Source organism: Patella vulgata, chromosome 4 (genome assembly GCF_932274485.2).
Source record: "Patella vulgata chromosome 4, xgPatVulg1.2, whole genome shotgun sequence".
Taxonomy (NCBI): Eukaryota; Metazoa; Mollusca; class Gastropoda; family Patellidae; genus Patella; species Patella vulgata.
The window spans coordinates 44,586,211-44,653,451 of record NC_065882.2 but is presented as its reverse complement, the minus strand read 5'-3'; the positions used below and the strand labels follow the sequence as shown (position 1 = coordinate 44,653,451).

Here is a 67,241-nt window from a genome sequence, read left to right as displayed (position 1 = left end):
CCTTTAATAAAATAAAAATATTACATTATTAATTTATTTATTTACAGGCCCTTTCTAAATTTATGGCTTCTAGAGATATATAACTAACCACACAGTCAAGCTGTTTAAAAGTTTGTTTATTGTTAACATTCAAATATTTTGAAGGGTTGGGGGTGAATCTCTCATAAACTCTGACTTTGATGTCATTAAGGTTTAGATGAGAAGGACAGTAATTTTGATGGGGACTCAGAATCAATAGGATTCATGTTGATAAGTGACAAGTAGTTGAACAATCCCAAGAACATTCACAATAAAAATTTGAAAAGCTCTTGAAATGAAATGAAATGGGGGTTTAACGTCCTATTGTTCTGCTAATGAAGATGGGCATACATGTACAGTGTGCTATGAGTGAATTTTGCCTGGACAGCGGCACTACGGCCTACTCTTATATCGAATTCCAACTGTCAAGGGATCTTTTACATGCACGCCAATGTGTACACAGGACCTCTGTTCTTTATCCCATCCGAACCACTCGACAGCTGTCCTTGTCAGGCCCTCCGCCCTGAATCACGCCAGAAAATCTGGATGCACTTTCTCAGCCAATGCAGAGATCGAACATCTGACCTCCAGGCTAGCGAGCCAGCGTCTTACCCACTTAGCCACTGGGACCCCCCTTGAAAAGCTCTTAAACTAAGTGTTATTACATGGTTTTGAAGACAAGGGCAAACAAACAAGTCATATCTTACCTTAAATTGAATGTGTAGGTGATGGCATCTAATTTAACTTCAACATGATATACTGCTCCAACAAAATTAACATTTTCCTGAAACAATAATCAAAATATACAATTCCTGTCATGAAATAACAACATACATGTCATTGCTTGCAATTGATAATGACTAGAGAAACCTAGTCGAAACATCACACAGTAATAAACAGTAGTTGTATTCCATGGAATTGTGGCATGTACATGTACGCAGAGGTTTACCAGTAATTGCCAATAAGGGTTAAATTACCATCAAATTGATTTCTGTAATGTACAAACCCTTCTGCAACTTTGTCTTTATACACATTTATGAGCATTTATAAACAGACAAATTTTCCTGTAAATCTACTCCTAAATGATGCACAATCAACTTCATTTGAACAAATGAGAATATAATAGAACTTAACAAGCCATCACAAAATTTGATTGAAATCAATCAAACAGATTAGAACAGTGACATTGTAATGCTATTTAGATCTCCGGAGGTAAAACTGGGCATATAGAAAGATCTCATTGAAATTATGGTCCCTTGAAGACAATGCTAGTAAATAACGCTAACAAAAATAAGGGCAATCATCCAGATAGAATTAGGAAAACACTTAAAAGGTTAATATCAACAATTTAGAAATGAAAATAAATAGGTATTAATATTATTAAACTATATCATGGCACCTATATACTTGTTAGAAATGTCAAACTTGGTATGAAGAAATGGAAGTTTGTAAATTTCTTTTAAAAAATGTATTTGTGTTCAACCCTTAACAGTAGGCCTACATTTAAAATAATGAGATCTTATTCTGGAAAGAAAGAGTTTTTTTATCGTTACAAATTGTTCAAAATCATGCTTTTTAATAGAATACATTATTAATGTATACAGAGTAAAATCTGGTATGCTACTGCCAAATTTGTCTGTTTTGTCAAAAATATGAACATTAAATTTACTGCTGTTTATAAGACATCCCAATTTTGCTAACTGGTTTATAGTACACAAAAACTGAGTTCAATTATAACTACCAATAATAAATCAAGTGATCATTTTCAAAACGGCACAACTTTTATAATAATGGTGTATTGAACAGTTTCCAATGCTAAGAATAATAATATAATACACCAAAAAGTATGTCAAATTTGTTCCCATGCAAACACATAATGTTTTTGAATTGAAAAATGGCTAATTAGCAAATTATAAGGCAATACTACTGTAATAGGTTAAGGTTTGTACAAAGTTTAATAAAGGTTTCTTGAACGGTTAATGAAATATGCTCCAGAATAATAATTGTTTGCAAAAAAGTAAGTTACATTTGTTTCAGCAAAATAAGCAACTACATGATGGATTGATGTGTGTACAAAATTTTATAAAGATATATTAAATGGTTTATGATATAGGCTCCAAAATAACTCCAAAATAATAATTGTATACTAAATGCTAAGTCAAGTTTGTTTCAATGGAAATACAAAAAAAATATTTAATTCAAGAAATTTCAAATTAGCAAAAGGCACAACTACTATAGTGGGTTGATGTGTGTACAAAGTTTTAAAAGATATCTAGAATGGTTTATTAGGATTGGAAGACAGAAACTTAACCATTTCAATTTCACTCCCTAACATCGTCTGGAGAAGGATAATAATTTCTCTGTTGTAGAGAAAACATCTGAACCGGCTCATCCTACCGTAAACAGATTTGCACAGATACCTAAATGCTAATATTCTTAAAATCGGTAATAAGAAAATGGTTTTAAAGACAATGTTAAAAATATGAGAAAATGTCTAAATTTGCCTTGCGCTATGAGGTTGCTCTACTTCATATGAATAAATCTGAATAAGTACTACCATGGACCATATATACCCAATCAACATCCCAACTAAATTTGATTGATATCCATCAGTGGTTTTGGTAAAGAGTTGATAATGTCTACATTTCCCCCTTTCAGGGGCAATGCAACTTCATTTGGTCAAATCCGAATAAGCACCACACACGCAATATTGATACCTACCTACCAAATTTTGTTGCAATCAATAAAATGTTTTTTTTTAAAGACATTGGAAATGTGTGAAAAGATCTACATTTGCTCCTTTAATTTGCCCCTGCATAATATGTACAAGCATAATCTTACTTGAATTGCTTGAATTGGTGTTATAGTTCTACCAATATCCTGGTTGATACCGCCAATATATACATTAGAACCAATAGTTAATGTTGAAGCCTGTGTTACTTGTATTGCATTGTTAGCATAATCTTTTCGTGTTGTCTCAACTAAAGCCAGAAAATTATTGAGTCTCAGAAAATCAACCTAAAACAGAACATAAACTATCTAAATGATACATAAAATAACAAAGTACTGACAGGCAACAAATTGTCAACCAATAGCCTTGTTGCTATGGTGTCCATGAGATGTGCAATAAATCCAAGTAGCCATAATTCTAAATCTTTAGTGCTTAAAGAGTTCTGATAACTATCATACAGATAAATGTAATGTTTAATTAAATGCATATTGCTTTGATCATATTCAACTGAAAGTTAATATCTAACTTTAATTATTTTAAAGATATATTATGGAAGATTAGAAGAGCTGGCAGTTCTCACTATAGTTAACCAGCGGCTGCCAGACAGGATACGCCCATATTTTGAAAGAGATGGATAGAGAATAAGCTAAACAAAAAGCAATTTTTTGTCAAATCGAGGGCCATAATTCAGGAAGTTACGATCCGATATGCACAAATACCAACAGGAACCAAGATCTTTGGGTTATAATCATGTATTTCAAGTTTCATCAAAATCGGATCAAAATTGTGGCCTCTAGAGGGACCACAACCTTGATATACCATATATACACTATTTGCCTTTGCGTACAAGTGGTGGCCATTTTGTCCGGCAGTTTTGGTCTGATTTTCACTTTTGTCCGGCAGTTTTGGTCTGATTTTCACGAAATTCGAACTCAACCATCACTAGGTTGTAATGGTGATATATTCAAACATTTTTTTTTTTTAAATTGGATAAAAATTGTGACCTCTAGAGGGAACACAAGCTAAAAACGCGACTTTTTGTACAATTAAGGGCCATAATTCAGGAAGTTATGATCCAATATGCGCGAATATCGAAAGGAACCAAGATCTTTGGGTTATAAACATACATTTCAAGTTTCATCAAAATCAGATGAAAATTATGATCTCTCGAGTGTCCACAAACTAAAAACGTGATTTTTTGTACAATCAGGGGCCATAATCCAATAAGTTATGGTCCCATACATGCCAACATCGAAAGGAATCGAGATCTTTGGGAGATAGACCTATATTTTAATTTTCGTCAAAATCAGATATAAATTTTGACCTGTAGAGTGTCCACAAACAAATTATGGACGGACGGACAGACAGACAGGGGCGACGACAATATACGTTTACATGAAAATGTGGGCGTATAAAAACTAGACAATGTAAAGGCAATTTGCGGAAAATTTCAGTCAAATTGATCCACTATGACCTGAGAATTAAGCGATTGAAATTTCAGCCTAGCCTTGATCATCATTACTAAAGTCAGTACGATAAAAAAATATAGTCTTGATTATCCATTTCATGATTAAATCATGAATGAAAGTTGAGCAGCAAATGGGATCCTAATCCAGTAAATATCGCAGGTTAGTGATGACATCGATAGATGATTTAGCTCTTGCATAATGTATGTTTAATAAAAGCAAACACTAAATTAGTAAAGAACAAGATTGACTCTTATAGATTGAATTAGCTACCCAGAAATAACCTATTCACATAATGATCACCCAGTCTTAAAGATACATTCCTGGGTACAAACTGGGTGATTTAATGATATATTTGGACTAAAAACATATTCAAACTCATTAATTTATCATAATTTTCCTTCAAATCCTTCTCAAAACATTGCAATTGTCAGGGAATAGCCGGCTATAAAAAATCGATCAAAAGAGTTCATGTTTGTGTAACATGACACAATGGATGCGGAGTCGAGGGGAATTCATTGCATACACAAGACGATGTTGCCTTTATCGCTGACTATTTATTACAAATATCAAAGCCTAATTAAATTCAATGATTATCCACTGCCCGTGTCTTTTTCCATGATTTTTATCTCAGAAAGTGTTGTACGTCTAACTCTTCATAAAGTTTATCAACATGTACATCAAGCGCTTAATCTCCGCATGCAACCTTCAACTTCATGCGTACAGACACGCCTAATCGTCGGGCTGTTGATTAGGGGAACCCTTACATTTTTGTCCTGTATGCGCTCCATGAGTGTTTTTCAGGGAATCCAGTATCTTTCTAGTAAGATTGGATATTTCTACTTTCCAAATATACCAAAATTGCCCTCCTTTTATTGGAAATAACCACCCGATAAATACTTTTCTGGGAACGTAGCTTTAAGGTCACGGAAATAATCTATTTACATGATGATCAACAAGCCTTGAGGCCACGGAAAAATATCCTCTCCTACTTCTCCATTAACCCCTTTTGCTGGCATAAATAATTATTTATTACATTATTGTAATATATCAGAATGTCGATTGCCTTTTTATGGTTCAAAAACAAAACTATTCAAACAAAATTAATTGGTTAACTTATTGGGGAAGCAATATTCTATTACAAAATCATTTGGAAACAATGAAATGCCTTCTACTTACCTGATATTTCTGACCATCATTATAAAGATTATCAGATTTGAAATCATATGTAATAGTCGTTCCATTTGCTTCTAGTTTTCCACTGAAAGCTGTATGAAGATAACCATTCTTCAAATATACCATAAACCATTCAGTTTGAGTGACATTAGTATCAGACATATAAAACAGGATACCACTCGGGGAGAAGGATTGAAATGTCATAGATAGAACAAAACTGAAAGGTGAAATATTGCTTATTAATAATAATTAATAATTTTTGTATTTATGTAGCGCAATATTTCAAACTAAAGTCTGCTCTGTGCATATGTGAGAAGTTCTGTCCTTAAAGATGCAATATGTAAGAGCTAAATCTGCCTATTGCATGTTTTTATTTTGGCTTCCTAATGTTATACAAAGTATTATTTAGACATTTATTCACATGACAAGCCTATAATCAACTCTCTAGATCACCGGATGGTGCAGATGTAAACAGATTGAAATACGATCACCATTTAATGATTTAATTTAACCAGCGGCTGCCAGGCAGGATACGCCCACATTTTCGAGAGATGGATAGAGAACAAGCTAACAAGAAAGTGATTTTTCCTACAATCAAGGGCCATAATTCAGGAAGTTACGGTCTGATATGCGCGAATATCGAAAGGAACCAAGATCTTTGGGTTATAAACTTACATTTCAAGTTTCACCAAAATCGGATAAAAATTGTGACCTATATAGGGTCCACAACCTTGATATACCATATTTTTACGCTATTTGAGAACGAACGGCAGCCATTTTGTCTGTCAATTTTGGGCCGAACTCAGTCGTCCTTAGGGTGTAACGGTGATATAATAATATGTTTTTTTAAATTGGATAAAAATTATGACCTCTATAGAGTCCACAAGCTAAAAACGTGATTTTTCGTACCATAATTATGACCTCCAGAGGGACCACAATACAAAAAAAGGCGATTTTGCGTACAATCAGGGGCCATAATTCAGGAAATTACTATCCGATATGCGCAAATATCGAAAGGAACCATGATCTTTAGGTTATAAATATACATTTAAAGTTTTGGTCTGATTTTCACAAAATTCGAACTCAACCTTCCTTAGGGTGTAACGGTGATATAATAAAACGCTTTTTAAATCGGATAAAAATTATGACCTTTATAGGGTCCACAAGCTAAAAAAGTGATTTTTCGTACAATCAGGGGCCATAATTCAGGAAGTTACGGTCCGATATGCACGAATATCGAAAGGAACTGAGATCTTTGGGATATAAACTTACATTTCAAGTTTCAACAAAATCGGATAAAAATTGTGACATCTATAGGGTCCACAAGCTAAAAACATGATTTTTGGTACAAACAGGGGCCATAATCCATGAAGTTTCGATCCGATACATGCTAATATCGAAAGCAGCCGAGATCTTGTGGGGATAAACCTATATTTCAAGTTTCGTCAAAATCGGACAAGAATTGTGATCTGTAGAGAGTCCACAAACAAATTGTGGACGGACGGACGAACAGGGGCGACGACAATATACGTCCACATGAAAATGTGGGCGTATAAAAATGGAGAAGTGTGACTGAGTCTCGATTAACAATCTATGTCAAAACTTCAAACAGTGATAATGTCGCTCAGAATCAAGTAATTTGAATGAAATTTTCAATATATCAATTGAATTATCTATTATTTTGGAACTATTATAGCAAGAACGGCCAGCTCTTTATCAAAATTTAACATAATTATAATGCATCATTACTCTGGAATAGTTTCTTGAAAAGTTTTGAAATTCTGTACAGTTTTAGATGTTTTTATATTCAGTAGAACTGAACAGGGCTCACACTGGCTTTCAAATTTTTTCCACCAAAAAAACTGGAATGTTTTATTTGCCAAAAATGTGTGATAAAAAAGACAACATGTAACAATTTTATGTCTCAGGTAGGCCTATTATAAAAAAAAACAATTACCGATATATACAATACAATATACAACTTAAAATATCTGTCTTTATATAATACAGTTTTGATTTACTAAGATCAGATTTTATTTTTGGCGACCTTAGTCTATTTACACACGGTACTGCACAATATATTTTCAGTATTTCAACGTCAAATCTCATCCAAGGATTGCCAATTTTCTATAAATTTATGTTTTGAGTGTACAATAGGCCTATTGTTATTTTCAGGTACCGTAAAGGTATCAGAATTTGAATCCCTGATTGATTAATATAAATTTCAATTATATTTGTAAGAGATGCTTACAATTATTATACTGATCGTTCACTTTTAGAACATTGTGGTCACGGTAATATGATACAAATGGTGAACTGTTTTCTTGCTCAAGAATCGTCGCTATTCAACTCGTTCTTATGTTTTCCAACCAGTAGTGATAATATAATTTAAAATAATAATATCCAACAGGCATGCTTGTATATTTTACATGACTTATGAAGCCACAGTAAACAAAATTCAACTATAAAAATATTTAATTCTCTTCAATAAGAACTGTAGGCATTTTTTTTAAAGACGAAACAAAACATAAAATAATTACCACTTGGATTAATCATTGGGAGTAAATAATGACTTGAGATAGGCTTTATAGATATCATTGGCAATTATCAATCAACTAATCTGGTTTATCAGCCAGTTGATTAATTTATAGTATTCCGCCACGTGATTGACAATCAATGTAATGGTTAATCCTGGAGAAATATGATCAAAATTTTAAGATTTTTTCCCGCCAGTACTCAAAAAGAATTACCAATACCACAAAATGTTATTGCCAAAATTATCGCCCAAATCAAATTTTAATCGCCACTTTCATATTTTTACCGCAAATTGAGAGTTTGCCGACTGACAGCGTGAGCCCTGGAACTCAATATTATCTTATATCACCCATTGGGGACAGATCTCGAGTGATGTCAAAATGTAGTATGATCAAAAAGGGTACAATAATTTCAATCTCTTAAAATATCAATCAACAATTTATCTCTCAATACTGGTAATCTCTCTCTCTCTCTCTCTCTCCCTTCTCTCTCTCTCTATATATATATAATATATACCTTGATTTAAATAGTTGAACTGGTACAACAGAACTTGCATAGTTTAAATTTTCATTTTCTTTTCCATCAAACCAAACTCCAGCAGTTGAGTCCAGGATGGAGGGTACAGTGATTGGGGCACAGGTAGGTGGGGCTACTGTAGGAGGAGCAGGTGTAGTTGTATAAGGTATTGGTGCTACAAATCCAGATGGTGTTAGAATACCAGACAGATCTAAACTATTTAGATTTACAATAACATCACTTGCAAAAGCATCTATAGGTCTGTAAATATTAATTTAATTTGACATAAATTATTTTATTTACACATCAAATGATTTGACTGACACAGTGTGAGTGATCAGGACAGTGAAATTCTCTGAGCCTATACAGTTTGTAATATGTTAACCCGTGAAGTGTGACGTTTTTAAAACGTTAACTACCCCCTATTGTGTAATTAATTTGACGAAGTGACGCAGAACTATGTACTATGTTCTAAGAATAGGTTGGGGAAAATACCTCCAAGGTGTTATATTACGCCCTACACACAGTGAGTGGCAGTTGTCCAGGACATTATATAACGACCTACACACTTAACGGGTTAACGTTTGTTGAAATTTTTGAACAAGATCTGTCATGTGACTCTGAAGTCTGAATTTCAATGAGGTTCATTCAAACAATGATTTCATTTTGCACCGAAAATGGAACATTGTTTAGAATGTGACCGTACAGTATGATTTTTTCCAGCTTAAAAATAAACAATCAATTTCAATAAATAAAAGCACTTAGAGAGTTTAAAATGAAGAGTTCATTGGCATATAATTTTCATACTAAAATGTAATTTCTGTGTTCAATATCTACAAATTTGTTTTTACTGTAAAAATGAAATGGACAATTTATTTCATACTGCCTTATCATCATATGAATTAAGTGTGACTTATCAAAAATTATCATGTGCTATCAAAATTTGATTAGGTCACTTGATTAGGTCATTACATTTGCAATCTGATTAAAATCAGGAGTTCAATTTTTTTTAAATATTTTTAGTTTTACATTCTGTATTTTAAATGTTAAAAAACATCTGATAAGTTTCACCATTGTGTCGTGTTTTTAATTTTGTACTGTAACAAAAAACCTATTATAAAACGGCTTTTCCAATGGTGGCAAGACATCCTCCACTGACATATTTATAAACATATTATGCATGGCAGAAAAAGATGTCCAAATGTATGTTGCTCTGACTATATGTTACAGAAAAACGCTGATCTGCAAAGTGCTTCTATAATTATATAAGGAGTTACACATATCATACTTACAAATCATTTACTTTAAGACTGCGAATGGAACCAACAATTGCTTGCTTCACAAAGAAATCTGTTGGTAATGAAATAGAATCTGGAACACCACCGAGATAGAAGGTATTTGTACCAGTAAACTGGATGGATGTAAAAGAAACGCTTTCTTTGGATTCATATGTTTTAGAGTCAACAGTCAGTTTAGCTCTGTAAAATTAAAATGATAAAATAGAGAGTAATTTTAAATATTAAAATCTTGCCATATTTCAGATATAACCAGGGTTGCAATGTTTACAGCAATGAATTCTACAGGTTGAGGGTAACTGAGTCGTCCACTTTATTTGATGATCTGGAAACTTAAAGGAGCTAAATTGCTAATATTTAGGATCTGGAAATGGACACAAATGGGTTGCAACGCATATAATAATGTAATATGAATGTATATAAACTGATTTACATTCAATCGTTTCTGTTTTTACTGCAATTTCTAATCAGTTATTTTCGCCGAAATACGCCAGAAGTCTCAATCGAAAGGCAATCTCTAGCGTCTGATTATTCCACTCTATACCGATAATATTTATTGTGCATGCTCTCCAGATAAGAATATGGCGTCACCGTTTGACATGACTTGTGGAATATATCTAGCCTCTTTCTACGAGTCCCTTGTTAAAAATGACGCTGAAATGCACCATTCGTGTACCAACGCTAAAATGTTTATTTTGTCTTAATTAATGGATATCAGAAGCCCATCTTTTCCCTGTAAGATCACAACATCAATGTTTTCTTTAAATGACATTTAGTAACTGGATAGAGTAACAACAAAACACATACTTATGGAAAACAGCTACTAGTGTATTTATTTAGTTGAGAGAATACTCTACGAAACGTCGCCTTAAATACACTAGTAGCTGTTTTCCATAAGAATGTGTTTTGTTGTAACATCAATTTTGATTTAAATTGACAAATAATTCGTGATTTCAATGTCGAAGATTTTGGATGATATTGAGTTAGAGACTTAGCTACTTTAATAACAATGCAATGCAAATAGTACATTAACAAGTACGAGTGTATTATGGACCAACAACAGAGCATGACGTTGTAGTCACCATTTTAGAATCGTAATGTCATATCAAAAATCAAACATCAATGTGCAATTGTCCAAGAAACCATCATGCAAAGTTTCATGTTGACCATATTTCAATTGGCGGAACAAAAATAACAGCAAACAACACCATAGATAGGTTATCAACAGACGAGACAATTAATTTCAAATAGTGTTCACCAAGATGTTTCAGTATTAAACAAAGATAATTGCGACAGGCTGGAAATCTCCATGATGCTATATTATCTCTATATTGATACTGTGTAATACCAAGGTCATATACTGACTTTAACATTAGACCAGCAAAAGCAAAAATAAAATGTGATTTTTTGTACAATCTGGGGCCATAATCCAGAAAGTTACAGTCCGATATGCTGAATATCGAAAGGAACCAAGATCTTTTGGATATAATCATACATTTTAAGTTTCATTAAAATCAGATAAAAATTGTGACTTCTTGAGGGTCCACAACTTTGGTATTACATACTTTTACGTACGAGTAGCAGCAATTTTGTCTGGCAGTTTTGGACCGATTTTCACGAAATTCTAGACGTTTCACAAGCCAAATAACACGATTTTTTTAACAATCAGGGGCCATAATCCTGGAAGTTACGATCTAATATGTGGGAATATCGAAAGGAAATGAAAGGAAATGGGGTTTAACGTCCTACTGTTCTGCTCCTATACTGGGCTAATGAAGACGGAATATCGAAAGGAACTGAGATCTTTGGGTTATAAACATCCATTTCAAGTTTCATCAAAATTGGATAAAATAATGCATAGGCTGTTGAAAAAAAAACCTCCCCTGTTAAGCGATGTCTTGAGTGACCCCCTGGTCCTTATAGTTTAAAGGTATAAATTATTTAAATAAAATGAACCTTACTTTGTTTGCACAATATTAAGCTGAATACTGTGTTCTTGACCATCACTAAGATAGATATCTTTTGTAGTAATTGTGAAGACACGCTGATTATTTTCTTGATAAAAGATGATGATATTACCATGGAATAAACAAATATATAATTTTCTTGCCTGAAATAATATTATTTAAAAGTTAAAAGAATTCAACTCCATTAGAAATCTGTAACAATTATGCATCCAAATGAACATCATTCCAAATCAAAACACAGAGATGTAAGGGCTGTAATCACCATTAGTCGAGAGTATGTGTAGATTTTAGATTTCATTTGGTTAGAATATGAATGACCTTTTATCATTGATAATTTCGGGATTAGTGTATTATGCAATTTTATTTCAACACTTCATGCGTAGGGTAATTGTCTTTAGCATTAGGAGGAAGCGAAAATTGATGAAAATGGTCAGATGACCCTACTCCAGGTCATGCACAAGCTTGGGATTGAAACCATGCAACACGGTAAGCAGACCTTTGCGATCAAATTAACCAGACTATCTGTTGGTGCTGTTGGGGCCTGGTAGCTCAGGTCAGTATTTATTTGAAAGGTATTTATTTAGCAAAGACCGGGTTAATTTTCAAGAATCGTATAATGCCTATGGCAAAGGTGTAGAATATATAGTCTTATGAGAATAAAACAAGTTCAAATCAAAGTGGAAGGGGGTGGAGTGGGGGGCTATGACTCTCCATAAATTATATTCCATTGTAGTTGGCAATGTGTAGTTATTAAATCATTAGCAAAACTATAAATAAATTCAGTGAATCATAAATATTTTTATTTATTAGGCAATGAAGACTAAACAAAACCAGCGGTTGCCAGGCAAGATACACCCACATTTTGCAAGAGATGGATGGAGAACTAAAAAAAAAAGACGGTTTTTCATTCAATCAGGCTGCCATACCGGTAATCCAGGAAGTTATGGTCTGATATGCGCGAATATCGAAAGAAACCGAGATCTTTGGATTGTAAACATCCATTTCAAGTTTCATCAAAATCGGATAAAAAATGTGACTTTTAGAGAGTCCACAACCTTGGTATTACATACTTTTACACTATTTGAGTACAAGGAGCAGCATTTTTGTCAGGCAGTTTCGGTCTGATTTTCACGCCAACCTCGTGGGTTTTCTCCGGGTGCTCCAGTTTCCTCCCACTGCTAAGGACCCCTACGCGCAAACGAATTATTGAAATAAAATTGAACTATATGTTAGTCCCGAAATGACCTGGTTTGTGTCGAGTGGACGTTAAACCCCATTTCTCTCTCTCTCTCTCTGATTTTCACGAAATTCGAACTCATCCGTCATTAGGGTGTAACACTGATACATTTATACGTTTTTTAAAATTGGATAAAAATTGTGACCTCTAGAGGATCCACAAGCTAAAAACATGATTTTTCATACAATCAGGGGGCATAATCCAGGAAGTTACGGTCCAATATGCGCAAATATCAAAAGGAACAAAGATTATAATCATACTTTTCAAGTTTCATCAATATCGATTAAAAATTTGACTTCTAGAGTGTTCACAACCTTGGTATTTTTATCAAAATCGGATCAAAATTGTAGCCTCTAGAGGGTCCGCAACCTTGATATACCATACATTTGTACAAGAGGCGGACATTTTGTCCGGCAATTTTGGTTCGATTTTCACCAAATTTGAACTCAACCATCATCAGGGTGTACTTTAAACAATCTCTGTGTTATATTCTAAATAATCAAAACAGAAATCATAAACTTACCCCACTTGCAGCTTGTACATAAAGTAAAAGACCTTTTGGATTTTCTGTTATCAAGGTAAACTCCACATTTTGGAAGGAAGACAAGGAATTACCAGCATTCAATTCAACAGTACTTTTAGAAGATGTGAAACTTATTCCATTTATAACCTTTGAAGAAAAAGTTTTTACACATAAATTTTGTGTCCAACTTATTGTCATCTGGACAAAATTGAATCACCTCAAATTTTTTTTAGCTTCTACTTTTTACAGCACTCACTTATAGACAGCAAATATTCTAGGTTCAATCTAGAAGGACTAATCTGGTGTTTAAAAGAGTGCCATTAAATGTCTCAGCAACACAAAACAGACCAATCAATTTTTAATTTCTATAATCACAAATGCAATGAGAGGGAGGAGAATTTTGTCTGGACTGCAAGTTTCAGCCAACTTGTTCACATACATTGACCTTTGTTTTTCTATCCCATCACAAAAAATGTCCTAGTCAACATCTCGAAAGTTCTCCTCCAATGTGTAGTGTTCTATTTATTACAAGCAATGAAACTTACACTCTTGAAACAACCTTTCGTTGAAACTCCTAAAGACATAGTAAAACCTGTTGTTAGAGAATAGTCTGTTAAACTTGCAGCAGTATCACCATATCTTAGGTCTTTTAAACAGCCAGCAAAATTATGAATGCTTCTTGTATACCTATTCAAAATATAACTTACATTTGAGTATTTCCTGTAATTTTTGTATTATTCAATTAATTTTTAATTGCATAAAGTTTAGAAAAACTGTCGATGTTTTGATGAAGCAAATATATTTTAATCTTTTACTTACAGAATGACAATAACACATAGAAATCATTAAAAACCTATAATTTAGTCTTTATACATACTCAACAGTATTAGGATGTATGTTGGTACCAATGATTAGATCCTGATCAGTTAATGCTGCTAGAGAAACAGGTAAAGCTCCAAGTGTTACTTTATCTGTTGTAGATGATGTTTCTCCTATTATCTTTGTTTCCAACGTCATCTGACTTGTGGTAAATTCAGCTATCACCTATTAGAATAACAAACTAAGAATTAGTTAATATCATAAATTATGTTAAATGAAATGAAATGGGGTTTAACGTCTTACTGTTCTGCTCTGACTGGGCTAATGAAGACGGGCATACGGCATACAGTGTGCTATAAGAGATATCTTACCCGGGCAGTGGCACTTTGGCCTACTCTTATATTGCATTCTAACTGCCAAGGGATCTTTTACGTGCATGCCAATGTATATACGGGACCTTGGTTTTTCGTGCCATCTGAATGACTAGACAGCTGTCCTTGTCAGGCCCATCTGTCCTGCGCCAAATTATGTTAAAGGAAGAATATTTTATACTGACTTTCAGACCACTCACAAGACCAATCACCATTTAAAGTTCCCATTTTACTTTCCAATAGGAAATAACTTTTTCGACTGAACAAAATATTGTTTAAAAGTTTAAACTAAACTACTTTCCACTCATTTCATGTAGTCATTTGTCTTTTCTCTTAGATCATAAATTACACAATGTCTGAATGATAATTCATTTCTAACCATAAATATAAAGGCTAAATTAGCATCTAATATACACAATTGGGGTATAATTATCTAGTTTACTAGCTAAAGAACATGTTTGTTTTAGTTCAATTTAAATAAGGGAAATGATTAATTGCCTTCTGCCACATTGAGTCTTTAACTATCATAATGGAAAGTGTTGGTTTTCCTAAGAGTCACAAAATGAAGAGCAATCTAAATCAAACAATTTCATTAGGATATCACAAAATTATATAATAAGATGTCAAAAAAAAAATTACCTCAATCCATTTACCAGTATTATATCTATTTTGACTAGTGACTGTAAACATATTACTTGTATTTCCATATTGAAACACAACATTTCCATCTTTGAGATAAAGGGAGTACTTTGTTGTTTGATCTGCATTTGCCACCATTAGGACAGTTCCATGTGGGTTAAAGGTTCTGAATTTGATTGTAAGGTAGAGAGATGACCTTGTGACTAGATTTAGTGCTGTTGAACTGTAAACCATATATCCTGAACCATCTAAGCTGATGCCAGGATCCAGGTTGTTTGGTGTAGTTTGCAATGGCTGCCGGCAACAAGATGGCTCGCGTCCCTTAGTAATGGCTTCATGCCACAAATTAATACTATCTGTCTCAAAATATGCATTCTGAATACAACCCAGAAATCCTCTTGATCGTACTTTGTTTGTCTGGAAAATAAATATAAAATTAGCCTTCATCAATAAGTTATCTCTCTTTTTAATAAAATCTGTAATGCCCTCTATTACTGGATGTGACATGGTTACATGCTGCTACGTCGTGGCAAAAAAAAAAAACAGCTTTGAAAGTGGTGAAAGCTTGAGTGTTTTCTCTCTCACTCTTCGGAGTAATAAACACTCCAAAAGAATCAGTGCTTACACAGACCATTGTATTTATATTAGCTTGTTATGGACAGAGTTCTAGAAATCTATGTCTTAAACATCGTCATCATTCCCAGTTCCCACCCAAACCATATAGTCTTGCTCAATGAATGATACATTTGCTGAGAAGGCAAAAAGAGCTCATCACCAAGCTATTGTGTAGCCTTCACTGTATTGCTGAGTGAAGGATACTAAATCAAGAACATTACAACCGGCCAACTTGCTCCAGAGTCTGTCATATGGCTCATCAGAATGTGGATGCAACAGTGACACCCCATGTAGTACACTTGCTTGTAGCTGCACTAGGGATGGCTTGGAATGAACAGTATTTTTGTGCTTGTGCTGTCGCAAGTTGCAGCCAGAAACACGACCAAAGGATTAAACTGAATATTACCTAGTTTCATGGGGTTTATTTTCGTGTTATGCAGGTAGATTGTCTTAAATATTAAAAAACAGCTTGTGTCCCTCTTTTAACGGCCGACCCAAGTTGCCTTGTAACATCTGATAGGCATGTATGTGGTGTTATTGTATCACTCATATTCTTCTATGTTCAGATATATATAGTTTGTCTCTAGATATAGTTTGTTTTTGTGAATAATAATAATAATGCGGAAATTTATATCGCGCACAAACACCATAGTATCAAGGTCCCTAGTGCGCATGAAAAGTTTATGATGGATCATCGGTTCCAAAGTGTAACTGGAACAGATATGTTTTTAGTCTACATTTGAAAATGTCAGTTGATTTTGAGTTTTTAAGGGGATGATTAGGATCGATCGAGTTCCATAATACAGATGACCCTCCGCGGCCGTTGACGAGTTAAAGTCAGAAAACATAATGAACGATTTCAGTGTATTTCTTGACCCCAGAAACATATGGTCAGACACCAAATTTATCATCCTAGAATAAATACTATGGGAGCAATAGGGGATTATTTGAAATGGCGCTCATCTTGGATGCCATCTTGAATTTCTCAAAATGCTCAAGGGTGACCAAGGTTCACCTGGCAAATTCTGAAAGAGGACACTCTAGGCTACTAAATTCAATCATAAAAAAACCTTTGTAGACAATTTCCAGGTTCACTTGAAATACTGGGTTGGCGACTATTAACTAGGAATAAAGTATCTCAAAAATATTTAAAACTCTGTTCTGCCGATTTCTCCAAAGTAAAGATTAATACAATGACAAAATATTCATTAACACATGTGAAATGATTAAAAATGCTTACCTGGTATGCTGAAGGGAGACCCCCAAACATTAATGGACTATTAAGAGTTAAAGAATCACTGCTACTCTGTCCTGTACCAGAAGAAGTTACCCTTCCACTTGTAGACAATATAGTAACAGTTATAAGGCCTGTATTACCATATCTAAAGAATGAAATAGAAATGTTTTTACCTTTCACAATTACATTCTGTAGAGTTTTATTGAGTCAATAGGCTTTCAACCAACATTTTGAAACCGTTGATATTTTGTTACAGTAAGAAAAACATAGGTTGAATGTGAATGTAACAAACCAAATGTAACCTTAGTGCACAGATAATATCATATATATAGCTCATTATATTTTGTGATTTAAAAGTTAAATTTTAGGATTTTTCATAATTCTATCTGGATTATCGCCCTTAGATACATTTTGATAGTTCCATTTCTTCAACACACCAAGTTTGCATTTATCTGTTCCTAAATTGTCAGTTTTAGCGTTGTCTTATCTGCATCATTGCCCTATTCATGGATGGTATTATGTACATTTTAACTTATGACGTCAAGTGGCAAACTACCACCTTTACGTAACGTCATTCAGCAGATGACTGTCGTCAAGACTAGTTGCACATTTACCGAATGCTTCCTTTTATTCAGTATTAGTTTTTCCTTATTTTATAGAATTAAGGACTTATGCTCCCTATTTGTAATTAATACACTTGAATTCTTAAGCATGCTTATAATGTTTTGATCCTTATTTTTTGACTACTACATAGGCCATTTAGTTTCACTTGGCTTTTTACTACATTTCACGAAAATGGTTACTTGTAATGGTTTTTTCCTTAAATGTGCCTACATTTATATTTCATGTAGCAAATAGCCGATCATAACTCACACTAGTATTATACAACGGTTGGGGATTATTCCCCTTTTCCTTTTTTCTTGAGTTGCTGCCCTTATTGTTAGTTTGTTTTTCATTTTGAGTGAAGTCTGTATCACTACAGGTCCAGGACTATACAGCACAGTGGACATTTACGGCTAGCCCCTAAATCCATTCACTTGATCTGATAACAAGCGGTTGCCATGCAAGATATGCCCAAATTTTGCAAGAGATGGACAGAGAACAAGCTCAAAAAAAGAAGTGATTTTTTCGTACAATCAAGATCTTTGGGTTATAAATATGTATTTCAAGTTTCATCAAAATCGGATCAAAATTGTGACCTCTATAGGGTCCACAACCTTGATATACCATATTCTTACGCTATTTGAGAATGAACGGCAGCCATTTTGTCTGTCAATTTTGGGCCGATTTTCACAAAATTCAAACTCAGTCGACCCTAGGGTGTAACGGTGATATAATAATACGTTTCTTTATATCGGATAAAAATTATGATCTCTATAGGGTCCACAAGCTAAAAACGTGATTTTTCGTACAATCAGGGGCCATAATTCAGGAAGTTACGGGCATCCAAGATCTTTGGGTTATAAACTTACATTTCAAGTTTCAACAAAATCAGATAAAAATTGTGACCTCTTTAGGGTCCACAACCTTGATATACCATATTGTTACGTTATTTGAGAACGAACGGCGGGCATTTTGTCTGTCAATTTTGGGCCGATTTTCACGAAATTCGAACTCAGTCGTCCTTAGGGTGTAATGGTGATATAATAATACGTTTTTTTAAATCGGATAAAAATTATGATCTCTATCGGGTCCACAAGCTAAAAACGCAATTTTTCATACAATCAGGGACCATAATTCAGGAAGTTACGGTCCGATATGCGCGAATATCGAAAGGAACCAAGATCTTTGGGTTATAAACTTACATTTCAAGTTTCAACAAAATCGGATAAAAATTGTGACCTCTATAGGGTCCACAACCTTGATATACCATATTTTTACGCTATTTGAGAACGAACGGCGGCCATTTTGTCTGTCAATTTTGGGCCGATTTTCACGAAATTCGAACTCAGTCGTCCTTAGGGTGTAATGGTGATATAATAATACGTTTTTTTAAATCGGATAAAAATTATGATCTCTATCGGGTCCACAAGCTAAAAACGCAATTTTTCATACAATCAGGGACCATAATTCAGGAAGTTACGGTCCGATATGCGCGAATATCGAAAGAAACCAAGATCTTTAGGTTATAAACTTACATTTCAAGTTTCAACAAAATCGGATAAAAATTGTGACCTCTATAGGGTCCACAACCTTGATATACCATATTTTTACGCTATTTGAGAACGAACGGCAGCCATTTTGTCTGTCAATTTTGGGCCGATTTTCACGAAATTCGAACTCAGTCGTCCTTAGGGTGTAATGGTGATATAATAATACGTTTTTTTAAATCGGATAAAAATTATGATCTCTATCGGGTCCACAAGCTAAAAACGCAATTTTTCATACAATCAGGGACCATAATTCAGGAAGTTACGGTCCGATATGCGCGAATATCGAAAGGAACCAAGATCTTTAGGTTATAAACTTACATTTCAAGTTTCAACAAAATCGGATAAAAATTGTGACCTCTATAGGGTCCACAACCTTGATATACCATATTTTTACGCTATTTGAGAACGAACGGCAGCCATTTTGGGCCGAACTCAGTCGTCCTTAGGGTGTAACGGTGATATAATAATACAGGTTTTTAAATCGGATAAAAATTATGACTTCTACAGGGTACACAAGCTAAAAACGCGATTTTTCGTACAATCAGGGGCCATAATTCAGGAAGTTACAGTCCGATATGCGCGAATATCAAAAGGAACCGAGATCTTTGAGTTATAAACTTACATTTCAAGTTTCAACAAAATCGGATAAAAATTGTGACCTCTATAGGGTCCACAACCTTGATATACCATATTTTTACGCTATTTGAGAACGAACGGCGGCCATTTTGTCTGTCAATTTTGGGCCGATTTTCACGAAATTCGAACTCAGTCGTCCTTAGGGTGTAACGGTGATATAATAATACGGTTTTTTAAATCGGATAAAAATTATGACTTCTATAGGGTCCACAAGCTAAAAACGCGATTTTTCGTACAAACAGGGGCCATAATTCAGGAAGTTACAGTCCGATATGCGCGAATATCGAAATGAACTGAGTTCTTTTGGTTATAAACTTACATTTCAAGTTTCAACAAAATCGGATAAAAATTGTGACCTCTATAGGGTCCACAAGCTAAAAACGTGATTTTTCGTACAAACAGGCGCCATAATCCATGAAGTTTCAATCCGATACATGCCAACATCAAAAGCAGCCGAGATTTTTTTGGGATAAAGCTATATTTCAAGTTTCGTCAAGTGGATATGTTGTTTGTGATGTCTGTATATTGTGTCTTGTTCGTAGTTTTGTCTTGTGTAAATTTTCATGTGTGGTGCAGTCCCCCTGCTCTTTCTATATAAGTAACCCCTTGTCTACCTATGAAGCAAAAATCAGCAACAATAAAAATATTTTCCTAGGTCCTATAGTCTGTAGACAATTCCAACATTGGAATTTCAGTATTTACTACAGTCCATTTTCAAATTATTTTCCAGAACTTTACTCAGTAATTAAACTGGAAACATTAGGTAATAAATAATATACACGGAAAAACAGATGTTACCTTCTATATACACCCCAAGGGCAAATCCACGAGTGATGAGTAGCTCAATAGGTTCTTCTATTTTAACAAGTATGTTTAAAAGGAAAATGTAAGAAAAATGCTCAAATTTACAATTTCAGTGGGATTCCTATGATAGCGTTTGATTATTATTATGATGTTTGCTATGCCTTATATCAATTATTTCTCTTTTGAGAAAATATATGCATTTGCTTTTCTTGGGAGTTTAGCAACTTTATTTTATTCATCCTTTTAATATACTTTTATGCACACACCACTGGCTGAAGAAGGGGACAAATGATATGTTCACATTAAATGTGGATGAATAAAAACCCCACTGAGTATTAGAGTGAAATATGGGTGAATAAAAATGAGCTCACCTCGAGGCAAGAACTCTTGCCCAGCAGCCATCGCATATAATTGCTGGACTCTGGATAGAGACAGGATCTAAATTGGTATCATAGTCAAATGTTACTTTCCCATTTACCAATTCAATTGCTAGCTCGGCTCCAGCTGCGGTGTTTTCAGCAAAAAATATTAAACCATCAGTAAATCCAGACTCTTTACGGAATTCTAGACTAATATCATTGTATTTTTGATTAACATTACTTATAGGATTAGTCACAGAAATGGCTGAACTACCATTAAAGTGTACAGGCTGTTTCAGATTTTGTAATTTTAATTTAGCTTCTTCTATCTTTGATTTAATACTTCTAACTTTATCATCTAAAGATTGTTTCAGGGTATTTGAGTCACTTCTTAAACCATCAACATGTGCAATCTGGTTTTTAATATTATCCACTCTGTTGTTATGGCCATTCACTGAAAATACAAGTTTTCATCAAAATAATGTCATAAGCACATCTTTCTAACAAAGGTCATCTATCATTGTCATTAGCCTTGGAGTTAATATCTAATGCCCTTTCTTCTGTTAGAAAACGAAAACCGGCACAGTGATATTATAGTAATCAATTATTACATTTAAAATAGATGTAGCTGTAAATTAAGTTTAATAACTGACTTTTAAGGTTTCCTGGTATAATGGATCATATATCTCAGTAGTTCACGCCTAATACAAAATAATCATCATGGTAGATAATGTTTGGTGTGTGAGATACTGACGGCCTATGGGCAGTAAGGTAATATAAATATACACACTTAAAAATCTCTGTAACCATTTTAATTTTATAGACGTTTTTATCGTCTTATTTTTCTGAACAGTGTAAATAAGATAATATAATGTGATAACCTATAGATTGTCAACAAATAAAGGTTAGGCGGGAAGTCAAAAGATTTTTTGAAGTGTTCAATTATTTCGTTGACTAAAAATCAAGATGTTTCTCTTCTTACTAATGAGAACAATGCATTTAAATTTGAATTTGATCAGAATGATTCTTGTGTACCTGTAAATTGTAAACAGGGTAATTGAGGATGAAACACATGGTAACTGCAATGTACATGAATAACCTCAATACATTGTGGGCATACAAAAAATAACAGATAATACTGTTTACTCACATCCTTGGGCTATATCCTCTATTAATTTATTGCCTTGTGTGGAAAGATTTTTCAGAGTGTTGATTTCATTTTCTTTACCATTTAGAAAAGTATCATGGCTTTCCTTATTAATCGTCAATGTATTGAGTTTAGTTTCAGCAGCCACTACATCTGTTAGTCCACTTGCTACTGATGCATCTATGGTATTGCCTTTCAAATATATTAAACACCTAGTTTAACGTCCCTCAACAAAAACAATTATTTACATGAATCCAAGATTTGTCCCTTTAAGCAATTAATATTATGTCAATTATTTTGACTCACAAAACTGATTTTTTTCCACAGGGCATGATATTTCCATTTTTAAATATTAAAATAGAATATTTAGTATTATAAGATTTGGTAAAACCACACAGAAATTTCTATTGGACGACATCGTGATTTCTTGACTATGGTCGAACTAAATGAATCAGAATTTCATTTAGTCCAGACGGACCAGACCATAGTCCGAAAATACTGGACCATGCTATTGTGGCATGGTCAAAGTAGTTCCAAAATGGCGGGTATTGATGAATGGTGTGTAGAATATTTAGAAAGAATTTATTTGTTTAGCATATGATTTTAGAAAATCCAGAAATAATGTACGTGTAAGTCTAAAAATGACGCATTATTTCAATATTTGCAAAAAGTACAGTCAAATTACAAGTATTTTTGTTGTGTCTGAAAATTAACTTGAGTTGAGCAAGCTTAATTTCATGTAAGTACTATTTGTTTATTAAACTATATAACATCATATGGCATAGCGATTCGTTATCCTCGTAGAGATATAGACCTTCCTTGAGCTACGTTTTTTTCAGGGTTATAGTCGAGTTCTAAAGGAGAGTAAAATGACATCACCATGTCTATGAGGACAGCCATATTTGAACAGGCGATGTTCCAGACCATCCACATTCGGTTTCTAGTTCTGACCACTAGTCTTGAAAAAATTTTACGCGAAGGTCGCCCTATTAAGCCCAAAATTAAATTTTTGGTTCTCTTTATAGCCTCCATCTTTACATCTTATTCAATTGTGATCTGTCTATTGTTATTAAATGGACCTTTGCCTATAAATATATGCACAAAAACTCTGGCCTACCAAAAGGATGAACCTAGTGTCTTAAAGGAAATGTGTATTTAACTTACTGTCTGCCTCAACTTTTAACTGCACAGCACTAGAATTCATTTGTGTAATCAGACTTTCCACTACATTCCAATCAATAACTGACTGCTGTAAACTTGCATTAGCACTTTCAACTCTCTGTTTCATTACTGTAAAAGTTTTCAGAAACTTATTTATTTAATTTTTTCACAAAATTGAACATGAGTTAGCGAAATGGTGTAGTGATCTCTAGAGTGTCAACAAGGTTCATGGAGTTATGTTAATTAAATGTTGAAAAATACTATGCTACACAGCCTAATATTAAAGTTTCATAAATATATCATTGTTAATAATGACTCCTGGAATCTTAATAAGGTTTCATAATCAAGAAGCATCAGCCTACTCTTGGCTGCTGTCACAAAATACTGTCGAAAATCACTAGACATCTAAACAACATAGGGCCTATCAAAATTTCATAAAGATCGAACAAGAACTTAAATTTGTAAAGTGTGTTGTCAAAAGTTTATTTATAAACAATCGTATAACTATGTAGAGAGTATAAGCATGGATGGACACACGAACGGAGGGCAGGCTAGGAGCTTCGACAATGTTCAATCTAATTCACATAAAAACAAGAGTAGAAAGAAAATTTATAACATAAACCAAACATACCATCACTTTCATAATTAAGAGCACTATATTCAGTGCGCAAAGCTTCACTTTCTAGTTTGGACAAATTGGCAATGGTTTCCAAATTCATTACTGTTATGCCAGCTAATACAGCCCGACTATTTTGAATGGTTTGATTTGCGGATACTGAGAGATTAAATGCATCATCTAATACTGGTTTAACCTTCTCATAACTTTGAATGGCTTCAACAGCATTATCACCTCGTTCTTTTACGCCCACAAATGTGCTGTAAAATATGTAACAATTTCAATAACTCCAGAAGTATTTTTCTTCAAATACTAGCAATTATCTTTAGCCGACTACTATGACTATTCCTGAAAATTTTATAGGGTAATGTATGTTTGTCAAAAATCACATAAATATGGGCAATAACTCTTGAACTACCGTTTCGAAAATGTTTATAATCAATCTGTACCATATGTACCCCAATACTAACTTATTCCTGAAATTTTGATGAAAATTGCTGAAGAACTAAATCTGTAGAGTAAGTACATGCAAGTGAGTACAAACTGGGATATTGGATATTGGATGATGACTTTATGCTGTTTGCGTGTCTACCAAAACTTTGGAATATACCTTACATATGAACAGACTGGGGTAACTTAAGCCTGGCGCACACTATGCGACAACTTAGGCGATGAGTCTAGCGACAAATATTGCCTCAATATAAGTGGATTGCGCACACTACACGACACCCTGTCACGTGCTTCGTCATGTGACACCTGTAAATTCATTTCAGTCGTCATCGCGATCACAGAAAAAACACCCTGTCACGTGCTTCGTCATGTGACACCTGTAAATTCATTTCAGTCGTCATCGCGTTGAATACTTCAATTAATATTGTTTTGTACATGATGATCAGGCAGAGGCATAGCCGTCTTAGTACAACGCCTGTCGAGTGCAGTGCGTTTATAGTATTATAAGTAACTAGCTCAAATTGGGCGACTCTTGCATGTATAGAAAAACAAGCTACGTGAGGATGAGTCCAGAAATATTCCAGAGAATTCTAAATATAATCAATCCTTTCATTGCCAAAAAAAACCAAACCAAGATGAGACAACCAATAAGCCCACGTGGGCGATCGACGGTCACTCTCCGTTTTCTCGCTACAGGTACTGGAAAAATAACGCCCATTATAATTACCATCCATGAATCCTAGGACTATATTATTATTGAGTACATTGCTATATAGACAGAACAATCCACTCTGCCTACTATATGTATTCGACAGCTTTGCCAGAATTCCCAAAATTTCAATTATTTAGTTAGGGCTAAATTAGATTACCTGAGTCACTTAATATTATACATGAAACAGAAAAAAATTCTGAGAAATCTCGTGTGTGGTTATGTCACATGAGAAGAATAACCAAAAATGATTAGCTTAATAGGTGAATTTATTTTCTTAGTTGTCGCTTAACTTGTCGCCGAGGTGAGCACATTACACGATTTATTGCCGATGAAGCGACGACTTGGGCGATCATATCAAACAAGTCTGATATTGGCGACCATCGCCGCGATGGTCGTTGGCGACGAAATATCGCTTGCGATCGAGTGCGCACACTAGGCGAGTTTTTGATTTTTCATTGGCGGCGACCGAAATCGCCTATGTCGTCACGTAGTGTGCGCCAGGCTTTACAACAACCATCCATTTTTTGAGAGAGTAAATAAAATTACTCACTTATTTAACAATTGTGCTTCATTTATCAAAGATTGTGCTTTGGTGTCAGCTTGATTAACTGAATTTTCTACAGGAGATAATGCTGTTCTGATGTCATTGAGTTCATTTCTCAACAGAACTGCCCCATTTACATAGTTATCATAACCTAGAAAATAAAACAAACAGCATTTTTAATGCTACACATTTTTAGATCGCGGAAAATGATTTGAAATTTAGCAAGAGGCCTTGGAGCCTTAATCAATCATCAGTTAATACAAGTATGTGTACATTGTAGATTTTAACTGCTTTAAATAAGTCAAAAAGACAGTCAACATTTTAAAAAACACCCTGAAGGGGCATATGTTAAAATATTTAAACTTGTAAATCAGAAATCAAAGTTATGAATTTTATCTGAAATTTTCATTTCATTGGAATATGTTAATTAGAATATAGTTGTTTTATCACTTATAATGAGCCTCAAATACATCGGAATGTGATAGTTACTAACCTGTTGGAAGTGGCAAGATTTCTCCTTGAAGGACACTGGATGCTTGTTGACTTCGTATGAGAACATAATTTGCAACATCTGTATTACCTAGTTCTAAACTTCTCTCAACTGTTGTTGTTTCATTATCAGCTTTAGATATCAAACTATTTGTTTCATTAATGAGTTCTTCAGTCTGAATCATGTTTGTCTAAGTAAAAATATAAGGAAAAGTTAAGACAAATTCAAGTTAAACGGTTTAAAATTAATTTGAAGCACAATATGTAGAAAAGGAATTTCAAATAAACCTGGATGGTAAATCCCATCACTGTGCAAGGGGTACAGTCTGTAACACAACTTGATAAAGTCTACACAAAATGCTCAATAAATGGTGGATCATTGATTGTGTCAAGGATAATGATTGGGATCATCTTGCATGACACGTTCAGGAGATGATAATGATAATCTACTTTAAATACTATGATTATCAAATATCAATTTTAAAAATATAAACATACCCGGGCTGTAGTTTGTGCATCTTTTATACTGGTTTCTTTCGATAGTAGACTAGCTAGTTGTGCTTCTCTATCTAATACAGATTGCATACGTGCTTTAATATCAGTTTCTAAGGAAGATGACTGATTTTTTAAACTTTGCAAAAATTCTGCCTGTAAGAATAAAGATTGCTTTCGATAAATTCATGTAAACTATATTAGCTTGGTATTTGCAAAACTGCTGTACAGCTTGGAAAATATCAATACAAGTTATTTCTGCATTTATTGGTTTTCTAAACCAATTAGCTTATTGATGTGATGTCATCCTTATTTGTGTACCACTATTTGAAATAATGGTAGGGCACTTTCAAATCAAATATTAATTGTAGAAGATGAAGATCAAGTTATAATTTAATACAACTGCACCTGTGTGCTAGAGTAATCTGTACTGTTCAAAGATCGCGAGACGCATCGGTATATTCCTTAATGTCTCACTCTTGACCTTTGAACCACACACAGTTTTACAATAGCTTAGTTGGGTGCTGGATATAATATCAGACCAAACTGGTGAAATAAGAGGTTTCATTAGCACGAACTAGATGATTTGATGTATCACTAACGCCAAATTACCATTATCAATTTCGGGTGACCCTACTCCATGTCACGCACAAGCTGGGAATCAAAACCATGCTAATTGGCTCAATGACAGACCTTATGATCTAAAGTGTATGCCTTAGACCATTCAGACACCCAAACCTCCATGATAACTTTTATGGTTCTAAGTATAACCTTCCACAAAAATCTGTTTCTCAAAGAATTACAATTGTAATTTAATATTTCCTAACAGCATCTAGTAAAATATGACAAATTTCTTTTAAAAATCAGAGTATTATTATCCTTCCTTACAGTGACAGACTGTAGGCTGAAGGACCCTGAGACGTACCAAGTGGCGGTCCACCATTGTCGGTGGAGTATGGGGGCAGAATTCTTTTTAAAACTGACTCTGAATAGTACTTTCTAGAGTATATCCTCAGAAAACTACTTTGCTTACCAATTCACATAAAACAACTTAAATTCAAGACTAAAAAGGCCCCCAAACAACATAAGAACATTAACTTCGTTGGCACCCCCGAGCTAACTATACTTGCAGGCTCCTTTTCAGTCCATCCCTGCTTCCTTATATACCTGCTGAGCAACTTTGGTTTTCATACTTCCAACACCACTTGTATCTTTTATCTGTTCCAGAATACTTGTAGCTTTCTGTAAATCATTTGTAAAATCTAGATCAACTGTTCCGCTATTCACAATACCTTGACTTATTTGCTGAAATCAGAGAACGAGAGCATTGCTAACGCTGCAATATACGTCCACATTCCTGCTTTGATTGATATGGTACTTTTTAAAATGAAGAGAATGAAATATGAAATGGCTGTAATATGACAAGAAGCAAAGAAGGCAAAAAAGTGGGTGTGACAATGCCCCAGGGGATCGGGCATTCACCAAAATAAATAGTTGCTGTCTTTACGGTATAAGGAATAAATATGCAAAGTTCCAAGATGATCCATTCAGAATTGCAGCCTGCAGACGATAAATACAAAAAAATGGGTGTGGCTCTATCCCTAGGGGTGGGACAATCACCAAAAAACAATAGGGGTCATCCTTAGGGTATAAGGAATAGGTATGGAAAGTTTCTAAAGGATCTGTTAAGAATTGCTGCCTGTAGGCAAAACACAAGACACATACAAATTTGGTCATCCTTAGGGTATAAGAAATAAATATGAAAATTTTTCAAGACGATTGATTAAGAATTGTGGCCTATAAGCAACACACACACAAAAAAAGAAAATGGGTGTGGTTCTGCCCCTGGGAGTTGGGCATGCACCAAAAACAATAGGGATGTTCCTTAGGGTAAAAGGAATAAATATACAAAGTTTCAAGATGATAAGCCAAGACATGCGACCTGTAGATGACAAACAAACAAATACAAGAAATGGGCAAGGCTCGGCCCCTTGGGGTTGGGCATGCACCAAAAACAATAGGGATCATCCTTTGGGTATAACGAATGAGTATGTAAAGTTTCAAGATGATCACTTAAGAATTGCGGCCTGTAGGCGACCCACATACACGCTCACACACACACACACACTCACACACAGACAGGGGCGACAGCAATATACATAATGTGGACGTATAAAAATGGATAATCGAGACTATGTTTTTTATCGTACCAACTTTAGTAATGATGATCGAGGCAAGGCCTAAAATTCAATTGCTAAATTCTTGGTTCAGAGTGGATCAATTTGACTGAAAATCAATAGGCTTCTTTGTCTCATGACCTTAAACACTGTGTATAAATTTTAGGTCAATTGGATATTAACTTTGGCCTCTAGAGCGTCCACAAGATTTTTCAAAGTGATCAAGGGCCATAACTCTGGCAGTAATTATCGGAAATCGCTGAAAATCAATAGACTTCTTCGTCTCAAGACCTTAAACACTGTGTATAAATTTTAAGTCAATCAGATATTAACTTTAGCCTCTAGAGCGTCCTCAAGCAATTGTGGACGCCGGGCCAACGGACGGACGGGGGCGACGACAATTTACGACCACATTTCAATGTGGGCGTATAAAAAGTAAAAAATCACTTTCCTAAAAAAAAGGCTCGGCCAGTTTGGACAAGGTTGAAACTCGCTACTGGAACATTTGACTCAAATCTCCGATATAAATTCTATAAACGTGTACCAATTATTACTGCAAACCTTTAAATATTTGATAATATTCATCCATTTTTGTGAAGAAAATCCATGAATTATTCATTTTATCAAAAAAGCACATGTTGTATTTCTATCCAGTTTGTTGAAACACAATACATAACATGACAGCCCTTCTCTTTGGTCTGCTGTGTGGTCCAAGAGATGATAAAAATTCCATGTGTGCCGGGATTACCAAATGTTTACATTGTAGCTATTTTGGATAGCCTCGTTCATCAAACAATTAGTTTCTCTGCAATACTGTTATGTACTAGTTAATTGAGTGTAGTACATTTCGCGCGTTCTGACATAATGTAGTTAAAAATAAGTTGAACAAAGGCTCTCAGAAACCACTCACAAAAACCCGAATGTTACATGGGTGACAACTATTTAAAGCATATCACGTCAGTTTGACATTGTTAAATGGAGTTTGACATTGTTAAATGGAGTTATCTCCCCAAAATCGGGCATGCACCCAAAAGAAAAGGGACCAACCTCAGGGTATAAGGAATATGTATTTTAAGTTTCAAGATGATCGATTTAGAATTGTGGCCTGTAGGCGACACACAAAAAGAAAATTGGCATGGCTCTGCCCCTGGGGGTTGGGCATGTAGGGCCTACTCCAAATGATAAGGATGTTCCAAATGATAGGAATGTTCCTTAGGGTACAAAGAATAAGTATATAAAGTGTGGCTCTGCCCCTGGGGGTTGGGCATGTACCCCAAACGATAGGGATGTTCCTTAGGGTACAAAGAATGTGTATGCAAGATTATAAGTTAAGAAATGTGGCCTGTAGACGACAAACAAACAAATACTAGAAATGGGCGTGGCTCTGCCCCTGGGGGTCGGGCATGCACCAAAAACAATAGGGATCTTCCTTGGGGTATAAGGAATAAGTATACCAAGTTTGAAGAAAATCCAGTAAGAATTGCGCCCTGTAGGCGACACAAAGACACACGAAAAGAAAATGGGCGTGGCTCTGCCCCTGGGGGTTGGGCATGCACCCCAAACGATAGGGATGTTCCTTAGGGTACAAAGAATGTGTATGCAAAGTTTCAAGATTATTAGTTAAGAAATGTGGCCTGTAGACGACAAACAAACAAATACTAGAAATGGGCGTGGCTCTGCCCCGGGGGGTCGGGCATGCACCAAAAACAATAGGGATCTTCCTTGGGGTATAAGGAATAAGTATACCAAGTTTGAAGAAAATCCATGAAGAATTGCGCCCTGTAGGCGAACCACAGACACACACACACACACACACACACACACATACAGACATACACACACACACACACACAGACAGGGGCGACGGCATAATACGTTCACATTATGAATGTGGACGTATAAAAATACATCACAACATTTAAGTGGGAATTAAAATTAATTTCAGAAAAACACATATTATAATAAATAATTTACATGGATTTACTGTCTTGTGATTTTGAACTCCAAAAACTTTATTCTTAGATTATTAGTGCTAATTAGGAATTTATCCATATTATACAAATCCTACAGGAAAAGTCAAAATAATCTATCTTGAAGTTCCATTATTAGAGTTAATACCAGAAACCTATTTTGGTCAGATTTTCTCTGCTTAGTTTAGTAATTCACATAGTAACAACATTTATAAACCATTATGACAATTTGGGTGTTGGTGGATGCATGTTTCGTTGTTTGACAATTTATCTTTAATTACATATATTTGTTACTGTTTTTTTAGATGTAGAGTTCAACCAAATCTCATTGTATGCTTACCAGAAGCATTTTTAATTAAAACTATACAAACATTTCATAATGTTTTATTTTTGGTTGTTGATTCAACTTAATTTCATCTTTATCTAAAGTGATTTCTTTATAGGAGGTGTTTAGTAACCACTCAGATTTGGATTGGCTGACTCAAGATTAACCTGCCAATCAACATTTTTATTGGCTCTCTGATCAAGGTCAAAGATATTATGATGCTCAGAGCACGATTTATTAAACATGTCTTAAGATGGAAATATAGTGACCAACAGAAAAATATGGAATGAAAAATAACAACTAATTTCAATTAGATTGTACATGAAGTTGAGCAACAGGAATAATATATTAAAATAATAATAATAAAACCCACCTGATATGCTGTTGTATTCTGTGTTGTTAGAGCAAAGTCATAGTCCGATGCCATCTGAGCAACTGATGTAGCTTTATTTTGTACTACACTACTTCTTGTCACCATTTCCATGACATCTACATTAGCTGTATCAGTTTTGTTTTTATACATCTGCGAATTTATTTCTAGATTAGATACCTGTAAAAAATAACAAATTTTCCAATGGGATTTATATCCAAGATATGAAAATGCGCATAATAAAACCGACAATTATAGTGGATAATTCAAATAGACAGTGACATATAGGTGACATCAGAGAGCCATCTCTAAACTATAGTTATCAAATGATGATGTTTCGTAAATAGCAGTGGTTTATTCCCTCAGAGCATTTGAAAGCTTGAATGTAAATAGTGCTGTTTAAGGCAATCTTTTTACAAAACTAATTTCATAAACAAATTTTCACTAGCAAACATACAATTTACATTCTAAAGATAAAATATTAGATACAATTGATTTTAAAAAAATCAATGTTTAGATAAAATCAACCACTTGATCACTTCAGTGAAGTTCAAAGGAAATATATATTCCAGGATTAACTTTAAAACTAAGCTACCTCTGTGAAATTTTGTCACTGAGGTAAGGAGAAAGAAGCATTTTATATTTAATAATTAAGCATATTGTGGTTAAATCATCTGCAGTACAACCATATTCCTAAAATATTCCACAATCACATCCTAGGACCACTAAGCCTCCCACTAGGCTATATCCTTACAAAGTGATAGGCTATGTCTCTTCATACAGTAATTAAATCAAAATTTTGCCATTAGCCTTGAAGACTGATTATCTTTATAGATCAAATACTTTGACTCTTCATATGAATAAATCTGAATGCCCAGTACTGGTTTGGACTACAGAATGAAATTTGGTTGAATTATATTTAGGTCTTAGGGTAAAAATATAATAACCTGTTCCATAAAGTTGTTAATTTCCATATCACTTGTAGATTCTAAACTTGTTAAGTTACCAGTCACGTTAAGCAACGAACCAAAATTATTCTCTGTGATACCCAGAGCATCCAATGATGTATTAAGCTGTAACTGTAAATTCTGTAGAATAACATCTTGTTCTTGAATGGCTGAAATTTTCTGTGTATTATTCCACAATCCTTCATATCTTTCTATTTGTTTCAAAGTATCATTACCAAGTGAATACTGACAGTCACCACATGCTGAAATATAAAAACAGGATTAATGAAATTAAAATTTACAATGTGATCTGTTTTCAAGCAAACAAGGAGTTTTGTTATTATATTGTTTTTTCTTCTACCTTAATCAATAATATAAAATACACACCTGTACATCCTGTAGTACTGAATCCAGTATAATATAAAATACACACCTGTACATCCTGTAGTACTGAATCCAGTATAATATAAAATACACACCTGTACATCCTGTAGTACTGAATCCAGTATAGAATTTCATACATTCATCACATTGTCTTCCACCAATACCAGGTTTACATCTACACTGTCCTGTTGTTATATCACATTCATTTACACCACCTTCTGTACCAGTACTATTGCAATTACAACCTATAACACAATTAAACACAAATCATTAGTAAATACACCAAGAGAACAGAGACACAATTGCAATATTCCAGACTAATACGGAAATGTAGACTTTCAGTCATATTTTCTTTATTAGATGACTCCTCAATGATATTTCATTTCTATCCAGGAACATCAAGCGCAAGATGGCATGGAACCAAAGTTTTTCTGTTTTAAGTTCATAATTTTGAAAAATTTAAATAAAGAACATTGTTCTTTGCTTTAAAGGTAAAAATGTGAATGGCCACTGTGCAAAACATTTTCAAAATTTACAATCCAAACATTTCTAAATTCAACAGGCTTCTTCCTTTTACCCCAATGAGTAATCTCACTTAGTTTAACAATTTTAATTGAAAAGATTTATTTAATAGGAACAGAAAAAATCAGATAATTCCGCAATTTGCGATCAAAAAATTATAAATTGGCAAACACAGAAAATTTCAATCAAAAAATTGATGGGTTCTTCCTTATACACTAACAAAGAATCCAAGTTATAAAAAGTTCTATAAAGAATTGACCCTGAATCGCGTTCACTAGAATTTATAAGTATGAACGTAAATGAAGAGATAATTCTTAAATTTGTGATCAAAATTTCGATAAATTTCTTTTATATCCCCACAAAAAAAATCAATGCAAAATTGAAACAAAACTGACAAGAACACCAAAGAAAAATGAAATTGACCTACAACTCGCATTAAATGTGGGCGTATAAAACTGATCACTGGCTGTCAGGTTCATTGAGGCCTTAACCCAACAAACCTTTAAAGGAACATATCTAATTAAACAGAACAGTACTATGTATTTAACAATTAATAAGAAGAAGGGAAATGAATAATTTGCTTTACATTATAAGAGCACAAATATATGCCAACCACCAACTCTGTCATCCAGAACATCTTTAATTTTAGACCCAATCTTAATGCGTCTTTCTGGTAAATCACAGAAATCCAAATCTTATCCATCAACTAAACAAACAGTACTTTAAATAATGTGCAGGCATGATTAACCATGGCAAATGCCAACCTTGTTTGACCATCCAGAAAAAAATTGTTCTGCCCATGTCCATAAACTATTTATTAAATCAATTTATATGTAAACTTTTTATGTTTTTTCCCCTTCAACCCTCCATTTGATCGAAAAACCCTATAACATATTTTGGAAAAATCATAATTCTATGCTCTCTTTTTGCTGAAATATGAACTGGTTTACACAGTCCATAAATATTCATAAAGGGATTTCTGGTATGCACTTGGATAATTTGCCACCCCCCAAGAAGTGTCGTGTCACCACGAGCATATGACCCTCTCAGCCCCCCCCCAACCCTCCATGTAATGGCCCTGCTAATGAATGAAGATGGCAATAGATCATGCAGTGTGCTGTGAGGGAAATTGTGCCCCGACACTGACAGCAGTGTTTCTGTCTACCACTCGTAGAATTTCAAATGGCAAGATTTATTATATGTGCAGGCTTACATGTACAATGGACCTCAGTTTTCCGTCCCATCCTTGCATGGCCCTCTGACCTGCACCACTGATAAGGGGAAACCAGGATGAAAAATCCTGAGGAACTTTCTCGATCAACACTGGGATTGAACCCAGGACCTCCTGCTTAGTGAGCCAACACCTTACTCATTGAGTCACCATGGTTCCCTTTACTTCTGTAAACAAGTTACTTACTTTCACAAGGCTGGAGGGGTAAACCAAAATAACCAGCATTGCATGTAGAACATTTATCACCACTAGTATTAGGTTTACATGTACATTTACCATCATTATCATTACACTGTAATGTTTCACTACCTGCTTCTATACATTCACATGGTACACAACCTAAGAAAATAACATAAAGACTACAAATATAATCTCTTTTTCATTTACAAAAATATGCTTTACAATTATTGATATTAGATTGGATAGAACCACAGAAAAAAAGTTAAGTCATTTTTGATTTCTTTTCTAAACCACATAATGGATCTATATACATCTGGCTAGAATGTGGGGTGGCTAGTAAGGAAATGTTATAAAATAACTTGTTGAATTGAAGATTTATAAGTGACCATAAATATAAAAATATTTGATGAATTGTGGAATATAGTTCAAGTAGCCAATATTTATTACAGTATAATACCTGGTTTTGTTATATCACTGAAACCCCAGTAACCTGTTTCACAGGCGCTACACTTTCTGGTACCAACACCACTATGGCAAGGACACTGACCACTATCATAATCACATTTATCTGTATCAATTGATCCCCTGGAATCACATTCACATGCTGCAAAATAACATTTAAAATTTATATACACAGGGAAAACAATTACCAGGTGTTAATAACATAATATGTACACAAAAATAGTGGAATTAAGTCAAATAAACACACAGTTTTCTTTCAGAATTGTAACAATAAACTCTATCATGGCAACTGCTATACTTTGCATTCATCTAGACTGTACAAAATGCTTATAATTCATAAACATCTCCCAACATATGTAGTCTAGACCATCACAATTTCACTTCAGTAACACTAGTAATTATATTTAAAACAAGAATTTTATGTGTAGTAAGAAGTTATCCAGAAGGAAGGAAATTACCTACCAGAACAATTTTGCATTGTAGCATTGCCAAAAAAGCCATCCTTGCATCTCTCACAATGGTCACCAAAAGTATTTTCTTTGCAGTCTATACAAAGACCATTTGCACATGAATTGCTATTTCCATTACAATCACATTTTTTACATGTACCAGTATATAAAATTTTTGGATTACCATAATAAAATGTATCACAACTGAAAAAAAAAAGAAGAAATAAACGTTCTATGTTTTAAACCACACAAATTTCTTCATCTTAAAGTAAAATGTTTGAAGTGAATTTATTGAATTTTATATTTTACAAATCAATTTTTCAAAAAATATTCCATCCAAAAGCTGGCCATAAAAGTTTGAATTCTTATTTGACTAGAACATTTCTTGATTCACGTTAACTGTTTCATTGACACCACAAATGGTATTATCTAGTGATTGTAACAAGTGAAACATCATCTGCACTTTTGACACTTCTGGTCCTCTCTTTTTTTCCTTGACTGTTATGTCAATGAGGAAGATTCAGAATTGTAAAGCGTTTACAAAACAAGCTGAAAAAAATATCAAATACAATGCATAGATGTAAGTAGATTTATTTAACTTACTTATCACAATTATCACCAATATAACCTGGATTACAGTATAAACATTTGGACTGTATATCACATGTTGAATTAGATACTCTAGGCTCATAACATGTACATTCTTTACAATCATCTGGTGTACCAAGAGTTGCGTCACCATAAAATCCAGCTTGACAAGATTCACAATTTGAACCTATAAATAAAAGAAGAAAACGTGTCACAATTCAAAGTGGTTCTATATCATAACAAAGTAGAGTGAAAAAGGGTCCTGCAAACCTGGGTCTGGCTTGGAATGGAACGGAATTTAATGTGTCATCATGTATTCCCGATTCAAACCCCAAACATCCATGTATACATGTTCAAAATTCCAAAATGCATGATCAATTAAACCAAAGGCATTTTTGACTCAACAGGATACATTTCGATTTTATCTTTATTTTGTAAAATTTACCTGTTGTTTGATGTTGGCATTCCAGACATTCACCTGTTGTTGGGTTACATTTCGTAGCATGATTGTTGCATTCACATTTTGTGCATATTCCTAGATAAGGGTGGCTTGTGACATTTTCTCTTTTATATCCTTCAGCACAAGACTAAAAAATACACAAGTTTATTAGACATATTAAGAATATATTTTTCTAGACATGCACAACTCAACATATTACACTGCATGTACAGCATTGCATTTCAAGCCAATCTGATTGATGTAAGGTAGAGGCTGTGATTACGATAGAACTATAAGTAGAATATATTTTCCGATTTTTGTTAATATACCTGATGGATCTGTTATTGCATTAGAACAGATTAGCCAAACAGGAAGGAAAGACAGAAACACAATTTAAAATCCTTACATGATTAAAGAAATACACTTATAACTACTATTCCTTTCATCCATATTTCTGCAACTTCAAAAGAGCATATCAATATGAAGTAATAATACATCCCAGCACATTTAATGCAATTTCATTCCAGCTTGTCTAAATAACTTAGTAAATGATAGCTACAAATTAAACCTTAAATACAATAGGGCACAATGTCTCAACTCCAGCTTGTCGACAAGAATTGACACAAGGGGAAAAACTCCATATTACCTCAATATCCAACAGGGTGCATATCGTCGGTCAAGTGTCAAAAGGGTGTATCTCGGGGAAATTAGTCAATACACTTTTTTGCATTTTTAAACTCTCCCAATTAATATGTACATTTCTGTCTAAGCTGTGTATCTCTACGCCAATTAGAACTGTTCTGGGTATCAGGTGTCCAAATGTTGTATCTTGATTTGTGGAAATTTTGAAATGCAAAAAGTTCAATTTTTAATCTTTAGAAATTCTTAGATACACCCTTTTGACACTTCACCGACGATATAATGTACAATAACAATAATTCTTGAAAGTATTAACATCAAATTACAGCCATAATCCCCAATCCAAGAGAATATTGAAGCCAGAGCTCGGCTTTTATATTGGGTTTCCAAATACAAATGAAAATACAATCCAGCTTTAGCATTTATTTCGAAGTAAAAATAGCAAATCTTTTCAAACTGAAACTTGTTATGAGCAGATAAATAATGATGCATAGACATACAGTTTCAGGTAAGAAACATTTTCTAGAAGGGTTCATAAATTTACCAAGTTAAAACAAACAAGAAACGGGAAGATATAGAAAGCAAGCCTTGAACCTCCATATATAAAGCCTATAGCCCAATCTGGTCCTGATGATCTCAGCCTTAATTGTCTTGACTAAAACATTCATCTGGACAAAAAGTGCTAAATTTGTAAATACATAATGTACCATGCTACGACTGATGGAGAGGAAAAATTGCCCATCACCTTGTATTTGAAATATTCAGAATGCATTGTTAACTGTTGGATGGAGACAACATTTCTGCAAGTCATATGCAGAACTACAGACTAATAATTTGATTTTGTCAAAGTAGAGATGATCTGGACTGGAGTGATAAAGACTAAGCCCAGACTTGTTCTTCCACCAATAAACAACATAAAGTGTACCGTCACCAGGGTTCTATTATGTTATCTTACCTCACAAGATAATCCAGTATAATTGGTCCCACAAATACAATTCTCAACACTAGGATTTACAGATCCCACTGTTTCCTTTTTAGAGTAAACCATTCTATATAAACTGTATTTTACAAAAATGTTTTAGTGATATTGGAAATGATTTGTTTTTAGGAAGAATTACTGTTAATTCTGGTTTACTACATTTTTCAAAATATTAAATGTTAGCTGAAAATATGACACTCTCCATACATGGATTTCTTGTTTTACAGTAATATTTTGGTTTAATTTCGTCTCTCAGATCAGACCCTGTAGACTAGGAGAGCAGACTGTATATCTGTTTAAACCATTTCAGGATATTTATGCACATGAAGAACATGAAACTGTATCTGATAGAAGAGTACAATTTTTGTTAAACCTAATAGATATAAATCTAACTTACTTGGATGTATGTGTTCCACCGAGAAAAGAAGCAGGCAGTAAAATATATTTAACTTCACTAATGGCTAGAATAAAATCACTTCTTGACAAAACAGTTGAAGTTCCTTCTTTTACCCAATATTTTTCTGATAAAGGTATGCTTAGTGAGTGCCTTGTATCTGCGGTTATGCTTGTGCCAAAATTATGAATGTAGCGACCTTTCTGTCCAACCATAATAGCTTGTGGTGGCATAGCTACACCACTACCAGTGTATAAAATCTCAATGTCAATGGTTGTACCATACAAGGTTAAAAGGTTGCCTTTTAGGTCATCTGGCGCCATCCAATATTCAGATGAGGAGACATTAAATGTCACAGAAAGATAAGGTGTAGTATCAGAAGTAATAACATTAATTGCTATGTTTTCATTGATAATGCCCTGATTGTTACTCAGTTTTCTAGATGATTTTAACTGTCCACCAGTACCAGAATTCGTTGTTAACAATGTGGAAATCTATGAAATAAATGACAATACATTAGAACATAGTCATAATGTTTTCCATTCAAGATAATTAATTAGAATGTAATTTTTTAAAGGAGTGACAGTGGCCTTAATGTCTGTTTTACATGTATTTTGGATTATAAATTATAATATTGATGTGCTGCTGTCATTTGGCGGCACAGTTTTAACCAAATTAAAATATGCTGACAATAAGATTTGTTCTAATTATTTATTTTAAGTATGGGTTAGCTTTATGTATAAGATCTGTTTTTCAAAAATGTTGATATAGCATACTGTTACTTATACATTTAATGTCTTTTTCAAAAAGTGGATAGAGAAAAATCTCCTCTCATCCGAGCGCCCGAAGGGCGCGATGGATGAGAAGGATTATATGAATATATAAAGTCCGAGGGCTCGAGGATTTATATTGCATATTTCTCATTGATCTAAATAAATATGTATACTAACTCAACATTCAAAGTCTAAAAATAGCACAATTGCACGTGCAGCACTGTGTCAACATACGCCTGACTATAAATAAGAGGTAAGGCTCGGCTCTAGTTGTCTCTTTAAAGTTTTGTTGGCAACCATATATATTCATATAATCCTTCTCATCCAACGTGCCCTTCGGGCGCTCGGATGAGAGGAGATTATATTCCATTATATGCCCTTCGGGCATCTCTGATTTATATTGCATCATTGAAAGGGTTGTCAACAAAAGAGAAAACAAATAGTAGGCTGTTAAAATTTATCCATATAATTAAAAAAATGTATTATTTCCTGTAGAACAAAAAAAACTTATCATTGTTCCATGATACTGTTTTAAGATTGTCTGAAATAGAGTATCCAGAATTAAACGATGCAGATCAGGAAGTTGAACGAATTCAATGAGGCTTATATTCAGAAGTATCAATTCCTGCCAGTACAATGGTTTCTTAAGCCAATGGCCAATGGTAGATGGCGTTACTGCTCTGAGTGTAATACATGTATGAGATACAATAAGTTCTGAAGTTAATTCAACATAATACTGGAGAGTAGATCAGTAAACTAATCCAATTTGACCTGGTATAGAGGAGAAGATTGACAAGAAATTTTCCAAACTTTCACTTCCTCACCTTATAGCATTGCCATAATCTAGAAAGCGATTAATACTAAAAGCTCTTAATGTGGCACCTTTGGGCTGTAGCTAGAGCCAATAAGTTCACTGTTATATAAGTGAGAAGCTTCAAAGATATACCTTCTAAGGCAAAAAAACAATTTAATAGAATAGAAACACACCAGGTTGCTACAAAACAAGATTTTGGAGGATCAAGATTAAAAATACCTTCCAAAAAACAATAAATAATGGCATGGTTTCTGAACTTCCTGCTGCCTGAAACATTCAGAGTCTGAACAATTGCTGATCTGTAGGTGTTAGCAACACTATAGGAATACTAGACAACAAATCACTCAAATAATTTGCAATATTTTCTACTGTAGGACCCAAAGGATCAATTTGTTTCCAATCTGCCTAAAAATTCTATCGTCTCAAGGTCAGATTATACTGTTTGTTAATTCCTGGTCTCCAGGACCTGAGAATAGTGTCAATAGCATGTTGTGATAGTCCTCTATTAGTGAGGGTTTGCTTGAGACGAGCATTCATGTATAAAATTTTGCCTCCCATGGGGTAGCACATCCCATGGTGAACTAAACGCAAGAGGTCCTTCCGTAGGAGCAAATGAATGGGGTTAGAAATTAGCATTGCTAAGAGTCTAGAATATCATACCGGTATTGGCCATCCTGGCACTATAATTATAGCATGGTCTCTGATTATTTTGTTGAGATACCGGTACTTGGCAACTACACTGAAACTTTCAGTGAGAAGAGGAAGATGTATTGGTGAAAATTAAATCAACTCATCTTTAATACATCATATTCAAGAGCCAACCAAAATGGATCAGACTGTCAAGATACATACTTTACAACTTGGTAAATAAGCTGTGGTGTAAATAGATCTATTTCCAGTACAGATATAAGATTATATACCCTATGAAAAATGTGCTTAATCAACTTCAATTCTGTGAAGTCAGAAAAATGTCTAGATAATGCATCTGTTATGCTATGAGACATAATGATCTATATTTAGCAGATAAATATTTCTAGAAGCACACCGGTACCAAATTTGTTTGCTTATTTTAAAACAATTTATCTATAGTTCCCCAATATTATAAATATATGATAATTATAGGATATGGTGTTATCACATGGAACAAGTATATACGTATTAGAAAAATTGCTGTACAATGATGTCCATCCATAGAAAACTGCCAGCAGTTCAAGATAATTTATTGATATTCTGAACTATTCCAAAGCAGATAGATGTGAATATCATAAGGAGTGAGCACCCGATACATAAAGAGAAGCATCCAAAGTAAAGACACAAGAGTGGTCTAATATGGTTACCATTTTAAATGCTAATGTTATAAGATAAGATAAGATAAGATTTTATTGCATCGAAACATCCATTTAGAACAGCATACAATATAAACGTGTACATAAAGATTATAACGATATGACAATTATTACACAAGACACACAATATTGCATCGGAACCTCCCTTGAGGACAACATACAATATACAAAATATACAGGTGCAAAAAAATGGACGGATACACAAATATGGACGGACATAAATTTAAAGCACTCATAAATAAACAGTATGAAACCTGCATATGGAACAAAATGTACAAAGTATTAAATCACATAACTCGACAGTATAAGACCCACATACAGGGTACATAATATATCAAAATACAAAACAAAGCGTGCGCACATAAAAGAAAATAAAATATCATGCATATTTAACAGATGTCTCTCCTAAGAAAAGAGAAGTAGACAAAGGCTGCGACACTTGTGGCTATAATACTCATATATGTAACCACCAGTTTAACTCAAACGTCATTGAGGGAAATACCCATATGAATAATTACATTCTGTTCAAGTTGAAGCTCTAGATTACTCTTTTATATAGGCAAAGGTACTAAAAGTATTGCTGTTTGTAGAAAAGGAACACAGTCCAATAAAATACTCTTTGTCTGATAGTGAGCTTGTTTGATGTTAATAAAGCTCTGGCCTTGGTTTTGACTTTATCCTTCGTTGAGTAAGAGATCAGTAAATAAATGACAATTAATAGTAAATTCTAAAAAATAATTTCTTTAGAAGGAAATCCTAGCTCTCGAAAATATCTTACAGCTTTCTGTGTGTAAAACCACATTCTTTTGCAGTGTTGATAGTGGAAAAGAAAAAATAGAATTGTCTGTAAAATATGAACAATGTATACACTGCCTGCGAAGGATTGCAAAATTTGATTTGAAAAACTTTAGAAAGAACTCTTGGAGCTGAGGAAACTCTGAAACGGAGACGTAATCTCAACCGTTTGATCTCAAATAAAATGTAAATATTATTTATGATGATCTGGACGAATATGAATAAAAAAAAAACATCTTTTAGATCCATTAATGATAGAAAATCCTCTCTATGTATTATACTGATAGAAGCAAAGCATAAAGTTTCTTGTGTAAAATGTTTTCAGGTTTATAACAGGACGATAATCGTCAGTCTTTTTCTGTAACTAAAAAGATATTAGAAAAAAACTGATTGGTATGAAAACCAGGGAATACCTGGACATAAAGCCTTCTTACTTAACATTAAATTAATCAACAAACTCCATCTGCTCTGAAATATACAGAGGTGGTTAGGCAAGCAAAGTTGAAAGGGTGGTTGAAGAAAACTCAAACCGGTACCCGCTAACTGTATTAAGAATCCAGTTATCTGATGTCATGATAGACCAACGGCCTAAAAAGTATTCGAAATGTGGCTGGCTACAAAAGTATTACCTACAGGTGTTACTGTAGCTGGGTTGATGCTGCCCTGAAAACGGAGGCCTGTAAAAGGATTGCTGCTTAGTACTCGACTCAACATGATTACCAAATAATACATATAATGTATAATTGATTGACTGATCTATACAAAGTCGTATTGACTGGCCGATTGGAAGAACAGAGTGGGTGATATCAACGACTTAAATAACGTTTAAGGGAATTCCTAAGTTTTAAAGACAATTCCAAATGGGTATTACCCTGGATCACTTACTGAATCAGCAATAGAATTTTTCGTATCTTAATTTTTTGACAGCAATGACAATAAGGGTGAAACACCAAGGCCCATTATCTTCTGTATATCCTGAATAGCCGCATCTTGTGACTGTGCTTGACGGAGTAAAAACTGACCAAATGTCAGTGTCCACCTGAGGTGCAACATACGGCCACATGCATTTGTAATTTTTCTTTTTAAATAGGGTCTTTAACAACCAGTTAATCTATCTCAACATGCTTCATGGTAACCATATTAACTAATTTATAGATTAACGATCGAATCATTTACTGCATTGTCACCCTGAAAAATGGGGGAAAAAACAAAATCACTGAACCCCTGGTCAGGACTGAAATCATTATACTGTTGATTCAGGGTCAAAAATTATGAACCATTAGGTTCCATAGATTGGTCTGGACAAAATGATGCATTTGCATGACGAATTTGCCTGACAAGTCTTGTGCTCGTCAATGACCCCGTCTTTATATAAGCCCAGTCGGAAAAGAACAGTAGAAGTTAAACCTCATTTCATTTCATTTTATTTCTCATCAATGACATTATTATTAACATTGTTGTCTGTAAACAAAATCGTTAAAAATATAAAATCTAATTGATTTTAAAATCATCTCTTCTTACATAAGTGTTATAAATTGGTAGGCTACTGTGTCATTTATTTCATTTTCATTTGTCTATAGTCATATATAAAGACTATTATTACTAAAACTAACGGTATAGGACTTAGATGCATAACAAGCCTATATATCCATTTGTTGGCGGTAGAAGTAAAAGCATAATTATTTCCATTTATTCATTTATTTCATTTTCATTTGAACTATACTATTCAAAAAAAGTAGGGGATATTTGATTTTGGGGGCATAATACTAAAATATGCAAATGACTACGAAAAAAGTCACTATAGAACCTAACAGAAGAAACATTTCCAGTTACATGTGACGCCCAAACGCACCAATAGCTACCGCATGGAATGCAGGTGATGCTTGGGATCATCATGGGGGTCCAACCCAAGATTTGCACGACTCTGACTTTGAATGTTACAGTCATTGTGGCATTGAATTCCAGGGTGGAAACATCAGTTTAATTGTTTTAGTGACCAGAAAACAAATTTTGATATGCGTCGGCTTACCCAAAATGAAAGGTTACGTGCCCTTGGCATGCTACAGATCGGCACAACACAGGCAGTTGTGGCGCGGACGATGAATGTTTCTCAGTCTGTCATAAGCAGGCTATGGTCCAGATACCGTGATACACAATCTGTACAGGACAGACCACGCTCAGGTCGACCAAGGGCGACAACTCAAGCCCAGGATCGATTTATCCGTACCTTGGCCTTGAGAAATCGTGTCATCACAGCAAATCAGATCAGCGCTCGTCTTCAAACAGACACTGGTGTGAGAGTGAGTGGCCAGACGATTCGGAATCGACTGCATAGGGGTCACCTTCGCGCCCGACGTCCTCGCGTGATCCCTTGTTTGAGAGATCATCACATACTGGCAAGACGTCGTTGGTGTAGGGATCGTCAACACTGGGATAATCGACGCTGGAGCAATGTGATGTTTTCAGATGAGTCAAGGTTCACTGTTGATTTTTTGGACAGACGTAGGCGGGTGTGGGGTCGTCGAAACGAGTGCTTCCAAGACGTTAACGTCATCAAACAAGATCGATTTGGGGGTGGTTCTGTTATGGTGTGGGGAGGCATCACTGTTGCTGGAAGAACGGCTTTACATGTTGTTGCAGGGCGTGTTACAGGCCAGTACTACCGGGACAACATCTTGGCAGTCCATGTTGTGCCGTTCGCACGACGTCATGGCCGCCGTTTCATCTTCCAGGATGACAACGCAAGATGTCACAGGGCCAGGATCGTTACAGGTTACCTCCAACAACAGAACATCACCACATTACCTTGGCCAGCACTGAGTCCCGACCTCTCCCCCATCGAGCATGTCTGGGACATGCTTGGACAGAGGTTACGTCAACGTCAACAACGTCCTGCCAATGTCCAAGAACTTGCTGCTGCGTTGCAACAGGAATGGGACAATCTGGACCAAAATGACCTTAGACGTCTCATTAGGAGTATGCCACGTCGGATCAATGCTTGTTTGGCAAACAGAGGAGGATTTACCCGTTACTGACTTGGTTGTGATGCTGTGGTAACTTTGCTGTTTGACCCCGGGTATCATTTTACCCTTATAATGGTCAGTCTGTGCCTTACTTAGTCTAACGATCATTTGGAATAAATCGATGAATGTGAACTTCATTTCATTTTGTCATTTGTTTCTTCGTCAGTTTCATTAGGTGACTTTAATAACACTTAAAAATCAAATATCCCCTACTTTTTTTGAATAGTATATATAGTCATATATAAAGACTAGGCTATTATTACTAAAACTACCGGTATAAGGACTTAGATGTTTAACAGGCCTATATATCCATTTGTCGGCGGTAGAAGTAAAAACATAATCATTTCCATTAAAATATACACTCCGAACAGAGGACACGTGGTCACGTAGATAGAAAAAAATGATTATCAACACCAAGCGACACGATTATTACTGACATGAAAAATGTCAAAATGACTGCAATCAACAGACAGATTGGGGTAGAGTGAAATTAATGGTGAAACAAAAGAATCCACAGTATCCGTAATGGCAATACCACTCGGCCTGAATTTATCTACCTGATCGGGACATTACGAATCTTGTTTTAGTCACAAGGTTTAGAAGGCACTATACCTTTCTTTTTAAAAATACGATTTATTACTTGTCCCTTTAGCCGCCTCGTTACCGGTGTAAACATCCGGTTGAGATATTTATAATTTAATGGCGGCTTATCTTTTACCGATCGTATCTACATCAACCAAGAGGTCTAACCTTCATCAAGGATGAGAATGTCCGGGTCTAAGTTTATAGAAACAGACTCTCCGGACAAAACCTCTCAAAATCATCGCTTGGAGATTTACTAAATTCAACATGGAATAAAGCAATAAACGGGCGTGAAACAACGCCACAAAAAATATGTGGACCAGCACAGCGTACCGGTCGCGATCACGTAAAAAAGGAATTGAATCTACGATCCAACAAAATCGCAAAGTAATAGTATACGATATAATATGACTATGTAGTGCGCTACTACTAGTCATGGTCTAGATCAAAAAAGAAAAAGACAACCAGAGCCGAGCCTTACCTCTTATTTATAGTCAGGCGTATGTTGACACAGTGCTGCACGTGCAATTGTGCTATTTTTAGACTTTGAATGTTGAGTTAGTATACATATTTATTTAGATCAATGAGAAATATGCAATATAAATCGGAGATGCCCAAAGGGCATATAATGGAATATAATCCATCTGCCCTGCAGTACATCTCAAACTGGTTGTGTTTTTACTCTGGAAACAGCAATCAAATTGTTTATATTTTGAAAATATAGTACAACAACATGCAGATTTATATTAATATTGTATAACTGTTAAGAGGTTAAAGATAAAGGTGTACAACTAACCACTATTACTCGTTGTGAACTAGAAGAGCATGTTTTTGTGATTCCCATACATATACAGTCTAAACATCCCTGTTCATTGTTTCCATTTAAGTAAAAAGATGTATCAGAACATTTATCACAAGACAAGCCAGCAACATTACTCTAAAATGAAAATATATGATTCTAATCACAATTATTATACAATTAATAGGCAATCTGATGTAATTTCTTTCACAAACAACCAATATTGTCTTGAAATCAACTTTTCTACAGATCAGACAGAATTGAATTCATAAAAGTTTAGTGAAGAATGTTATTTAATATCGATATTTAGTAATGGTATTTTAGTAATTGAGCTGTTAACTTTATCTATTGAATTATTGTACAATATGTTGGTAACCTTCTTTTTTGTACCACCCAAATGCAAGTGCTTGCCAGACCCTGTTATCCTGCACCATTGACAACAGGAACCCAGGCTGGAAAATGAACTTTCTCAGTCAACACAAGGATCGAAGCCTGGACCTCCCATTTCAATAAGGCAGATACAAGTATTACTTACCTTACAAGAACACTGTCCTGATGTTTTATTACAAACCGTACCATTTGATCCTACAGTTGAACATAAACATGATGAACAACCACTAGAACTAAATCCTTTATAGTTATCTATACATTCGTTACATTTCTCTCCTTGTACACCTATCTTACATGTACATATACCTGTAGCAGAATTACAGCCTAGTTGTATTGATCCTGTTGTATCACATCCACATGGCTACAAATAAAAATATAATGCACTCTATATGTAATAAACAGTCTATAAAATAAACTAATTGTCAACCAATCCTGCAAGGTGGAATACTCCATTACATCCCACTTCTACTCGTTGCCACTGTCAACCTTTGATAAAACTGTCCTGTTTATTTGCAATACATGCATAAAAGTATCCGTGTATCAGAAATGTACAGAAAGAGTACTGTCCATTTCTGATACAAGGATACTTTTATCTACCAAGCAATAAGTATCTACCAAGCAATAAGTAGCGGACGTTAAGTCCGACCCAGCTCGCAATTGATAAGGATGGCTCTATACATTGTACATGAAACAACTAGTCAAAATCATAGTAACAAAACAAAATGGGGGGAACTACATGGCAGTTCAAAAACATATACAATGACATTAAATTAACATAACAACATATTACAAAAATCAATTATTATACATATCAATTGGCATCTATTTCATAATTTGGTTTGATTTATATTAATATGCAAAATATATAAATTAGAATATTGAATAATTATTTTAATTAATTGTGATGATAGAAGGCGCAGTTCTCTTGCTGGACACTTCACAGGCATTGAAAATAAGCAGGATGAAAAAAAACGCCTAGAAAGTCATAAACTTTATTACAAATAAATTTCAACGGAAGAACCATCCGCCGATGCATACGTTCACCAGGAATGACCCACGTTTCTCATTTCCTTTACACTACATTTAATAATATCGCAGTCCTCTACGCCATAGACAAGTTGTTTTGACGATGTGGTCTAAACAAACACGTGATTGTTTTACGCTCAGAGTATCATAGCAAGACGCACGTGTAAATACTACTCAGGTCGTCTCTCCACTGCGAAATCATTCTACCATGAAATGTAACGTGAGGCTCAGAAAGGGATAAATAATGAAAGAGCAGAAAGTATTTGTCACTTTTCGGTTGAAACGACTCGATAATAAATACTTTTTTTCACATTTTGCTTCACAATACTCGATAGAAATGTGATGTAAGTAACTTATTAGCACCTTTCCTCAGTGTATCGGTGAATATCAGGACAGTTTTGGTTGGGAGCCGACCCGGCTCCGCCTCGGCTGGGCCCCTCGACCAAAATTGTCCTGATATTCACCGATACACCTCGGAAAGTGTGCTAATAACTACTACTTATTTGTGATTAAATAGCGGTAGTGTTTTTCCTCAGGCCCAAATGAACAACTCCACCAACTTTGTCATGCATCACATTCACTAGGTTTAAAATTTTGAAAATCGATAAGTTATGAAATTTCTATCAAGACCGCAGACCTGTATCGCTTTGATAAATTGGAATATATACAAATTGGTCATTTTCTGCAATGGAACAAAAAGGAAAGCAAAAACCAGACTATGCTAACTATTTAAACCAGCGGCTGCCAGGCAGGATACACCCACATTTTGCAAGAGATAGATAGAGAACAAGCTAAAAACAAAAATGATTTTTTGTACAATCAGAGGCATAATCCAGAAAGTTATGGTCTGAAATACGCAAATATCAAAAGGGGCTGAAAGATATGTTTTAAGTTTCACCTAAATTGGATAAAAATTGTGACCTTTAGAGGGTCCATAACTTTTGTATTACATGCTTATACACAATTTGCGTACAAAGAGTGGCCATTTTGTCGGCCAGTTTCATTTCAATTTTCCCAAAATTCCAATTCAACCTTCATTATGGTGGAATGGTGATATATCTAAAATCTTAAATCTAAAAACAAAATTGTGACATCTAGAGAATCCACAAGCTAAAAATGCGATTTTTCGACCAATCAGAGGCCATATTCCAGGAAGTTATGTTCGGATATGTATGATTATTAAAAGGAACCAACATCTTTATGATAAAAACATATATTTAAAGTTTCATCCAAATCGGATCAAAATTGTGGCCTCTAGAGGGTCCACAACCTTGAAATACCATATTTTAACACTATTTGCGTACAAGGGGCGGCCATTATGTCCGTCAGTTTTTTTCTGATTTTCTCGAAATTTGAACTCAACCATCATTAGTGTATAACTGTTATATACCGGTATTCACACGTTTTTTTTTCTTAAATCGGATAAACAGTGTAACCTCTATAGGGACCACAAGCTCAAAAAGCGATTTTTCGTACAATCAAGGGGCCATAATTCAGGAAGTTACGATCAGATATGTGCAAATATCGAAAAGAAACAAGATATTTGTGTTATAAACATGCATTTCAAGTTTCATCAAAATCGGATCAAATTTGTGACCTTTAGAGTGTCCACAATCTAAAAACATGATTTTTCGTACAATCAGGGGCCATAATCCATGAAGTTATGCTCCGATATATGCCAATATCGAAAGGCACCAAGATCTTTGGGAGATAGACCTATATTTCAAGTTTCGTCAAAATTGGATAAAAATTGTGACCTTTAGAGTGTCCACAAACAAATTATGGGTGGATGGACGGTCATACAGACGTCCGGACGGACAGGGTTGACGACAATATCCGTCCACATGAAAATGTGGGCGTATAAAAATCAACAGGAGAGTACAAAATGTTGGGAACTTAAAAGACTTTATAATTTGTATGAAATAAATTACCTGACAGCCAACTGTTGAATTCCAGTTCCAATGATAAATAGCACATTGATCACATGTTCTACCTATAGTATTGGGTGGACACACACACTGACCAGTTCCCTTATTACAAAACTTATTAGTTCCTTTACAATCACAAGCTGTAATATAAAAACAAATCATTCTCATACCGAGACAAACTTTACACAGATTTTAAACTTCAAAATCCCCACCCCATTTATTAAGAATGAATGATAATACAATATAATATATTCAGACAAATATTAGACAGAAAAGATATAGTTCTAATATAAGGTACAATTTTATGGATACACAATTACTGAGTTTAATACTATCCAGCGTTTCAATGAGTATACTCTCGTCTTTATCAAGCAAATGATACAAATATGTGAATAGTAGGCAAATATATACAGAATATGCAACACAAATAACACCAATGCCTTTTAAAGAAGATAGTGTTCTACTTTATCTTCTGAAATTTCAGTCCACCAACTTACAATATTCACAGAATTGGCATGAATGGGCTTCAAGACAATGTCCCAAGCAAATTTGCTTACATATTTATATCTTTAGACATTTTTTGACATTTAAAGGTATATACAACTTACGTTTGCAACCTGTGATTGAATGATCATAAAATCCTGGTAGACATTCATCACATTTCCTTCCACCAACTCCTACTTTGCAGCTACATAATCCACCATACTGTGAGCAGTCGGTGCTAAAACTACCTTCAGGATCACATTTACAAGGCAGGGCACCATTCAAATAATATGTAGTCATTGAATATATACTTTTCTTACATAATTTCTCTACTTCAACATTTCCTTCACTAAAAAATTTAAAAGATAAACACATATTCAAAGAAAAACAACTGTTAATGCTTTGTGTCTACCAGCTTTTAAAGTAACAATTAAATCAAAAACAAACCAGATTGCAGTAGGTTTATTAAATATGTGCCGATGACATTGATGTTCAAATATCTGTGTGAAACTGGTATATTGAAGATTTATCAACTCAAAGTATAGTTATTGCAATTCAAATGATCAAACAGTTTGTGCAGAAAAAGGATGTTAAACCCCATTTCATTACCACAGGTAATACAAAAGTGCTGTAATCAATTGTTACATTGTTATCTTTTTTTAAAAATAAAAACAGATCATTTGTCCATTATTTAAAGATAATTAATCAAAACAAACCATACTACCAAATTTGCTTAAAATTCACCAAACCTTGCAACTGAAGACATTGAAACATTAAATTTAGCCCTTACAATTAAGTACCCTTGCTATAATGCTCTGGTATAGGAGAAAAAATGACAAAAATCCAAAGCCTGAAAATATTAGATAATGATATACTAATAAAAGACTATATACTTACCCAAGACTGTTCTCCAAAACATTACAAACATTACCAAATGAACTATCTACCAATGAGGCATCAGGACTATTAAATTCCACTGGCACAGCAACAATCTGGTCCTATTGAAAAATAAATAGTTCTAAAACACAAGTGTAAGAACCAGCAACGCATAATTTCTATTTTCAAACTTTAAAACTACAGAAATTATAGTTTAGGTGAAAAAGTTCATTTCATATAGACTTCCTAAAGAAGTGGTTACAATAAACATCTGACAGGTATATTTTTGCTTTCTAAAACACCTGATACTATTTTTCATTTACATACATTAGTACTTAAATAATTAATGATAGGATGCTGAAGACCCAAGAAAATATAAAATAGAGTTATAGTGGGCTCAAAGTCGAATATCTACTTATAAAAGGAGCATAAGGCCATCTGAGGATCCTTGTTGGTTGGTAGGAAATAATTCTAGATTTGCTTAAATTTGATTTTACAAAATAGTTACATTGGGGATATTCAAATTAGACACAGGCGTTTATGAGAATTCAAATATATAAGTTTTACACATTTGAAGGTGGATTTTGAACATAAATGTATAGCTAACCTAAGAGAATAAATTGTTTAACTGAAACTCCATTTAACTATATGTAAACATAAAATGTTAGTCCTTTTTTTTACTTTAAGTGCTTATAGCTAAAAAAAAAAGGTAAGTCAAAAAACAACTAAAGCCTACCAATAATATTGGTTGCAGAACTCTGATTGTTATAGTAGCAGTAAGCGGAAGTGTATAATTACTACGGATACTAAGTGTATTCACATAACACCAGCCGGTGGAACATACAGGGAAACTAACAGTTGTTTCTGGTATATCACTACCTAGAAATGGAAATTACATTCCAAAAAAACAAATAATAACGTAACACAGTGTTGAACATTAATTATATCAAATATCAATCTTTTGTAAATTCAATTATTGTCAAAAATTCAAATATTGTCATTTGAATATTTTGACTTTTTTGTTTCTATTGTATGTCTTCTCCAGTTACACGCATTTTTATTCCTGTGAGGGGTTGTGTAGGTAGAGGCCCCAGTGCACTACTTTGCCCCGAGGTCCCATAATGCTGTTTAGACGGCCCTGCATGCAATGAATTGTACAGTGCCACTGAATCATTTGTTCCATCTATATTCAATCCTATTCAAATAAATTTTCCTACCTTTTATTTTTAACAGTCCAGAGGCTGCTTGTGTGGATCTGTACCTTATTACAAAAATAAATTTCGATGATAATTGAGTTCCCCCAGGTATCACCATATTCACACCAACCACATTCTGAAAAAAAAAATCTTTATAGCAAACCCATAAGCCCACCATCATTTTGTTGTTCGAGAACATAATTGGTGAACCTATTTTGAATCTGAATGAATCAAAGCTGGAAGATTATCTAGCGTTGGTATTTTGATTACTAGTGTGGATTAAGCTGCGGGAAAATTCAATGTTTTATCGAAAAATGCAAATGATGCTTCGTTACTTTAACATAACAGACATGTATATATCAGTAGTTTTGGTTTTAATCCATAGAGTTTGAAAGAATATTCAATAGACAGAAAAACATGCAAAGAGTTATGATGAACAAATTTTGTAATCATTTCGTACTGTGTTAGTTGTCTCCTATAGGGTTCTTCTTTACAAGACAATAACAGACATGACATTGTAGATTAACTATAGCCTTTGTTTGACATTGTATAAAAACTTACTCCAGATTTTAAATCAGCATAGCCATAGCCTTTGTATCCTGCATACTGTGGTTCTTGACTAAGAGAGGCATCTCCAGTTCCAGATTCAAACTCTGCAGATATGAAGTGGACATCTGGGTAATAAAAACCAGTATTAGGCCTATAAATAAATCATAGTTTTCATAAAAAATAAATATAATTAAAAGAATAGTATTTATAGTTGTTAAAACACTATTAATTTGATATTTCATGTTAGAGACATTTGAAAATAACTAATCTATGAATGTTTTAGAAGCCCTAATAATGACTTTGCCTGGAAACAGAAAATATATAAGAATAGTTTTAAGGCAATAGGGAACAGTCCAGCATCAAGTACGAATTACAGAATTACTTTATTGGCTTTATTGCAAATTGATTTACCAGTAGCCTACTGGTAGTTCAATACTTGTGAAAATCGGTACACAATTATCTAGTTCCTACTGGCAGATAATAACTATTGATGATTTTAACTTTAATATGGCATCTTTTGAAAGATAATTTTGTCATTTGATGCAATCAAATATCATGTACTCACATATCGCATTTTGTAGCATTAATATTAGGTCTACAAGAGCACTTGCCAAATGTTTTATCGCAAATCATACTTAAAGATCCACCAACATCACAACCACATGGAGTACAGCCTATAATATTAGAAAAAGAATACAAAATGGTATAAAATATTGGCATTGGCCAGTACTATCAAAACATAGTTGAAATCCTATATGAGCTTAAGGAGAAGAAGTCAATAGCGTCTAAATTTACCCCTTTATGGTCATTTGAATAAACCTGGACAAGCACACCCAATAAGTATTTATCCCTACCACTAAGTAGAAATTCAACAAGCCATTTTGGAAGAAAGGTTAACCAACAACTGCCAGGCAGGATACGCCCACATTTTGCAAGAGATGGATAGAGAACAAGCTAAAAACAAAAATGTTTTTTTGTACAATCAGGGGCCATAATCCAGAAAGTTATGGTCTGAAATGCGCAAGTATCAAAAGGGACTGAGATTTTTGAAATATCAAGATGTTTTAAGTAACATCAAAATTGGATAAAAATTGTGACCTCTAGAGGGTCAATAACCTTTGTATTAAATACTTATACACAATTTGCGTACAAAGAGCGGCCATTTTGTCGGCCAGTTTCATTTCGATTTTCCCCGAAATTCCAATTCAACCTTCATTATGGTGGAATGGTGATATATCTAAACGGTTTCTAAAATCGGAAAAAAAATTGTGACCTCTAGAGAATCCACAAGCTAAAAATGCGGTTTTTTGTACAATATCAGGGGCCATAATCCATGAAGTTATGCTCCGATACATGCCAATATCGAAAGGAACCGAGATCTTTGGGAGATTGACCTATATTTCAAGTTTCGTCAAAATCAGATAAAAATTGTGACCTGTAGAGTGTCCACAAACAAATTGTGGACGGACAGACAGGGGCGACAACAATATACGTCCACATGAAAATGTCCAATAGAAAGCCACATGACAAACTTAATTTAAATTGTATGAAAACTCCCAATACCTTCACACTAGCTATTCTTGACAATTACTCACATACCAACTTCCATCAAAATCAGATGAAATATGTAGACTCTATTGTGTTCACAAGCCATTTTCAAAGTATTTAGGATAAAACAAGATCAATAACTCAGCGAATAGTTGCTTAATCTCAATCAAATCCGAACTTATTTGTGATCTCACAGATAAAAGGTAACTTACCAAGTTTTATAAATAACGAATGAGAAATGCACACTCTATCTCATACATATAAAGTCACATACCAAGTTTCACCAAATTGGATGAGAAATCTACTCTCTTATAGCATCAACATGCTATTTCTTTGCTAGATTTAGGGCAAGTACTCTGCAAATTTCATATGATGAATGTGTTCAATTTGGAACTCATCCAAGATTTCATCAATCAAGGTAAACTCTATCACTTCCACTAGCTATTATAGATGCATTTTAAGTAAGTTAAGGTTAATAACTATTCAAATAACTGACGAACTGCTACCAAATTCATTAAAATTGAACAAAAACTGTTGACCCTAATGTGTTGACAAGTATAGCAAGATTGATAGAAGCAAGATTGGTAAAAATTTTTGCTCTTTAAATTAATAGCATTTTTTAACAAATATATATTTGGTTAACTGCAATGTTAGTACATGTAAGAGTCCAATTATTGTTTTGAGATAAATTGAGAATAACAGAAACCTGTGACACTTTGATACATGAAATGTTCTATAGGTCGATAAACATGATGTTTTGATGGGTTAAAATTAGATCATGCCATGACTTGTGTTGGAAAATTCTTATTGCACCATTTGGCTTAGTATCCAATCACATCAGTAAGTGCACAGATCTGAGCGTGATAGACTTTAAAGGCCAATACCAATATACGTCTTATAAAGAGACTTTCGGGCCTTTTCAGATTAGATATCACTGGGTTCTGAACAGACACCATGCGAAATCTATAGAGATTGCCACTAAATTCTCAGAGAGGGTAGACAACACATAATTGGTTCTTTAGATGACCTTATGCTGTAGCAGTTTCCTGAGTCTAGCCATGCTGGTTAGACTTTTACAGGAGTTGGGTTTGAGTGAAAAATGTTAATTTTAAGTATGCTAATGTAATCTATTATGCATATGTATGTAGGTTGATATAAAATGTAGAAGCGAACTGATGCATCGTTATTCCTGGTAAGACAAACGTCTTAACTACTGAGATAGTAAGAGTGAAAAGACACAACATAAAAAGGAAGAGAATTACAAATACTAAACGATCACGGCTATTAAAATATGTAGCAGATAAGAGTATGCGTCACCTGTTGGATGTGGAGAGTTTTCGGCTTACTGGCTATCCACATCTAGGCAGCGATGCAAAGCATGCATATCACTACACAAGTTATTTTTCATATATTTTGGGTATGTCAAATATTTATGTTACAATTCAAACTTATCTGTGATCTCATGAATATCAAGTCACATACCAATTTTCATCAAAATTTGACATAAAATATGGGGTCGCTAGGAATTGCAGATTTACAGACGGACAATAAATATGGGCATAAAATATCCTTGATGCAAATGTCTTTTCACTTCTGTTTATGTAATTTAGTAAGGGCTATATACTCTTAAGATAATATTTGAAATCAAATATTTCAAATTTGTACATTTTATTAAATATACAGATCTAAACTTTGTTTCATTATTGCAATACAATGGCCTCAAATGCATACAAAATTGACTGATACTATTAATGTAATCTATAACCCTACGGATTTCAAATGGTCTCCACTTCTGTTATATTTACAATGGCCCCAAATGCATATAGATCTGACTGGCTTTTGTTCTGGGTCGAAATAGACTACCAATGTAATCAATAAAACTATGAACTTCAGGTGGTCCCCACCTCTCTTCATTTTTTTATGGCTCATTAGTTTCTCAAAGAAAATCAGAGCACACTTTGCTCCAAGCTAAAACTAATCAGAGCATCTAATTCGTTAGGCTACTGTTTTGATTCTATAAAACAAGGTGGACAAATACTAAATTTGAATTGTTAAAAATACTCTTTTTTAATAGATCAATCTATCTGATTTAGACTACAAATTTTCTGGTTTCAAACTAACCTGCAAGATTAACTGCAACAAGATTATAGAAGCCATCTTTACAGACATCACATTTTCTATTTCCAACATTAGCCTTACAAGGACATTGTCCTATGGAATCGGCTTCACAAACTGTACTTCCACCAACAGTACCAGATGTAAAACAGCCACATTCTAAAATAAAATGTTACAAAGATAAGAAAATTTGGCTTTATTGGAGCAATCAAAAAAACGTAGGTAGGTAGGTGGTTGGATATGTTGATAGGTAGATGGGCAAGGTCACTAACCCCATTCCAGTCCCTTCTGGTAATGCGACTGAATTTATCCCTGTCTGGTAAAAGTTGTAAATGAAGAGTTGAGGGCTTTTTTCCAAAATGAACAGGCTCCATCTCAAATTTTCAGTAAAAACAGGCTGTTTAATTTTTCTTTATATAAACAAGGGCAAAATGACAAAGTAGTATATTAATGATTTCAAATTATATCTTTTTGTGCTTTGGAAAATAAATTCTATTTTTTAGGTTCCCAGGAATACAATAATGATTTTGAAAAGGGAATGGTGCTTATATTGTTTTGGAGCTATTTAGATGACATAGATAACACAAATACTGTAAAACGAACAATATAACATTTCACCTTAGAAAAGTTGATAATAAAAGTGCCAATTTTATGCAATTGTCTCCCTGGCAGGCTATTCGAGATCATTGCTAAGGATGAACAATAAAGAATGTTATCACAGAAAATGAAAAAATGTCTATTGATTTAAGATAGTAGGTAAAGATTTGGAAATAACATCAGCCCTTTGCATACATACCTTCACATCCTTCATTATTATCAACTCTAAGATTAAAGAATCCTTCTTTACATGTATCACACTTTGAACCAATAACGTTCTTCTTGCAAAAACAATCCCCTGGATTCTGAAAATGTTAAATATATAATGTTTTATCACAATTTATCAATTCTTCCTTTAGATGTCTATATTTATAAAATACCTTCAGCTAAACTTAGTTATATGACAAAGTTTCCTTGGCATAGAAAATGTGACAAATAAGATGTGACAGTTGCCACAAACACAACATTTCTGAAAGATTTACTAAACAAATAATGTTTGCCATATTTACTGCGATATTTACTATGGCATAGAAAATTGTTCAACTGATTACATAAATATAATATTTCTTGCTATAAGGAACACATAACTTTTACATAGTTTACTATGTCAGGTTGTTTTGATCCGAGCACAGATTTTAAAATATATTGTATTCTAACAAGAAGTAGCTTGAGATGTTTGTTTTTCACAGTAAAAGCATCTATTTGAATATATATATATAAGGAAAGTGTAGGGCTATAGTTCTACAATGGGCAGAACAAGAACATTATAAGTCCACATTAAAATGTGGGGGTATTGAAATTACCTGTCCTGAATTTAGTAGTCTTTCATTGTTCATTATACAATCAGCAACAAGCCCTGACACAGGATTAGCATCTGATCCAAGTGAAGAACATCCACATGCTACACATGCATCTTTATCAGTTTGACTTTTATTTAGAGGCCTAAAGAAAAATGGTGAACAATTCTCACAATTTATGCCTGTAATAAACAATAGTAGAATACAAGTTAAAATTTAAAGTACTAAACATTTCAAGAGAAAATGATATAATAGAAAAAAATCCTGTGATATCTTTAAATAATTGCAAGTGTGCAATCTTATTTGTTTAAAAATCTGGTTTGCCCCACAAATAGCATTGATAGTACTCTCTCATGATCAAAAGAGACCATGCCAAAATATTTTCCAGAAAATAATCAAGTTGCCTAGAAATCCATAACCTATCATATTTTTTGTTAGTTAATAAAAGAACTAATTTTGGGTTTGGGCTACGTATGCCAAAAAGTACATCATCGATGTGAGCTGACAATTGACAATCACTAGGGAGTAACAGTGCTACAGAGTTACGATACTAAACGACATGAGTTTACAATTGACAATCACTGGCAGTAACAGTGCTACAGAGTTACGATACTAAACAACATGAGTTTACAATTGATGATCACTAGAGAGTAACAGTGCTACAGAGTTACGATACTAAACGCCAAGAGTTTTGTAGCAAGATTGTTAGAATTTTTGCTCTTTAAATTAATAATAGCATTATATTGTATTAATTAATATCTTTGGCTAATATATTGTCTCATATGCACTTAAATCAAAATAAGTGAATTATTAACAAGTTGACATATAAAAAAGAGTTATAATTTGGTTAACATTTAATTCTAGGTTGATAACAGATATCACATGTGAAATTTCTGCTGTAAGTTTCCACTATCCATATAATAAGGTGGTTTTCGATGTCATTAGGCTAATTAACCAATCGTTATAATCAATTATGTCATATTTGACCAATTAGATAATAGAAGGCCCATCTTTGGGCATTGGTCAGACTGCCGCTTGAATTCCAGAAGTAGAACATGGAGCAATTTCTATCAGCAGACTCGCCCCGATCTGGTATGTTTAATCGTATAGTAATCGTATATATATATATGCATGTTGCATGAATAATTATATAATTATATGGCTGTTGGGTTAGAAAAAGGGAAGTTTTTTTGGGGGGGGGGGGAATCTTCTACCTGATAGGTTTGCATAAATTTTAAAGGGGGGAGGCGTTGTAATACTATTTGATAATTCATGCGAAATTGTATTAGACGAATATAAGTGCACCAGAGGACATGAGTTAAAATTTGATAAATACATATAATGTTTTTTTTGTATATTAGCTATGGTATGAGTTTATTTAAAACAGAAATTAAATTGTTTATGAAATATTGTGTGAATAACAGGAAAAGAGGTCTAAGTTGAAGGATAGATTCCATGTCTAAAAGCATGTGACTGGAAAGTTACCATTTCATATTTGGCTTGAGTGATCAATCACACGATTAATTACATCTTAATTAGCCAAGAGAATAATTAATAGCTGTGAATCTATAATTAATAGAATGTGCATTCTAGGTTAGACACCATGAAGATTTGAGAGAGACAGCCATGTAGTTTGTTATAGGGGGAAGATTTAGCAATTTCCATCCGCAGACTCGTTGAGGCTGCATGGGAGCAAATGAAATTAAATGAAATGGGATTTAACGTCCTACTGTTCTGCTCCTATACTGGGCTAATGAAGACAGGCATACGCCATACAGTGTGCTATGAGGGAAATTTTGCCCGGGCAGCGGCACTATCGCCTACTTTTATATAGAATTCCAACTGCCAAGGGATCTTTTACGTGCATTCCAATGTTTACACGGGACCTCGGTTTATTGTCTCATCCAAAGGACTAGACAGCTATCCTTGTCAGGCCTTCCGTCCTGCATCACTGACAAGGGGAAACCACGTCGGAAAATAGGGATGAACTTTCTCGGCAAATGCAGGGATCGAACACCCGACCTCCAGGCTAGTGAGCCAGCACCTTACCCACCTAGCCACCGCGGCTCCCTGCATGGGAGCAGGTTAGAATGAATGACTTGGTTTTAGTGTACGCTTGTATCTTATGTATCAGAGCTTAAAATAATACTATAATCAAGAAACTCTGGTATTTGTTCTTCCTGTTAATTGTACTATTTAAGATGCAATATACCAATCACAATATCAAGTCGTCATTAAGGGGGAATGTCAGAATGACATTTAAAGATACTTCCTAACCATTTAAAAAATTACAAATGGAACTAGAGACAACAGTAGACAATCAAGGGCTGTTCCAAAATATGTAGTAAGAAATGATGCATGGATTATACGCCAGATGAGGCGACTGGTTTTAGGGTGTTGTCCGCTCTCCACGTCTGACAGACGACCCATGGTGCTACAGTTTACAATTGATAATCAACATGAAGTAAGAGTCCTACAGAGTTAGTGTACTGGTGGAATTATTGAAAGATCTATGACCTGGACAACACCATGTTACTAAACCCAGAGATAAACACTATCTTGGCTTTCTGCATCTGTATAACATATTCTTGATTGTGACATCAGCAGCTTTATAGCATAATGTCAACATAATGCCTAATATACATGTAACTGTTAATATGGTACACTTGCTCCCCATAAAAAAACGTACTTGTATATGATAATCTAATTATTTCATTAAGTGTATATTATGTACAAGACAGGCAGTGGCAAAAACAATGAATTTCATGTCATAAAAGGTAAAATAGTGAAATATCACATGCACACTACACATGCTACACTGATTTTGAAAAGAGAAAAAGTTAAAACACACCAGCTGTATAGTCCTGACAATCCAAACACTTCCCACCACCACTTTTCTGTCCAGTACTATTTATACTCTGTTTACCAGCATCAATATCTTTATCATACGAACACTCAGTAGCATGATTCATACAATTACAGCCTGAAACAATAATATCTTATTATTTATTCAATAAACACAGATTCAAAAAATTTGAAATTCAAAAAGGTTTTTCTTTATGCCCCAATGACCAATCTGGCTAACTTTTACCATATTCAGTATTACGTTCACAGACTTCATATAAATTAGAGAATAAACAGGGAAATATCTCCATGATTTCTGCTTTCGGACCAAACAAAAACCCTATCAAAATTTTATAAATTCCATTGACACTTGCATAGGGAGATTATGCCACAAAGCATGTTTGAAATATAAGATTCAAAAATTTGGAAATTCGATAAGATTCTTCCTGTCTCTATGATGAATAACCCCACAAAGTTTTAAAAAATTATGTAACAGTAAATTTGTTGAAAATAGTCTTCTTCCTTTCAGTAAGATATATAGACGAACAAGTCTCCACACAAATTTCAAAAAGATTAATTGTTAACATAAACCTCTATATAAACAACCAGCAGACAAATACCAATATACAACCCTATTAAAATGTGGGTCTATCTATAAAACAGACATTTTTTAATAAACTTAGCAGGTAACTTTATAAATAAGACTAGACTTACTTTCACAAGGAACACCATACACAAAAGGTTTCTGGTTGAAGAATGACATACACATTTCACAGAATTGACCTTTGGTATTGCCACCACATTCACACACATATTCTTTAGTTGTATTATCCTGTTTACATCCAATTTGTTGTCCATTACAGGAACATTCAGCCAATACTTCTAATTCTGATATACTATAATGTTGCTATAAACCAAATATATACAAAAACATAATAAACAAATGATCAATTTCACTAATCCAGGATAAATAATTACAACCTCCCCCCCCCCCCCCCACAGTTCCATCTATTAAGTGACTAGTTCATCTTCTGACTATTGCTGTTACGATATATTACCACTCCAGTATAGATGTTTATCAGGGTAAAGAATATATAATCATAAAAGCAAAATAACTTGTTTACAAATAATTGAGGAGAGACACTGTGGCTCTGTGGGTAAGACATGTCCTCTCTTACCAGGAGATCTGGGTTTGATCCCGGTGTTGGGCGAGGAAGTTCCTGTGGGATTTTTGAGTGTGTTTTTCTTGTCAGAAGTGCGGTTTGGAGGGCCTGGCGAGGTAAAGTTTATAGTCTTTTTGATGGGAGGGAAAACTGAGGTCTCATGCCATGGCAGCAATACCAACTGTTTACTTCTGTTCACCAAAAGCATTATCATTACATGTATTATTACCATTAGTGGTTGGTGGGGTCCATTGATCATAATGTGACCAAAGGTCTGTACACTAATGTTGTTTAGAGATATGGTGACTGTCATCCCCAACCCCACCTCATACTGAAACAATCTTTATAGGGAAAGTATTATCATCTTGGTCATCAGAGAATCAGTTGTCTTTCTCCTCATCTATATATTTTCTAGCCTTATTTTTGTGAGTCAACTGTTATATATCTATAAATACACCTGATTTAGTTTGAATTTGATTTGGAATATTTACCAAGGGAATCGATTACTCATGTACATAGTATAATAGTGAAATAACCCCACCTAAAGTAGATGTATATATTCAACAGCTGTTGCTGTTATATTGATCAAAATGGCTCAATTTGCATTCAGGTGTAGACTTTTGATAAATAGGTCTTTACAATGATTTGAAGAAAATCAATAGATGATTCATTTTAATGACTTATAAAATTTCCAGAGGAGAAAATTGGGGTTTAACATTTCCGCAACACAAACTAGAAGTGGGAGGAAACCGGAGGGCTCGGAGAAAACCCAAAAGGTTAGGCAGGCGACCCTACTGCTTGTCACAGATTTTATGATCTAAAGAATGTGCATTAGAACATTTGTCCACCCATCCCCATAATAATGCCTTCATGGTCAAAATGTGATTCAAAATACTGTTGCTATAGATAACTGAGACTAATAGCAGAGTTAATGCTACATGTATATACAGGATATAACTTGGTAAAATAATCTACTTATGTTACAACTACGAGTACTCAAATATGAATTTACTTACAAATGCAGTTCCAGCAACAGCAAAGACCAAAGGCATCTTATAAAATCTTATCTCCAAATATTTGACTCTTCTCCATTCCTAAAAAAAAACAGTTGTACTCAAATACCGGTAATTTACGTATTTTTGAAATATCTGTTAAGTCCAAAAAGATGTTCCAGGTGCAAGTTAAAATAGATGTATTAGATTGGAGTGGCCTATTCGATCCTAATTAAAAACACCGTTTATAAAAGATTTTTATACTACACTTACCCTTAATTCTGGAGCTACTGAACTGAAATCAAACTCAATCTGCAGATAAAAATTAAATATATTTGTTTATTATGTAACAAATAAAAACTATCATTTACAAAGCAAATAATCAAATAATTTGACACAATAGTTGAACTCAGAGTGGACCTGTTAGTAATGTGTTTCCAAGATGAATATTAAACATACATTATGCAAGAGCTAAATCTGCCTATTACAAGTCTGTATTGAGGCTTCAGATGTTATAGAAATTATTAATTAGACCTTTATTTATATAACAAGCTCAAAATCAACTCTGTAGACCCTCGGATAGCTTAGATACAGCTTGGATTTAAACAGTCGTCCATTTAAAATTAAATCAATAAATGGCGGACCAAGCTAACGTTTACCGTTAGTCACTGACGTCACTACCGGAGACTGGCGATGATAGGCCTGCCAAGCGAGGGTACCATAGCCATTGAGAATGTTACTTGATAATCGAGAATATGTGGGTGGAGTTATCGTCTGTCAATCAAACGATCGGCAATTCTCGTACAGGGTGCAGACACTGTTGATGCCTATTTCTAGTCCAAACTTCCAACAGTGACCACTCCATTTCGAATAAAGTAATTTGACTGAAATTTTCAAAATTTTCTTTTTTTTATCATCTATTTTTGAATTATTATAGCAAGAATGGCCAACTCTTTATTAAACTCTTAACTAATGTATCTTTAAATGATATAATATGATTTGAATAGTTTAAATATTCTCACACTACAGTCTGGACTAGTGAACTGTATATATGTCTTTTGACATTATGTCACTTAAATAAATGTACTAACCGTTTCAAATGTCTGTGGCAAGGGTTTGGGGTAGGTTGCACAGACAGTATCTCCTGAACTTGTTGGTAATGGTTTAAAAGATGAGGAAAATTTCCCACTACAGTCATCTTGTTCTGTTACTTTATAAGCCCAGGGAATAAACTGGTTTCCATCATTTGATTTAGAGACTGCTATTCGATCTGGTCTTAAAGAATCTTCCAATTTAATTATGATTTTCTCCACTAAAAAATCCTAAATATAAAGATAAAAATGAGGCAAAATGTCAAATATTCCAACATGGTAATGTGTTCTTTATAAATTTTAAACATCAAACCTGGCAAAAAATGGAGTTCAGCATATCAGCACAGTATATCAGTTATCAGAGTAATTTTTATGGATATCTGTACAATGTGATGGGGAGAATTTTGTTGAGAACATGGAGCTCTATTCCAATACATAATAAGCACAATTTCAACCTTTTATAACTGAAACAGCAAATCCTTGACAAAGTATAAATCATTCAAATATTAAATAAACTATTGATACCCCACTTTATCATATTGATTATAGTATTTCAAAGAAAACATTTAAAATTGAAAATGGATACATGGAAATCAGTTTTTCACTTCTAAGAACTTTAATGTTATAGAATTATATTTATAAACAAAACTATGCCTGATATTACAATTAAATATAATATACACACAATTTCATGTACCCTATAGTGTTTTCAGACGTCTCAATAACCCATAATGTCAAATTTTATTTTTTCTGGAACTGTTGCTTTAAGATTAAAGTGAAAAATGAAAGTGCCAAATTCGTGAAATTCTAAGTGTTTAAAAAAAAATTTTTTCAGTATTAAATTTTTTAAGTGTAATAATTTGATTTTTAGCCTGTAGCCAGAATCAGGGATTAAAAATGACACTAGAAAATGATGCCAAATTCTCTTTTTGTCCCAGCAAGTTTGATTATATAATAAAATGAAAACAAATCTAGCATTTGATTTTAACTTCTATTACAATACCAGTAACTTTAAGGCCCGGTCCCACTGCACTTATGGATGCAAAGAGGATGGAAAACGGGGAAAAAACGTGCCCTCCGTTTGAAAATGCCATGCATCCGTTGTGTACTCATTGCATACGTGTTTCATACGCTCTATCCATCGAGCATCCGTTCACTTTGATTTCATCCGTGCAAAAAGTTTTGAGCTGCACAAAACTTTTATAACGGATGAAATTTCTGCTGTGTACGATGTAAATGCGTGACATATACGAGCACCAAACGTTCCATGTCCGTTATCATCCGTTAAAGGTCCACTGAATCCATTCTGCATCCTCTGGGCATCCTCGCAACTCACATCCGCTCCAGAAGAAAACAGAAAGAGGGAGGAAAGATAAGGTACATGGAACGTCTATACATCGTTAGTAGCACGGAAATAGAAAGGATGTAAGCGTATGCATTTTCAAAACGGACAAAGCGTTTGTATCTGGGATGTATCTTGTATATTGAAGGATGTCGGGGCTGTCATCCACTTCCATCCGGTTTCATCCGCTAGGCTTCCGATGATCATCCATTTAACATCCCAGTTACATACTTCCCACATTCGTTCTTTTCCGTTCTGTTTTCGCTAATTTTCGTCAATTTTGTCCATTTCTGGAGCGGATGAAAACGGTGGAGCCACCCCCGAAAGTTTGCTCGTCTGCTGTGTCCTTTTTGCATACGTTTTGTGTACATCGGCCACTGGGACCGGGCCTTAACAGACATTTCCTACTAAATCTAATTTTTTAATGACTTTGTCCTTTTAACTAGGCAGACCCCTCCCCCCCCCCCCTCCTTCAATAAAAGAGGTTAGAGATAGGTGCTAACTGTAGCTAATAGAAGTTAACTAGCGTCGTCATGGTTAGTGTTTAAAAACCTTGTCCGTTGGAGAGACATCCTACATTCCTCATACTGCCATACCATACCTGTTGCAAATCTATCTTTAGGATAGCTTCTAAATCCCCAGTTCCTGCTGGATTAAGATTAGTTTGAGTGTAAATATTCAATCTTGAAGTACTCTGCCACTTGGTAGTGGTCGAACCATCAACCAATGCGGATGGAGGATGCATATTGACAGTAGCACAGGTAAGTTTGCTTCTTTGCTGCGGACTAACTTTTACATCTTTGTGGTCATAATATTGTTCGGCTCCGTAAAATCCACATGTATATTGAGCTTCAACGTTTTTATTTAACGCTACATTCACAGGTTCACATGACACAGGCGCGTAAAATGCCGCCATGAAAGTCATGGCTACCATAGGAATGGCAACAGGTGTGAAGCCTCCTCTGTACCACATCGTGGAATGAAATTTGAAAGAGTATATATAAATAAAATGTCTTCTTCTGTGTAAATTAAAAACAAATGTTCACGATTAATGTTTGGTCACCAATGGAACTGAATATATTAAACACCTCTTCGATGTCAAAAATTTACTTGACGAGAGGATAAAACAAAAACATCTAACACGTTCCCCATAACAAACTTATATGCGTCTAACTGTCGTCTGCAATAACACACTGAAATAGCACACGCGCAAAAATTATCACGTGTTTTCAGGTAAACTGATCAATACTCCCTACTATAACAGTAAACGTAATGTCTTTACAGTTATGGAATTTACATTTAGTACGAGATTTGCCACTATAAATTTCATTTCATGTGATTTATATTTATATAAGCGACCAATATGCCTATATGAATAAATAAAGCACTAATATATAGAAACCAACGG

General features: G+C 34.3%; 1 protein-coding gene across 1 annotated transcript; it reads right to left on the bottom strand.

The window, feature by feature from the left end:
• Nucleotides 1-38,457: 38,457 nt before the first annotated feature.
• Nucleotides 38,458-66,978, bottom strand: LOC126818800 (laminin subunit alpha-3). The gene is made up of 19 exons (XM_050546371.2): nt 66,435-66,978; nt 64,492-64,722; nt 63,674-63,712; nt 63,425-63,502; nt 61,960-62,152; nt 61,253-61,384; nt 58,408-58,583; nt 57,804-57,909; nt 57,014-57,166; nt 53,910-54,018; nt 53,357-53,495; nt 52,817-52,931; nt 52,336-52,478; nt 51,621-51,721; nt 50,849-51,072; nt 50,244-50,380; nt 47,432-47,647; nt 46,894-47,034; nt 38,458-39,258 (listed from the first exon to the last, which is right to left on the bottom strand). Exons 1-19 carry the CDS (start codon nt 66,804-66,806, stop codon nt 38,764-38,766), a joined length of 3,300 nt encoding a protein of 1,099 aa, XP_050402328.1. The 5' UTR covers nt 66,807-66,978; the 3' UTR covers nt 38,458-38,763.
• Nucleotides 66,979-67,241: the final 263 nt, after the last annotated feature.

Coding starts and splice junctions, on each gene's coding strand:
- LOC126818800 (XM_050546371.2), bottom strand. CDS start 66,806: ATGTGGTACAGAGGAGGCTTCACACCTGTTGCCATTCCTATGGTAGCC. Junction 51,722..52,335: donor TTCTGCAACCAATATTATTG/GTAGGCTTTAGT, acceptor ATTTTTCAATAG/GACCAGATTGTTGCTGTGCC. Junction 50,381..50,848: donor TTCAATCACAGGTTGCAAAC/GTAAGTTGTATA, acceptor TTTATATTACAG/CTTGTGATTGTAAAGGAACT.